This window comes from Macrobrachium rosenbergii, chromosome 18 (genome assembly GCF_040412425.1).
Source record: "Macrobrachium rosenbergii isolate ZJJX-2024 chromosome 18, ASM4041242v1, whole genome shotgun sequence".
NCBI classification, from domain to species: domain Eukaryota; kingdom Metazoa; phylum Arthropoda; class Malacostraca; order Decapoda; family Palaemonidae; genus Macrobrachium; species Macrobrachium rosenbergii.
Genome location: NC_089758.1, coordinates 22,125,456 through 22,197,544, shown reverse-complemented (window position 1 = coordinate 22,197,544; position 72,089 = coordinate 22,125,456). Strand labels below are relative to the sequence as shown.

Here is a 72,089-nt window from a genome sequence, read left to right as displayed (position 1 = left end):
AGTTTTACAACCCTGAAACATGTAAACAACCAACATGAAATTACTGAACACTTTCATAAGAATACCAGTATTACCGGTATGATGCATTTTTTTTAAATAATAGATTCCAAATGGAATTCTGTCGCTAGGCCTACAACCTATGAACACACATAGGCCTAGCTGATAATGAACTAGTCTCACAGCTCTACAAATTACATGAAGTAAACAAACTCTCTCGCATTCTATGCAGACGCTTAAGTCTAAATTTAACGAAATCAAACGGGGTGCCAAATGGATTCAGGACCACAACTGACACTGACTCAACAACAACAACAGCGGTCCCACCAAGACACACCAAGGAACGATCACTTGTCACTTCATGATTGACGAACGAGCCGAGCGTTCTGAGGAGTAACCAGGCACATGACCGAGCAAATTTACGAAAAAGATCGCCGACCGGCTGTGGTTAAGGCAGTGACGCCATGCACGATCTTTAACGGTTGTTTAGACCTATGCACAGAAGAAACGTTGACGATGCTTGCGAATAAATAAAGGGGCTTTCCAATCCGGGAGGGGGAATACACAGGAAGCTATAATACTGCCACTTCCCACTTACATCGTCGCGGTCTCCCCGTCCATTGCGTTCGCTCAAGCGCGCTTAATAAACACACGCCTCTTAAAAACACACAAGCACAAACAGACAGACATGGATGCACTACAATCCTAAAAAAAAAAAAAAAAAGATACGTAAGTCTCTTATAAACACGCAATCTCCATCAACATCAGGCTTTTTTCCTAGAGACCGGTATAGAAAATCGACGTACCAAACGGCAATGGCGTCTGGTCTCACAGGACCGAATGAACGGCGGACTGAGACTATCGTTTTCGTTCGCCGATCCCGAATGCCGAGCCGCCCAAGCTCGTCTCTCTCCCTACGACGGTGCGACTAGCGTTGCCAACTAGGCGGGAAATGTAGCCAATATAGCCAAAATATTTTGCTCGAGAGATGTCTTTTTTTTTTTTTTTGTTTCTGCTTCTTTGCTTACCGAGTTGCCGACACTCGTGTATCACGTGTAGCGGGCGTGTGTCGGTGCTTTCCATATATTTGTCTGTCATATATATATATATATATATATATATATATATATATATATATATACCTGAAGTAGCAAGAATTGGATATAAAACGATATTTGTAGCTTAATGTTTGTATATAAATCACGGTGATGTGATAAAATTATATATATATATATATATATATATATATATATATATATATATATATATATATATATATATATATACATATATATATATATATATATATATATATATATATATATATATATATATATATATTTATATATAATTTGTTAATAATTTTTCATCACATCACCGTGATTTATATACAAACATTAAGCTGCAAATTTTATTTAATATCCAGTATATATATATATATATATATATATATATATATATATATATATATATATATATATATATATATATATATATATATTGTAGCTATTAGAATTACATATGTGTCTGGTAAAAGTGACCAGTAGATTCTACATATATATATATATATATATATATATATATATATATATATATATATATATATATATATATATATATATATATACATGTGTGTGTGTATAGATAGATAGATATAGCATTTTTTTCAGTATTTTCATTGAATTTTTAACTAATAAATTGCGGAGAGCGTTTGATTGGCACTACAGTGACTACAGTAATGTAATCTTTGGTGTTTTTTCATATTAGTAAGTTTGGTCCACTATTATTTAACCTATATTCATTCACTTGATAGTATAAAGTTTGGGCTAGAAAACAGTATGGGTGATTTTGCAAATGATTGTAATTGTGCAGTTGGAAATTTTCTTAACAGAGATTTAGATTAAACTAGTGCAGATTCCGAATTGCTCAAAACAAATTTGAATCCTAACAGAACTCAAATTATGATTTCCGTTAGGTCTAGAAAACTGGATATCCCCCGCCCGGTTCTCTTTATTGAAATTTTCTGTAACCACGCGTAACTCATTCAAAATAATAGGTGTCATTCCTAACGGAAATTCACATCTGAGAAACATATCCTGCCCATATTTTCTTTAGTTACACACACACACACATACACAAACACTCACAATAGTGTATTGAGTGTCCTTCAAGGTTCCTGAAGACCTGTCTATCATTAGGAAATTTTTTCATTCCTCTTGCCTAGTGAGTTTTGTATACTGTTCGCCAATTTGGCAGCTGACTCGCTTCGTAAATTGCTTGATGAAGCTTGACTTCATTAAATTTCTTCTTCCACCTCTTAGTACTAATCAATAGCACCCTCGTTTGATTAGCTCATTGTGCGTAATTCATACAATTGTTCATAATTCTGCGATCATCTTTTTCATTATGATTATCCTTGTCTATACGATGCACCACACAGTACTAGACATGAGATCCCGTAAGATGGTAGTGCAGTCAGTGCATTTCTTGAGGTGCACTGTAGGCATTTATTCAAGGTTCTTTGCAGTGTCCCTTCGGCGCCTAGTTGTAACCACTTTCATTCCTTTTGCTGTACCTCCATTCATATTCTCTTTCTTCCATCTCACTTTCCACCCTCTCCGAGCAATTATATCATAGTGCAACTGCGAGGTTTTCCTCCCGTTACACCTTTTTACTCGCGCTCATAGATCCTAGCGCTCGGCCTTTGGCCTAAATTTTATATTCCATTCTGTTCCATTCCACTAGACGTGTAGTTAATCCTCACAACTTGTTTTTACTCCAGATGTGCAAATTAGGTGCAAATGCGTTTCTACGTGGTCAGCCTCGCATGAGTAACATCATAATTTAGGTGCTTTACCACTTTTTTTCTTTGTCATTTTCTTTGTATAGTTTATCCTTTACTTCTCTGCTTCTTTGTCCATAACTGGCTTCATTCCCTATTAAGAGTCCTAGAACTTTGCACTATCTTGGGTGCTGCTTGGCTAACAATAATAAAATGACAATAGGATAATAATAATAAAAATAAAGGCAGCTGTAAGAATTATGGAATGACATTGCTCAGGAGACTAAGTAAGGTCTACGAAAGGATTTTCTTTTTTTTTTTTTTTTTTTTTTTTTTAGAAAGTAAGACAGATAAGAGGAAGATCGACATGGGGAATAACAGTTGGGTTTTAGACCAGGAAGTGGGAGCGTGGATCAAGCTTTTTTTATGAAAAAGTTTGAAAGGAAAATTCTTTATGTGGCATACACGGACGTAGAAAAAGGTCGTGTTAGAATTCAGAGGGAAGCAACGTAAAGGGTGCTGAGGTTGTTTAGTTGCTACAGGAGGTAAGGTTTCGAGAGCAATCAAAAGTTTAACGGTGGAAACAAAGCATGTTAAATAAAGTGTATTACGAACGTAAGTGCAAAATTGTGGATCAGAAAATGCTTTGTGAATGGAGTCTAAAATGGCTACTGCGTGCAGATGACACAGTACTGACGGGGGGGGGGGGGTAGTGGGAAGACACTGCAAAAGTAGCCTAAAGCTAGACCGATTTCATTAAAAGGTTTAACATTGACATTTGACTGTGAGAAACAAGATTCCAGACCAAAGCAGTTCTATCTGGTTTTGCCGTCGAGGAGTAATAAAAAGACAAACTATTTAGACATCCCCGTCGCACTCCTGGGCTCAACTTTATGCAAAATATACCACTCTTTAATATCACTTTTATTATGATTTACTAAGGAGAAGTTGGGAAGCTTCCTTGCAGGGTATCTGGTTTTCCTTGAATGAGTATAAGACTCGTTTATAAACTTCTATTAATAGACCGATGTTTTTGTCAGCCAGTGTTGTGCATCTGGAGAGAGCGTGATCTAAGAAACTAAGCTGTAGTCATTGCCCTGTTTAACCTAAAATTAATAAGAAGCTCTATGCATAACATTGGCGAATCAAGGATAAACCTTGAGGTGGAAAACTTTGATATCCTCATGGCATCATCACCAGCCTGTCGACACCTTTGTACCTCTGTATAGTATGCTGTGACATTTTTTCATGCAACAGTTCCCTACCTCCTATAGTGTATTCTGAACATTTCAACACTTCTGCAACACTGTCAACACCGCATCTTTCTCTCTCTCTTTCTCGCTCGCTCTCTCTCTCTCTCTATATATGTGTGTGTGTGTGTGTGTGTGTGTATTATATATATATATATATATATATATATATATATATATATATATATATATATATATATATATATATATATATATATATATATATATATACACATTTCTACACATCTAGCCTTTTAGTCCTCCTTTATAAAGGGGTAACCATTATATTTCAAGGTCCTTCCTACACTTTGATGCAATACCTCTCGCATTGTACAGCCTGTCTGCCAAATCTGCTGCCAAAGTGATACACTCACTTTCATTTGCAGCCTCAGTATTCATGGTCGCAATCCATTTATTTTTGTCAGGCCAAGTTTATTCTAATGGTCTTACTTTGTTACATTCGCATCAGTCTTGCCACTCTTGCACACATACACACAAACACATACGTGTATGTATATATATATATATATATATATATATATATATATATATATATATATATATATTATATATATAGATACATTATATACATAATATATATACACATGTACATAGATACATATATATATATATATATATATACATATATATATATATATGTATATATTTTTACAGATTGGGTCTCTTTGGAAGACTGCAAGGGGGTTTCCTGAATGTTTACTGCCAGTGGGGCCAAAAGAGAACACCAAGCTGTAAACAAAATAAAGGTGAAAGTGAAGAACTTACCTTATTTTGCCAATTTGATAAAAGAATAGAAGGTCGCCATGGGAATGAGTCAATGGTTACGTTACAATGAATTTATTTTCACATGAAGCAATCAAATAAGGCTGGAACTGTGGATGCAGCAGGCAATCAACTGAATGAAAATGAAAATTACGGTGACGTTAATGGCACGTCTCAAATTGTAAAGCGTGATAAGGCTTGTAATAATTTCCGTAATTGGCTTCGTGTGCAACTGGGGAAATGCTATCCAGACTTCCTTGGTTTCAGAGATGGCAGTATTCTTTAAGGATTTGATTCACAAGGTGGGGTTTCGGCGGAGGAGAGCGTGGTTGAACTGGAAAAGAAGCCAGGGTTAGCGATCTAGCACAAATAATTTCTCTCACATGAACCTATATATATGCACTATGGAGGAATTGATCACTTGAGTTACTTGAATTAACTGGCCCTTAATTTACACTATGGAAGGAATAATTGACTACTGATCACTGAATTGATTCAGATTGGTTTCAAAGCAAGTCTTGGGGTGATTAACAGGCTGCTCAGTGCGTAGGTTGGCTTAACAAAGGGGCTGCGATTTAGGAGAATGAAAATTGAGATTTGGAGAAATGAAAAAAGAATTTCACGGAGAGAAAGGAGCTGGCTTATTGACTAATTGTGGTCGACGTACCTGGTGCCTGTAGATGCTTTGCGCTCAACATGTAAGGGCTTGGCCGATCAACGTGATTAGTCTTCACCAGTGAGAGATGGAAAGACACCCATCTGTGCAGGTTGCTGGTTGTGCGTGGGTGTGAGAATCCAGGGCGCTTCTTCCAGATTGTTTTGCTTCAGAGTGTAGGCCTCGGTCAATCTGCAAAAGTCATACAGCCAGCAAATGAGCGGAGAAAATTGGATCTTATGATTAAGAACTTAGAGGTTAAGTTCCTATCTACCTCACAGCCTGGATTAGCCTATAACACTAACGAGGGGCATCAGCTACTAGACACATGATGTGGGAGGTCAAAAGGGGTTGCTATTGTACTCACTTCCGTTCAGGTGCGGAGAGGGATGCGTTCTTAGTTCAAAACAAGTGCTAACCCTACATTTCCCGCCATGTTGGCTGGCCTAACATTCAAATGAGAAGTGCTTTTAATTAGAAATTCAAATTATTTTTGGCTGGCTAAGAGGAGGAATGTAAATATGTGACATATATATATATATATATATATATATATATATATATATATATATATATATATATATATAGAGAGAGAGAGAGAGAGAGAGAGAGAGAGAGAGAGAGAGAGAGAGAGAGAGATGAACAAATAGACTGACGGAATTAGATAAATAAATGCATTTTGTACAATATAACATCGAAAAAAAAAATCATTGCTACTTCACCGATTACAGCAAAATAGATAGCCAGACAATTGAGAGAGAGAGAGAGAGAGAGAGAGAGAGAGAGAGAGAGAGAGAGAGAGAGAGATGAACAAATAGACTGACGGAATTAGATAAATAATTGCATTTTGTACAATATAACATCGGAAAAAAAAAATCATCGCTACTTCACCGATCACAGCAAAATAGATAGCCAGACAATTGAGAGAGAGAGAGAGAGAGAGAGAGAGAGAGAGAGAGAGAGAGAGAGAGATAAACCTACTCGTAGAAAAACTGACAGACGAACTTTGACAGATGAATGCATGTACCTTGATTAACTGATATGGAAACGGGCTTAGAAAGTAGCATTAACAGACATCATGTGATACAGCTACAACACCAGACGCATTATGAAGTCCGTCACAGAGAACGGGTTACACAACAGGCGACCTTGAAAACAGTCGCAGCGAGTAGTCTGCCCGTCTCAAGCATGGCTGTTGCATAAGGCGGATTTCTGCAATTGGCATTACAATGACTCGAGAACTATGTCTAGTGAGAAGCGGGCGTTGCAACGACGTGCTTTTGATGCTTGGAGAAATATATGTATACATATGTATGTATGTGTGTATGTATGTATGTATAAATATGCATATACATACATATATATACTATATGTATACATATTACTTTAACATACAGCCATTTGCCTTAATAAAGGCTGTCTCCCAACTAAAGAAAGAACAATGATGGACACTACATTCCCACTTAAATTGCTGTAACATGGATAAAACCCTTGAGCATGAAACTTCCACAGCACTACCAGGTTCATACTCCTACGCAAGCAGGCTCACCAGCAGCAATCCAAAGCCCCTTCGCACATTAAGCCACTCACCACCATCTTGTACACTCTCACCTCCTTGATGTTGAACCCTTACTTTTCCAGTACTTCTTTTCACAGATCAGTCCATCCTTTCTTAGGCCTTCTCCTTCCCAACATTCCAAATTGCATACTCTTTTCACAAATCTATTATCATTTATTCCTTCCACATGACCAAACCATCTCAAAACACTCTGATCCGTTCTTCCACCCATACTAAACCTTTTACCATTCCTATGCATGTCTATATTTCTCACCTTTCAGTAGTTTCAACCTACTTTCTTTCGTTTGCATTCTACTTCACCTCTATAGAAAAGAGTTGGTTCAACAATCCCCTCATGCATTATCTAACCTTGGCTTCCACAGACGCTCCAAGTTTCCTCCCAGTCTTATGCCCACATTCCGCTACTTTTCTTGCTTCCTGTGCACCGTGGCTTGTCCTCCCTCACATCCGAAATATAAATTCCCAAATGCTTATAAGAATCTGTTGCTTCCTTTCTCTTGTCATCCGAAAAAACATTCATTGCTCCGTCTTTCCCCTCTTGCAAGCACTGTCAATCAGTGTGGTACCATCAGCAAAAAAATTAACCATTCCACACTCCATTCATAGCCCATTTTCATATCCCACAGTTCAGCACCCATACCTACCGTTCATTCTCTGACTTCTCATCACTCTATCCATAAAAATATTAAACAGTCGTGGAGACATTCCGCGCACTTCTCTCAGTTACATATTTGCTCCAAACTAGTCCCTTTCCCTTTTACAAACTAACATGCGCTTCACTTCCCATATATAAGCTTTTAAATGCCCTCAGCAGTGTGCACATTATATCATACGTTCTCAGTGTCCCTCCACAATGCATCCCTATCAGTTTTATCCTAAGTTCACTCTAGGCTCATGTTTGCCATATACTACTTTTTCCCAGACTTCTACCTAATGAACACCATATTCTTTGGAAGCTTGAATTTCAAGTCAGTGGCCCCTGTGGGCTTGTTCCATATGAATAGCTTTCATCTTGTGATTAATAATAATAACTCTCAAACCTCTGACATAATTGTTTCGTAACAAACGCTTGATCTATGCATCCTCTTCCATGTTTAATTTAAACCCATATTGTTCTTCCCTTATCAAATTTTCTGTCATCTGCCCTACCTTATCGATCAAAATCCTTCCATAAACCTTTCCTACAATCCTTACAGTTTCCTCCATCACCTCTATACTGATATGGAATACACACACACACACACACACACACACACACACACACACACACACACACACACACACACACATATATATATATATATATATATATATATATATATATATATATATATATATATATATATTTCTCCGAACTGGATTAAGTTAATCTTCCTAATCTCACTAATAAAATATGTTTGTTTCTACATTTTGTGTAGTATTTTACAATGCGTGCAATAATTATTTTCCTATTTCTGGGAGAAATGTAAGTTTACACTTACACACGAGAAACAAACTGAGTTTGCAAGTCACAGTTTTTTTAAGCACGTTATGTAATGTGTATAAGCGTTACATAACACCCAACTTCCAATAACCGAGAGTTTCAAGATAATATGTTATATAACAAGACTTCCAAAGTATGTAATGTACTCATATGGTCGTTTATTGGTTTTGATATAGGATTATAAGCTTTTAAAACGCATTATTAGGTGATTATAGGTTATCTCGAGATTTCATTTTGCATTAACCACTAACGGTCTCAAAGGAGTCTTCTGACACACACACACACACACACACACACACACACAGAGAGAGAGAGAGAGAGAGAGAGAGAGAGAGAGAGAGAGAGACATTCGCCGCTCACTGTACATTGTTGGTCGATATTTAGTGTGGGAAAACAGGCGTAAGACTTCCGCGAATGAGTAAAGATACACAAGCTTCAAAGACGAGTTGCATTTAAAGAACGTTTGAAGGAACGCAACTGGTTTATAGAAATATTTAACGACACGTGGCAATAGGGAGGTCATTGACTCTTGCTTGAAAGTAGAGATACAGGTCTGCGTAGCAGACAAGATGTGTGAAGTTGCATTGCGCAATGCCGTAACGTTCCATTTACAGTTAATTTCGATCAGTTCAACAACAACAACAAAAAAGAGGCACTGTCTCTTACAACTGAGCGAACAGATTTTAGAAATATAGCGAATTCCTTCTGGTCTGGCCCAAACACGCCACGTTGCGCTGGCTCATTGTTTGCAACACTGACTTTCCAGCCAGCTCACTGCCAGACATGGCGTATTTTGACGTCAATTGAGATGCTGTTTACCGCTTTCTGTTCACCATTTTTTTTAAAGAGGCATGAAAGCGTTATCAGTAAATACTAATCGGATATCATTCCTGATGTACAACAGCGAAATTTCAAGCCTTAAATTAAGACATTTTCGTTGCGAGATTATGTGGCAATAAGCACCCAACGCCCTCGCCAGAGAACGAATTTAGGCCTAACATGTTCCTGCGGTATATAGTGAGATTTCTTCAGATGCTCTCATGATGTTTGATGTTATATTTTGCAATATACAAATAGAGTGCCCCTGTAATTATTGTATACAGTATTGCAAGCTGCTATGCGAAAACGACAACTTTATTTTCCTCAAAGTGGCTTTTACTTTGAAACAGACTACGAGGTTCTTAATTTCAATGAAGCAATGGTTTTAGATGTTGTTTATAAAAACCTCTACCAAAACTTTCCTTAGAATTTTGTTGCTCACAACCACACGTGTTCTGATGTTGACGACTACTCAGTTGCCTGCTAGCTTTATTTCGTAGAATAACTTTAGGTTTTAGTGGACAAACAACGCCTAGCATTCTCTTGAATGAAAGTGACACTATAGATTCATTGCACAATTTCAACACAAAAAGTTGAACTTCAATGAGAATCAAAGAGATGCTGTGAAATTGGTTACCACTAGGCAATTTCCATATCGTCCGAAGCTGACGATGCTAGTGGGGCCTAAAGGGCTTATCATTCAAAGTACAGGATGTTAATCTTGGCTCCAAACTTTACTTTTGATCGTCATGAAAGCTGCTGGCCGTAAAGGAGTCGTATTTTCGACGAGGTTAGAAGCGAGGAGAAGCCTCTGAACCGGTAGGTTGGTGGAGGTGGTCCCGTGATCAGCACGTGTTAGGCTGGAGGACGATCAATGATAGACCAAGAACGTTTTCTGTGATGCATAAAGAATAAGGCGGACTCAACTATTTCTGTCGACTTTCTTGTGTTTGTTTATTTTGCATGTTAATGTTCTGTTCAAGTAAGGATTATTATACGCCCTGTCTCATATCAGGTGAAGAGTTAAGTAAGAAAATTTAAACTCGATTGCATATGTGATGGTCGTATCTTGAACTCATGTATTTATTCGCAAATCAAGATAATTGTGTAGGAGAGCTTATTACGTTAGTTTATATATTTATATATATATATATATATATATATATATATATATATATATATATATATATATATATATATATATATATATATATATATTACATCAAAAGGTACATATAATTAGTCTTGCTAATTATATTTCATTTTCCCAAAGATGCTTATTTTTCTATATTTTTAATCACAAGATGCAATGCAAACCCAACTGAACATATAAGTATACGGTCAGTACCTCCACTGAATACGCTTAATATTTATTTCAGGTTTATAAAAAAAAAACAATGTTGAACGTGAATCGTGGCCTGGATAGAATTCAAAAGGAATATTATGTCCACTTCAACTGCAGTGGTTTGTCATTTAGTTCTTCAACTGGAAATACACATTAGTCAGACGGATCAGCAACGGTATAAAGCTCATTGCCTCAGCTGGATAATTCGACAAAATGGTAAGTACTGACTAGTATTTTATTTTGAATACCATTTATTTTTTTTTTTTTGTGATAATAGGATCAATGACTTCTTTACACCATTGGACTGAGGAACAGTCTCCCTGAGGATCTCGTGCAATGCACTGATACCCTAACGCTATTCTCCGTGCATTTTAATACATTTTTATCTAATTATTGATGGATTAATTAATTTTTTTAAAAAAAATTCTTTTTTCTGAATTTCCCTTTACCTTTTCTTACCTCTAACGAACACGATATTCTTTGGGACCTTGAATTTCAAGTCAGTGGCCCCATATGAATAGGGTTCGTCTTCTGAATAATAATAATAATAATAATAATAATAATAATAATAATAATAATAATAATAATAATAATAATAATAATAATAATAAGTTAAACGTTTACGTGCATTTCTTAGCATTTTATTTTTGATAGGTATCTTTTAATAGCAATGTTTATCGCATGGTACCTGTCCTAATATGGACTGGTCATATTCTTGGCACGTGCAAGTTACTTTTTAGATTCACTGAGTGTAATTTTCACAGTTTAATTCTGTTGGCACTCATGCCACACAGATACAGACACTGACACACACACACACACACACGCATATATATATATATATATATATATATATATATATATATATATATATATATATATATATATATATATATATATATATATATATATATATATATATATTCATACTGTACAGTACGTGTGTGTGTGTATAACTAATGTTCATCAAAACTCTTATCGTTATGTTTCCTCGTTTTATCTGCCGCCTCTTCATTTATCAGACCGTCATTAAAATATTTCTGAATAATTAAAAACAAAAAGGTTTTCATTCTCTTACATTCTTGGCCGAATGTGGATTCCGTTTAATTTATTGCAATTTTAATAATTTCGTTTGAAAGAGGCAGTGTAGCTTACTAAATCCCAAAAGCTGCAGACGTAAGACTGAATAAACAATTCAATAATTGATTGTTTGAAATCAGTGCTTAGTAATTAGTTTAAAGTTATCCCCCCTAATTCGATTATTTCCAGAAATCACAGCGATTTTCAGTCATAAGAATTTCAGCCTTTTTTTTTTTTTACATTTGGGTCACCAAGCATACAAAGCTTAAATATAAACTTCGAGAATTACCATAACTTTGGAATCATTTAAGGCAAAACAAGTTTGCCTGTACACGTGGAGAGAGAGAGAGAGAGAGAGAGAGAGAGAGAGAGAGAGAGAGAGAGAGAGAGAGAGAGAGAGAACAAGTACAGTTCCCCCCGCTGAATTCACCTTGAGCCTACCACCTGTGAGGTAAGACTCAAGCCAGGAAAGGTCCCAGAAACTCATGAGACGGACGAATTTTACGTAACCTTCAAGAGAAGTTTACTTGCTCACTTTTAAGGTGCCTTGTGAAATTCAGAACAGGTGCGAAATCACCTGGTGTTGGCAAGGGAACCATAAAATGAGCCGAGTCATTAATCAGATTTTCTATGCTGTAGCAACTAGATAGTATTAAGGTACTCACTCCACGCCTTCAGAAGACGGATGGCTAAAAATACAAACGTAACCACAAACTCGGAGAGGTTGTTGACCCAGGAGCACTATGAAAGAATGCGACTTAAATTGGCGCAGGGGAAGAAATATGAGAAAACAAAGACACCGGGTTCATTTCTCTTCCATTTTGTTTTGAATGAAATGGAAACATCGTAAGTTTAACTTAATATATCTAGATTTTGACGACTGAACTGAGAACTTGATTGGGTACACCACTACCAGCTCCTATCTGTATTTTCTGCCTTGCGGAAAACTTGATAATATGTAAACAAGAGGCCACTTGAATGAAGAGTTGAGAGATATTAACTGCACCCATATACACCCTACATTGCTCTGTGTTATCTGGTTTTAACCAGTCATAACCACTTGTCAAGTAACGTCTGTTGTTGGGCGACGAAGATTTGGCTTGGGATGAGAAGTAGGAAGAAATGCGGACGAATTTTAGGTGAGGTTTTGGACATGGAAACGGAGTCTGGAAATAGAGCAAGAAAAGATACCCAAGAGAATTAGTTCCAAGCAGTCTGACTTGAGATGTCTTTGTTTGTATTCCTTTATGCAGTTCTCATCTTCACCCAAAGCTTTTCCATAGCTTGGTCCTAGGAATACTAATTGTCTTGCAAGAAAGACATTATAAGAGGGACATTGCAAGAGGGACATCACCTCTTTGTCATGTTGGACCGATCGTCTTACGAAAAGGCCATTAACATTTTGTTATGGTGCGGTAGCTACGTCTTCCGACGATAAGAAACTAGATAAATTTTGATTCACCTTTCCTCAGAGAAGACATAACATCCGATTGGTCGCATTCTTTTACGTAACACGCCAAAGCATCCGTGTGTTGCCATAGAGCAACAAGTATTAGGTATCCAAAGGTCAAATCACTTGATAAAGAAGATACTTATCGCTTCTCAGTTAGAGGCTAATCCTATAATAGTTTGTCATTTAATTTTAAAATCAACCATAAACAAACAATCCGCTCACATGTGTTTTAGTGAAACTTATATCTTAGAAATGCTTGGTAAAGAGGTGTGAATATGACGTAAATCTAAGGATATATATATATATATATATATATATATATATATATATATATATATATATATATATATATATATATATATATATATATATATATATATATATATATATATATATATATATATATATATATATATATATATATATATATCTTGGTGAAACTCAGCGCTGTATGGTAGTTTCCTCATTACAACTCTTAATCTATCTGTTGGCTTTTAGGTCTCATTGTGACCAGTTGTTGACTGTACCAGATTCCTCCACATTACTGTTTTGTACCTTTCAGTTTAGTCATCATGTGGATCTCAGGCATCCAGTCTTTCCATGAGCGCCTTGGTCTGTTTGTTGGTCTTAAATTCACTGTACCTCTCTTTACTAGTCTGACCTGTCCACTGGTCTAACATTACCAGTCTTGTTATGCCTACTGATCTTCCATTACCTACTTGGAATTATTAATTGGTCTCCTATTACATCCTTTATCTTCCCACTGTTCTTCCATTACCTACCTTAGACTACTCACTGGTCTTCTGTTACAAACCTTTGTCTAGCCATTGGTCTTCAATTACTAACCTCTGTATTCCATTAACAACGTAGGTCTACACTGGTATTCCATTACCAACCTGGGTCTTCCAACTTGTATTCCATTACCAACCTGGTTCTACCCATTGGTCTTTAACATCTGCGTCTATTGGTCTTCCATTACCAATGTTAATGTAACCCCTGGCCCTCTTCCACCTGCTTCACCTGCCATTAACAACAAGGGTTTACCCATTAGTCTTCTTTCATATAATGGCCCTTCTATTAACAACCAAAGTCTTCTTACTGGATGTCTTCCTTCCACCAGCCCTTCCATAACCAACAGCAGTATTCTGTCTTCACCCACGCACATTAACTATTTCTCATTATAAATCTTCCAAAGTACAGGATCTTAAGCAGTCGTTAAGAATGGTAACATGTCTACCCCATTCTCTCTCTCTCTCTCTCTCTCTCTCTCTTGTGTATGCAACTTAGTATGCACCCTTAGTCAATGGAGGCCCTTAAGTGATGGTAAGGTACTGACGTGAATATCAGACCTGATGTGGATGTCTGGTCTTGGTTCACCCAAACAAAATGCAACCTCTAGTAACTGAAAATAACAATTTGGCTCTTGAAGAAGAGACACACATTAATTCCAAAAGCACAGGAACTCAAGTTCTTTGCTGAAAAATGTATGGAATGTGGGTAAATGAGATTAATTCTGGTTATGGTCTAAATCATAACTACTGTAAAAAAAAAAAAGAAACAACCACTTTGGGCAAATCTTATCTCAAAGATCCTGGAAGGATGTTGAAATCCAGGCGGAAGAACAGCAGTCCTATATTGGCATAACAAAATACCTGTACCTAAATAGTATGATATGCAACATTTTGTGTATATAGGAAACCTAACAAACAATACACAGATATGCAGTGTCATTATGAAATATTCTTTTAAGTGTTATCAAAAAGTAATCTTTGAGTTGAAGGAAACACAAGTATACCATAAAAAGTTCAGTACAGGGTTACCTGGTCAAAGAAAACCATGGAATGGGGAGCTGTGTTTAGCTTCATATATCTCTGATTACATACTTTGTGCTGTAATTTATTCTAGAGCTTCGTTAAAGACAGCAATAAGTTCATTTTGCATTTGACTGAAGCAAATAGCTACAACAAATATTGCATTGTCTGCATACTGTGTTACCTTATTTTCAAGACCAGCAATCATGTCCCCAGTCAAGACTTGAGCAACAAAGGTCCCCAGGCATTAAGCTGATGAACTTCAAAGATGATAGCTCTTCTCTCACTATAAAAAAACATAATCAACAACTCTATTACTGGTCGCTAAAAAAGCTGAAAGTCCCAGACAACTGTGTTACTAAGTTTATATTCAAGAGCATTGTGGTTAAGCAAGTTAAAAAACCACATTAAAATTGATCTGCCTAGGTACAACTTTTCAACAACCTTAGTTTACTGTTTCAGTAACCTCACAGAGAACTGGAAGGATGGAGACTTGCATGAAGTTGCATTAGCCAACAATTGTACAGCCGTTGGAAACATGATCTCTTTCATAATCTCCATTCATGAGGAAAATGCTATTCTCAAAACAAAATTTATGAGATGTAATTAGTTCTGGAGGAGGAATCCCACACATCTTTTAAAAACAGTGGGAAAACTCAAATACATTTTCTCCACCTAAACTGTTTCTTTAACAGAAGGCAAATTTGGCACATCTCTACATGACAAACAAAATCTGTTCTCACAGTTTACATGAATCATCAAGGTGAGGTTTTCAACTGTCTGGATTTTGAGCTTTCCTTTTGATAAAACAAGTCATAATCTGTGATTGAGTCTTTCTTGATATCCAGCCGGGATCTTGTTACCATTAATTTCAGACATCTTTGTGGCTGTACACTCCCATCCTGCTATTTTCCAGTTGGCATAAGGTTTCGGGACAAAGTGTTTCCATTTTGGCACCAAGAATATGTATAAGATCACGTGCTAGCATAGGGCTGGCTTAAGGTGAACCAACAACCTCTATCACACATTTAGAGTTTTCTAGTAACGCTCAGACATGAGCTTTGACAATGTCTTTGAAACAGGTTTGAACAAAAACCAATACTTTAGAAATATGTGGGGTCCTTTGCCATCTGGTGGTAATCTGAACATGGACAGAATCCCAGAACTGACCTGCCTTGCAAATCTGCACCATCTACCCAACGCCAGCCTCTGTTTAACAATTAAGTTGCCAAATTAGCTGTCTTGAGATTGATTGAGGGATTGTACCAATCACATCACTCTTAAAGTTTATGAAATGTAGTCTTTGCTATTGAGATTCAAATAGATTCCAATAACATATCCATTATGATAATTGTTAAAAACTTTAAGACAAAAAATTTCATGGCTGTCATATTCACAATATCCCTGATATAAAAAAAACTGGAAACACTGATTTTCCAGGCTCATCGAATGATGAAGTCTGCCTTTGGCTTATGTCCAGAAACAAGAGATTCTGATAGAAAAATCAGGGCATATTTGGAAAAAATGGGACAGGCCAAAAACATATGTCCAAAGGCCTCACATGGTTGAATGTGGTACCTTTAACTTTGTCTTACTGAGATGGGATGAATGGCTAGGTTGAAAATGAGTGGTGCATGAAGTAACTTAAAGTGTAAAACCTATTCAATATAAAATGGAACTACAAATCAACAAAGAAGGTGAGAACAGTAAATGCAGTAACAACAATATGTAAACTAGCAAGAGTTTATATTAATTATAAGTAGATTCCATAAAGGGATCTAGAAATCCTTAAGTAAACAAGTAGATGCATCCAGCCCGTACACTTTGTGAGTCAAAAGCAGCCTTTCAAGACTGTTAAATCAGTGAAGGAGAATGAATTTGAATAAGAGAAAAGAGAAGAGGAAAATAGTTAAGATGTGTGGGAAAACTTTTAATAATCAGAAAGCAACTTTACTCTCTAATTATGCTATCCAATGTGCATTTAGATAAAGCATTCTGAAACCATGACATAGTTTTTCAGCTTATGTTATAGAATGCATTCTTAAATTTGTACTGCATACATGGAGATGCAAGTAAGTATGAAAAACTTCATATGTTTGAATTCAGTTATTCATGAACATCAGAACTGGGTTTATGGGAACAAAGTATATTGTATGGTTTCAAGATTGATTGTTTTATCTTGGTGTTGTAATTTGTCTATTCAAACTCATTCCATTAAGACTTCAACAGAAATCAATCCAATAACAAGTTATTCCAGGTTTTGTCTGGCAAATGACCATTTACTTCATAAGTACTTTGAATTATATTTTCTCCCCTCCTAAGAAATTTAAGGACCACTGTTGCACAGATACAATACTTTTTTAAGCTCAAAATCTACCAAAATACTCTTGAATACCATGGTACCTTGAAATTAAATTCAAACAAGCGTTCTGAGTACAGTGACATATGTCTATTTAGGTAAATGCTTTTTCATCTTTCATTTTGTGTGAAAAGAGAGCTCCTTGGTTTTAAGTATAAGCTATTAGGTCCTATTAGCTAACGTTAAGTAAGGCACAGTCTGTCTGGATATGGAATGTTCACATTTTTGTTGTCTGCCTTATAGTAGTAAGCTAGAATAATATATAAACTGCCATAATGTATTTAGCCTACTGATAGTACAGTATATGCTTCTTGTCTTTCATAGGCTTGTATCAATATTGTCAGAGAGATGAGGTTTTCAGGAGACACTTTAACTTTCACAATGACCTTCTTGACACATTTGCCAAATGCATATGGTTTTCGTTTGTATATTGAAATTCTATGCTTCTTTTGATAATTTAAATAGATTCCAGTGATCAGATGTATTACAGTATCTAAGTTTCTAAATTTAAGAGACCATGCTAAAGGCCATTCTAATCTGTGAAAACTTCCAAATAAATCTTACAAATAGAGGAAGCATCAGAAAGAGCATTGGATGGAGTGAGGTAATAGTTAGACAAATCAACTTAAGGGCATGTTTTTGTAGCAGGGGCATCTTGAGGCAGTATGAAAGATAGTGTATTAAGCTGGGCCTATGTTAGTATTTTGTATTAACTGGTTATGCTTTGTAAAGATCAACGCAAACAGTATGTGGTTCTTAGGTGATTGGCTAATTCTTCTAACCACTGAACTTTTCCAAAGAATCAGCAAGATAATTAGTATAGACGTCAATTTCAAAAGTATTTAGTAAAAAAAAAATTGTAAGTTAAAAACAGTTTATCACACTTATCATCCTGAAAAAAGAGTGAACACTGATACAACAGTTGTTTATGAAGTATGTCTGGAATTAGGAAGGACCAAGAGGTTTGAAAATAAATATGTGACAAATATGTAATAGAAAAGATGGGCAAAAATTATTTGAGCTGACTTGGTCAAGCAAAAGCATGGTTGAAGGAATGGTAATCATTAGGGTATATAACTCAGAAGTCTTTGAGAAAGAAGGAGACCTAGAAATGACTGTCATGACAGGGTGGTAAATGTGTTGTACTGGAGAGGCTACATTATCCATAAAGTAAATATATGCATGCAAGGACCAAATGAATGGCACAGGGTATGTAAAGAAGTTGAAAATGATGTTGTTGAAGTTTCTTCTGTAGGTCCTTAAAGTGGCTGCAGAACTGTCAAGTTAACTGCAAAGAGTTTACCAGTAATGAAGCCATGATAGGATAATTTGAGCATCAAGAGCTTTCTAGCATTTCAAGAAACCATCCATCAACAAACTCCCCATTCAGAGTTGAGGTAATAATAGCCATGTATATCTACTAAAGGCCTGTTATGGTTATGAACTGAATCTTTAAAAAAGTAGGTAAAGGTTGAAAAAGAGAAAAACAAGGACTCAAAGAAATCAAGCCACAGATTTAGATCAAGAACTCATAAGTTTATGGCTCCCATGTTGTATGCAGAGGAAAGCATAGCCTAATATTATTTTGCTACTACAGTATATAGAAACATGGCTCCCATGTTGTATGCAGAGGAAAGCATAGCCTAATATTATTTTGCTACTACAGTATAGAGAAATATAGCTCCCATGTTGTATGCAGAGGAAAGCATAGCCTAATATTATTTTGCTACTACATTATATAGAAATTAAGATAGACCCATCCAGGAAAAAATTTTGAAACTTGCTTTTGTTTGTTTGTAACAAGTCTCACAAACTTTCCTGTTTATTAGAGATTGTAGCAGTAAGAAGAATACTGTATTTGAATTTGGGTAAAAAAAAACAACCATTTAATAAGGAAAAACCTTAGTGAAACACTCATCACATACCACGACCATGTTTGTGTTTTGTAATTACTATTGGATATTTTTCAAAGGAAATAGATTCTGCAAACGAAATATGTCTAATCCTAACTAGCAGCCACACTATATGTATTCTACAAAGTTAATTACAAAACCAAGGCAGCAAGCTATAACATAAATATCCATATGGTATACGTATATTTAGCAGTTGGCTGAAATTTAACTTTATAGCCTTAAGATATATTTCAAAGCAATCTGATTTACCTAAGATGCTATTAACCTTTGAAAATCCAGTCATTAACACACAAGTATAGACCTGTAATGAACATGTGCCAGAGAATTCATTTTAGGTTACTGATGTTTTAAAGGGTTTCATATTGTCCACACTGTCCCTTAGGTTGGTGTTGATGAAAAATGTGCCAGGTTACATATGGAAATCACTTTCCTTTATGTGAAACAGTAGATGACAGATTGGTATCTGTTAACAATGTGGATGTGTGTGAAGAGTCTGTGGGACACAGATAAAAAGTTATTTCTTTTAGAAGAATTTACAAAAGAATGACTGTATGAATTTGGGCAGTATGACCTGGCTCTGAGGCTGAGGAGGCCATATAGCACCTAATATACAAAAGAAGTTAGGCCAGAAGTTAGTCAACCTGAGAGCTAAACTGGGGGTCTCAAGGAAGGATAATCTACTGGAGAACATAAAGTGTCGAAATATGGAATCTGGGGATGTTAAAAATTTTGAAATGCTTTTTAACAACAACTTTAGAAAGCAAAGACAAGAAGGCTATATAGATTTTAGCAACAAGAGGAAATTAAGGTCAATTTATGACTAGACTTTTTTCAGAAAAACAAAATTAAAGGAATACACAACCATTAATTGGTCACTTGTTACATATGGTTTTGAAGCTTGGAAGTGGACAGGAACTGGAGCCTAGATTGGAGGTATTTATCATAATGATCAGCAGGCCTATATTTGACAGTAAGCTGGGAGAATGGAGAAAAAACCATACCGTGTTTGGAGAAGATAGGATATCACAAAGGACATATACCCAGTAAGCATGGAGGATGGAGACAAAAACCATATCAAGTTTGGAGGAGATGGGATACTGCAGAGGACATATACCCAGTAAGTTGGGAGAATGGAGACAAAAACCATATCAAGTTTGAAGAAGATGGGTTACCACAGAGCACATATACCCAGTAAGTTGGGAGAATGGAGACAAAAACCAAATCAAGTTTGGAGGAGATGGGATACCACAGAGCACATATACCCAGTAAGCTGGGAGAATGGAGACAAAAACCATATCAAGTTTGGAGGAGATGGGATACCACAAAGGACATATACCCAGTAAGCTGGGAGAATGGAGACAAAAACCATATCAAGTTTGAAGAAGATGGGATACCACAAAGGACATATACCCAGTAAGCTGGGAGAATGGAGACAAAAACCATATCAAGTTTGGAGAAGATGGGATACCACAGAGCACATATTCCCAGTAAGTTGGGAGAATGGAGACAAAAACCATATCAACTACCACAAAGGGCATATACCCAGTAAGCTGGGAGAATGGAGACAAAAACCATATCAAGTTTGGAGAAGATGGGATACCACAGAGCACATATACCCAGTAAGCTGGGAGAATGGAGACAAAAACCATATCAAGTTTGGAGGAGATGGGATACCACAAAGGACATATACCCAGTAAGTTGGGAGAATGGAGACAAAAACCATATCAAGTTTTTGACAGAGCACATATACCCAGTAAGTTGGGAGAATGGAGACAAAAACCATATCAAGTTTGTAGGAGATGGGATACCACAGAGCACATATACCCAGTAAGTTGGGAGAATGGAGACAAAAACCATATCAAGTTTGTAGGAGATGGGATACCACAGAGCACATATACCCAGTAAGTTGGGAGAATGGAAACAAAAACCATATCAAGTTTGTAGGAGATGGGATACCACAAAGGGCATATACCCAGTAAGCTGGGAGAATGGAGACAAAAACCATATCAGGTTTGGAGAAGATGGGATACCACAAAGGACATATACCCAGTAAGTTGGGAGAATGGAAACAAAACCATATCAAGTTTGTAGGAGATGGGATACCACAAAGGACATATACCCAGTAAGTTGGGAGAATGGAGACAAAAACCATATCAAGTTTGTAGGAGATGGATACAAAATATTCCCAGTAAGTTGGGAGAATGGAGACAAAAACCATGTCAAGTTTGTAGGAGATGGGATACCACAGAGGACATATTCCCAGTAAGTTGGGAGAATGGAGACAAAAAACCATATCAAGTTTGGAGGAGATGGGATACCACAAAGGACATATACCCAGTAAGTTGGGAGAATGGAGAAAAACCATATCAAGTTTGAAGAAGATGGGATACCACAAAGGACATATACCCAGTGAGCTGGGAGAATGGAAAAAAAAACCATATCAAGTTTGTAAGAGATGGGATACCACAAAGGACATATACCCAGTAAGTTGGGAGAATGGAGACAAAAACCATATCAAGTTTGTAGGAGATGGGATACCACATGGAGCACATATACCCAGTAAGTTGGGAGAATGGAGAAAAACCATATCAAATTTGAAGGAGATGGGATACCACAAAGGGCATATTCCAAGTAAGTTGGGAGAATGGAGACAAAAACCATATCAAGTTTGTAGGAGATGGGATACCACAGAGCACATATATCCAGTAAGTTGGGAGAATGGAGAAAAAAAGCATATCAAGTTTGGAGGAGATGGGATACCACAAAGCACATATTCCCAGTAAGTTGGGAGAATGGAGACAAAAACCATATCAAGTTTGTAGGAGATGGGATACCACAAAGGGCATATACCCAGTAAGTTGGGAGAATGGAGACAAAACCATATCAAGTTTTTGGGATACCACAGAGCACATATACCCAGTAAGTTGGGAGAATGGAGACAAAAACCATATCAAGTTTGTAGGAGATGGGATACCACAGAGGACATATACCCAGTAAGTTGGGAGAATGGAGACAAAAACCATATCAAGTTTGTAGGAGATGGGATACCACAGAGCACATATTCCCAGTAAGTTGGGAGAATGGAGACAAAAACCATATCAAGTTTGTAGGAAATGGGATACCACAAAGGGCACATACCCAGTAAGTTGGGAGAATGGAGACAAAAACCATATCAAGTTTGTAGGAGATGGGAAACCACAAAGGGCATATACCCAGTAAGTTGGGAGAATGGAGACAAAAACCATATCAAGTTTGTAGGAGAGATACCACAGAGGATATTCCCAGTAAGTTGGGAGAATGGAGACAAAAACCATATCAAGTTTGTAGGAGATGGGAAACCACAAATATACCCAGTAAGCTGGGAGAATGGAGACAAAAACCATATCAAGTTTGTAGGAGATGGGATACCACAGAGCACATATTCCCAGTAAGTTGGGAGAATGGAGACAAAAACCATATCAAGTTTTTGGGAGCACATATAAGATGGGGATGGAGACAAAAACCATATCAAGTTTGTAGGAGATGGGATACCACAGAGCACATATACCCAGTAAGCTGGGAGAATGGAGACAAAAACCATATCAAGTTTGTAGGAGATGGAAACCACAAAGGGCACATACCCAGTAAGTTGGGAGAATGGAGACAAAAACCATATCAAGTTTGTAGGAGATGGATACTACAGAGGACATATTCCCAGTAAGCTGGGAGAATGGAGACAAAAACCATATCAAGTTTGGAGGAGATGGGAAACCACAAAGGGCATATACCCAGTAAGTTGGGAGAATGGAGATCAAGTTTGTAGGAGATATACCACAGCACATATACCCAGTAAGTTGGGAGAATGGAGACAAAAACCATATCAAGTTTGTAGGAGATGGGATACCACAGAGCACATATACCCAGTAAGCTGGGAGAATGGAGACAAAAACCATATCAGGTTTGTAGGAGATGGGATACCACAAGGGACATATACCATCAGAGTTGTAGCACAGGTGTGCAAGACACATAACTAGGGTGTATGGGTGAAATGTTATTGAGTGAATTAGTGAAAGGACAACATGAGTGAAGAATGTCTCCAAGAGGGTTATTTATGAGATAGTCTGAAAAACAAAAAGATGGCGATCTTGGTGGTATAGAATGGTGGAAGTTCTCACATAGGCTGTAAATACACCAGCAGTTACAAAAGTGGAGTTAATGAGCAAGGCTTTACATTCACTACATACACTTCAGAGCTGGCTACATGCACGTGTGTGTATAAATACTCGTGTGTATACTCACGAATAAATTAAACATATTCAATGCACTAAGTAAGGAAAGTTAAAGAAAGCTTATTATCAAAGAATATTTATATATATTTTACTAAATTAAAGCTATAATGGGGAATGTGGTATATTACAATCTATCAACATAATCATCAAAATATAAATATAAAATTCCTATGAACTAAACCTAAAGGACACGTATAATAGTTATAAATTACATATGTATACATAGAGACTGACAATATGCAGACTGTGCGAAGTACAGCAGACTAAACCTACAATACTGACAGTGATGGTTTGGACATCGGATAGACTATAATGATCTATCTGGACAGAGTGAGTATTGGGGCAGGGTGGGCCTGGGGTTTTCTCTCGGCCTGGATCTTCCTCTCTTGGATCTTCTTGACTGGAAGAACACTGGGTCTGAGGGACAGTCCCAGGCTCTTCAGGAAGGTCAGGACGAGCTTTTCGTATTCCTCTGGGTGTTTCATGCGGTGCGTCACGTGCTTCGTGTCGTCCCAGCACTTTTTGTATACCTGTGAAGAAGGGTGGTGAGTATTTGGGGGTTCAGATCCTTTGGTAATAATTTACACGGCAGGTAATGCACAAATGGAAACACTATAGCTTAGGATACAAGGGTAATCATGATATTCACCAGACTACCAGCTGTATCAAATGGGGCATAACAAAACATGTCGAATTTTTGTGCTGGAAACTCCAATTAAAACTTCTCAAAACATTTTTAGCTTGTCATAATTTCATTATATGGTCTTAGTCCTATTTTTAATTAAGGTCTTTAATAAATAAGATGAAGTAAAATAGTTACTAAAAAGGACAAGTACGGATGTAAGCATTCCTTCCTCCCTGTCAGTAAGTTTTATTTCATGTATATGACCCAACATGAACTTACAAACTGTAAAACTGACCAAAAAAACCTCGATTACAAAATTACGAACAGCACAGCAGGACTGGGTCTTAGGACAAACTCCGGCAACACCTGAACTTTTAGCAAAAGCCTTTGGACTTACAGGGAAACCAAGGCTCTTCCAGATGTCGTGCGCTTTGAAGACCATACTAGGCGGCGATATTGGGTCAGCCTCTGAAGCGAAGAAGAGACCTGGAGTACCCATGTAGTTCTTGTGGAACTGAACGCTGGCTCTTTCGTAAAAGACGGTCACAGAATCGTATCTATATCTTAAGTACCATCTGTAAAGAATGGGGAAAATTAATAATTTAAAAGTACAAATGAGAAATGAAAATCCTGTCTCATGAAGGGATTAAGGGATTTTTAAAAGAAATATTGCTCATCATCCGTTGAGGTTTTTAAACATGATATACTGTATATATATATATATATATATATATATATATATATATATATATATATATATATATATATATATATATATAAAGGAGTATGTGACATGTACAAAACTCATCAATGCCAATGATTTGCCATTAAGCCAACGTTATCAAAATCTGCCAATTACAAGTTTTAATTTCTTTTGTTTTTCTTATTTCACTCTTTCTTTCAAATACTCTCTAACATCATCCCACTTTCACTTGTGCTCTCTTAAAATAACAGCTTTCTGAAAGAAAACTTTTGATCCTGTAACATACAAGTTGTGGTACAACTGGCAGAAAATTTTATAAGATGAGAGATGATCATAAATGAAAGAAGTATCTTTTCTAAGTCTGGAACATAAGGAATATAGGAGCTAGGCCAAAGGCCAAACGCTGGGAACTATGAGGTCGTTAGTGCTGAAAGGAAAACTGAGGGTAAAGGAGGTTTTAAAGGCGTAACAGGAGGAAAACCTCGCAGTTGCACCATGAAACCATTGTTAAGAGAGGGTGGAAAGTAAGATGGAAGAGAGAGAATATAAACACAGGTACAGTAAGAGGAATGAAAGGGGGTTGGAGCTAGGGGTCGAAGGGACGCTGCAAAGAACCTTAAGTAATGCCTACAGTTCACTGCGTGAGGTGCACTGATGGCACTAACCCCCTTTGGGGATTTTTTTTTTCTGGTTCCAGTCTGAAGGCTCATGAAACCCTCAAGGATTACTCACTCTATAGACTTCTGAATGACGTCTTGCAGAGGTTTGGAATCAGTCACTGATCTTGCCACGCCAATAGGGGTTCCAGCCACGTCGACCACACTGTCCCAGATTTGCCCGACAAATCTGTCTAGGAGGTGTCCGTGCTTTTCGAAGTCTTTCTCGACCTGTTGATAAAAAAAGACTCACTTTAATAACTCAGTAATATGTAACGAGAAGTCTGGAGAGATTAGAATGCTTAATTTGCAGTACTGATGGCGCTCTTTGCTACCCTAATACAGTTCAACTTGTATTTTGATATCTTGCATTTTTATTTATTTATTAGTTTGTTAATTTATGTTTTTTAATAAGTGATCCTCTCTTTCTGTAGTTCCCATTACCTTCTGTTACTTCTTTCTAATGAAAACCATATTCTTTGGAAGCTTGAATCTCAAGTCAATGGCCCCGTTGGTGGGGTTGTTCAACATGAATAGGGTTCATTTGCATAATAATAATAATAATAATAATAATAATAATAATAATAATAATAATAATAATAATAATAATAGGTTCTATTGAATATTATTGCTGCTTCAGCTGCATTTATTTTGTAGAAGACTTTTTCTATTTTCCTTATTGCGGACTTCTCTTCATTGGAGGTGCGTGCTAAGTCCGCAATAAGGAAAATAGAAAAAGTCTTCTACAAAATAAATGCAGCTGAAGCAGCAATAATATTCAATAGAACCTGTTTAAAAGAGGGTCTGCTGCCAAATTATTATAATAATAATAATAATAATAATAATAATAATAATAATAATAATAATAATAATAATAATAATAATAATAATAATAATAATAATACTTCAAACATGAATAGATTAAAAAGTTTGTCTGCCTAGATTAATAGGGAAATACACCAGTATATGGTTCAATAAATCGAAATTTGAGAGGTTGTTGAGGTTAAAAATTGAGAACGTGGCATACAAAGACCAAACAAATAATGTCAACAAGTTCCCTTCACGTTCGTTTTTGCTTTTATTCAAGCAAATACCAGTTACCATTAACGATTACCTTAAGCTGTCTTCAAATGCCAAGGCCAGTCCTATAGTTATAATTATAATATATATATATATATATATATATATATATTATATATATATATATATATATATATATATATATATATATATATATATATATATATATATATATATATATATATGGAGTAACACAATTCGAAACGATATATCTGCCTATTGAAAAAATGCAAGGTTATATTATTATTATTATTATTATTATTATTATTATTATTATTATTATTATTATTATTATTATTATTATTATTATTATTATTTCGGTAGATGGAACCTATTCACCTGGAACAAGCACACCAAAGGGGTCATTGACTTGAAATTCAAGCTTCCAAAGAATGTTGGGTTCAACCTCCCACCGCAGCAGACCCCACACTGCGGCAGTAACTGGTCATGATACTGAGCCAGTGATTTTTTCGGGTAGACGTTAAAAGGAAATGGAAAAAGAAAAAAAAAAGGAGAAATCTGGCTGAGGGAGAGAAGAAGCAATTATGCAATCGAGCAATCCGAGAATCACTGTCTACGGTACCGACGTCATTATTCTTGATAGTGAGTAATAATGTGGATTTGGAATCCTCGTTAAAAGCCTTTCTTTTACTTTCTAGAGTCACTTCAGGAATCCTCGTTCATAAGATCTTATCACTTTCTCGAGTCACTCCAGGAATCTTTGTTAATACAGTAGATTCCTCACAGCTTTCTATATTTCAGGAATCCTCGGTAACAAAAGCTTTCTGATACTTTCTATGGTCATTTCGGGAATCACCCTTAGAAAAGCTCTCTAACACTTTCTATGGTCATTTCTGGATTCATCATTAATAAAACCATCCTGTTAACTTTCTATACTGCAGGAATCCTTTCTAATACTTTCTATACTCACTTCAGGAATCATTGTTCATAAAAAAGTCTAATATTTTCTATATTCATTTCAGGAAACCCTACTACCAAAACCTTTCTAATATATACTTTCTATACTCACTTCGGCATTCCTCATTGACAAAACCTCTCTAATACTTTCTATGGTCACTTCAGGTATCCCCGTTAACGAAAACTTTCTAATCCTTTCTATACTCACTTCATGCATAGCTGTCGCACAAAGGTATCCCCCGACGCTGAAACCGTGGATCAAAAGTGGGCAGGTTTCGGGATAGTGATGGACGAAGTGAAGGAACTGCTCCACAACTCGCTGGAAAACAAAGAAACTTAAGTTTTATATTATGCGCTTGTCGAGAAGAGAGAGAGCAAACTTCACTTGTACATGATAAAAGCAGCAGATCCAAGGAAAATGAAGTCCAAAAACAGAAACGGAAGCACTGTTCAGAAGAGAAATTAAATAATGCAAGCCATCTTATAATGCCATCTTAAGTCCATCTTACAAGTAGACTTGAGTCACCTCTGCAATAAAACTTATCCAAACCAATTCATTGAAGAAGCATATTTGGAAATGAGCTATATATAGGAAACGACCTCTGTTAATATAAAAAACTGAAGATAAGTTCAGAGGAACTCAAAAGAGAAAATTAAATGGGTAAGGATTCGATTGTGAAATATCTGAATTGTTCCATACGTCCTAGTCAGCAGTACTGTTGTGTTTTGTGCAACTCTCAGCCAAGATTAAGCAAAAATCCTGCAACTAGCCAAGTCAAAGGAACAGGATATTTTCAGTCCAACAGTCGGTCACGACTGCCAAACCTTGAGAAAAAAAAATAGTCAAGAAATGACATACACAATCCCCAAACACAATAACCCCAAAAGGACACAGGAGAGAAACAGTATACTGACTAACCTGTCCGTGAACTCCTGGAGACATGATGTCGAGAGGTGAGAATTTGATGTTCAAGACGTCGATGCCCAGATCGTTGTAGAACTTCACGTATTTCCTGATGTGTCTGTCCTTCGCCATCAGCCACGTCAGGAGAAGAGTGAGAGGTCGGTCGTGGCCCTCCAACGCGTGTTCGAGCTGTGGACATGAGGGGAAATTAGAGCTGTGGGCATGAGGGGCAATTAGAGCTGTGAACATGAGGGGAAGTTAGAACTGTGGACAAGAGGGGAAATTAGAGCTGTGGACATGAGGGGAAGTTAGAACTGTGGATACGAGGGGAAATTAGAGCTGTGGACATGAGGGGAAATTGGAACTGTGGGCATGAGGGGAATCGGAACTGTGGACATGAGGGGAAATTAGAGCTGTGGACATGAGGGGAAATTAGAACTGTGGACATGAGGGGAAATTAGAGATGTGGACATGAGGGGAAATTGTAACTGGGGACATGAGGAGAAATTAGAGCTGTGGACATGAGGGGAAATTAGAGCTGTGGACATGAGGGGAAATTGGAACTGTGTGCATGAGGGGAAATTAGAGCTGTGGACTTGAGGAGAAATGAGAGCTTAGAGGTGTGGGCATGAGAGGAAGTAAGAGCTGTTGACATGAAGGGGAATTTACAGCTGTGGACATGTGGAGAAGCTAGAGCTGTGTACATGAGAGTAGATTAGAGCTGTGGACATGAGGGGAAATTACAGCTTTGGACGTGAAGGGAAATTAGAGCTGTGGACATGAGGAGAAATTAGAGCTGTGGACATGTGGGGAAATTGGAACTGTGGACATGAGGGGAAATTAGAACTGTGGACACGAGGGGAAATTAGAGCTGTGGACATGAGGGGTAAATTAGAGCTGTTGACATGAGGGGGAAATTAGAGCTGTGGACATGAGGGGGGAAATTAGAGCTGTGGGCATGAGAGTAAATTAGAGCTGTGGACATGAGGGGAAATTGGAGCTGTGTAACTGGATTGTCGAATGCATTTACAAAAATATGGAATAATAGGGAAATGTGCACAAACAGTAGGTATATTGCCCGGAGGCTTAAGCATTCACTTGAAATAAACACGAAATAAAGCACAAATGTTAAGAGTCTTATCAATTTTTCATGTTTACTTCACATGTTTACCAAAAGTGAGTAAGTAGATTGCCTAAAAGTTGACATATTTACTTAAAATTCTCATGAATTAAGACCTAAATGAGACACGGTATTCTCAATTTTTCATGCTTATTTCTCATGTTTACCAAAAGTGAGTCACTATATTGCATAAAGGTTGACATATTTACTTAAAATTCTCAAGAAACAAGGACTATAATTCTACAGCGTCTTCTAAATGTTATACGTTTACTTCGCATGTTTCCCTAAATAAAGGAAAGACTAATGTCATTGATCCATCTAAAAAATAATTAAAAATAATTCGCTTTATATCCGCATACCTCCTGGAGCTTCCTCGGTAACTTTATGTGATCGCTGGCGCTGTAGTATTCCATCTTCGACGAATACTTGACGGAGTTGAAGTATCTGAGCTGGATGATTGACAGAGCAGAGGCCGAGCCGTGCGACAGCATCCCACCCAGTCTGTTGGCCGTGGTCTGTAACTGGAAGAGAAGAAGAAGAAGATAAAATGATTATAATTCCGTGTGGCGTCGTTCGGAGTTAATTTTTGTTCTTGAAGTTAATAACTTTGTAGGACTTTCAGGCCCCATCGTCACCCATTGCCTCTTGTGTCAAATCGCTAAGAACTAGTGCATGTTCAATATAAGTTTTTTTTCTAATGGGCAAGTTCCATACATCTTGACATTTTTATATATATATATATATATATATATATATATATATATATATATATATATATATATATATACACATATACATATACTGTATATATTTTAAAATGAAGTGGGTTACGTGACCAAACGCTCAGCTACTCACTTCTTTGATCTGATTAGGCAAGAGTATAAACTCATGAATTATTTTTTTTCGTAAGCAAAGTTAAAAATCTATAACCATTGAAATCATTACAACAGCTGCTGTCTGATAAACTGTAGAAACTTAATTTGACTTTTAATTCATATGAAACGAATACATGTACACTCCTCCTTCATACGTGCGTCAATATGCGAATACATAAACAACATATGTTTATTTGACAGTTATTTCAGCACTTTTACTGGCGTCGGTAAATGTTACTTTAAGCATTGTCATTTAACCATCGAGTGGAAGCTTGAAGCGTTTAAACCCTTTTACATAATTCAAAACGAGATAGGCAAAAGACTAGGAACAGCTACTTGAAGGAAGGTATTTAGAATTTGATCGCTTATAAAAAATAATTGGTAATAAAGTCCCATAACGGAGGTAATTCCAAATAAAATCGGAATGTGGACTTTCTGAGATAAGTAGCAGCTAAAATTTATCTGTCTCTTTCTCCTTTATAAGTCAGTGGAAGTTACCCTTGTTTTCCCTAGGAGTCACCCCTATTAAGATAAACTCTTTATTTATTGGAATTGGAATATAAAATTTAGGCCAAAGGCCAAGCGCTGGGACCTATGAGGTCATTCAGGGATGAAAATAATGTTGGACAAATTGTTAGGGAGAAGGTGGAAAGTAAGATGGAAGGAAGGATATTAATGGAGGTATAGTAAAAGGAATGACAGGGGTTGCAGCCAGGGGCTTAGGGGACGCAGCTAAGAACCTTAAGTAATGCCTTTATTCATTTATTCATTTATTTATTGGTAAAAAGTTATGACAGAAACACTAGACTTCCCTCTGGAGTAGTGTCATTATTTATTTATTTAGGTAAAAGTGGTGACAGAAAGATAGGACTTACCTCTGGTGCAGACCTCAAAGCAACACAAGTCATTCTGCAGGCGTTTCCGCCAATGGCCCTGAGACCTTGTGAAAACATTATGGCTGTTTGTGTGTGGGTCCTCTCCTTAAAAAATAAAGTGGCAATTTATTCCGTCTTGCTCAGCGGACGTTCCCAATTCTCCGGCCAGCCCCAGGCGGCAAAATGAACTACCTCGTTTTGCGAGATGGAAAAGTTATCTGAAACGAGAACAAAAAAATGTTTAGTGATTCTTCCTGAATGCAAAATATAAGAAACTGTAAGTCAGTGCCAAGGATAAAATTTCATGGGTCCTCTTTCGTCACCTTTGAGACATTTGCAACGAGCAGTTTCTCAAACTGTCAGATCTTGAAAGTTTTCCTAGTCTGCAACCTTTATTTTACGTGGCTAAGAACCAGTTGGTTACTTAGCAACGGGACCTACAGCTTATTGTGGAATCCGAACCACATTATAGCGAGAAGTGAATTTCTATCACCAGAAATAAATTCCTCTTATTCTTCACTGGTCGGTCGGAGATTCGAACTCAAATGTGTGATCTCGTCTGTGAATATTTGTAAAAAAGTTTGAAGGATTTCGTCATGTGATAGCTGGTCACAGCAAGTCTACTTTGATATCTTGCTAGCTTGCACAAAGTTCATTTTAATTCAAGTACCGAGGAGAAAGCTGTGGCAACTGAAATCAATCTCTAAATAAAACCCCATCAACAGTTATGCAATTAGAAGTCATCTGTTCCAAAGTCCCCACACAGAGAATGGGGAGTGCGTCTTCTGAAGGTTTCCTATGCATACCAACGCTACTGTTTATTATTCTACGTCAAGAAAGAAATTCATCGACCTCCTCTGTCGCTTGCTTTAGCGAATTCTGGCCTTGATCCTCCTTTCTAAATTTTGCCCACTACACATTTACGATATGAGTGGCCTGAAACTATGAAATCAATTTTCATTATTATCACGTCTTTGAAAATGCTATGAGACCAGAACTAGATGGATCTGTAATTAAATCTGAATTGGAAAACAAAATGTAATGAATTCAGGTAGTCAATAATGAAATTACATATAAAAGCTAATAATCGATTAGCATCACATAACTAACGTTTCCTCTCACTGGATAAAGTAGGCCTACCAAGAGGCATTCGGTGTGTGGATGGGAAGAGCGATGAATTCATAATTACCTTAAGACATCTGCCACATAACTACATAAATAAAACACATGGCAACTTGCACCGGAAGGATTAGCCCTCTTTCTTTCCTTCCTGAAAAATAGTCCTAAGAGTTACTTGACTCATGGACGGAAATGGCTTGTATTAGTCGACGGCCATGGGATAGTTACATCATAGAAACCACCAGCCAACTACATTAGTACTATATACTGTAATGTTTACTTTCTAGCCTGCCTGGTTATAAGCCTAAAATAGCATCGTCTTAGCAAGTAGAATATGTACCAGCTATGTTAACTTTTCATAGGACGGTTACCAGCCTACTGTAGCATTTACTTTCTAGTCTGGCTGCTATACACTAAAAGAGCATACATACGTAGTTTAGCAAGTACAATATGTATTAGTTATATTAACTTTTTAAAGGACGGTCACCAACCAACTTATAGTACTAAAGTGTTTCCTTTCTTGCTTGACTGGCTATAGTACTAATATAATCTTAGCGAGTAGAATATTTACTGGTCACCGGCTAACTACAGTAATATTACAATATTTACTTTCTTGCCTGCCTGGCTATAGTAGTAAAAAATCATAGTCTTAGCAAGAAGAATAAGTACAAGTTACCTTAACTTTTTATAGGACGGTAACTGAAATATCGTCAAAATGATTTATAACACCCACTGTACATTTTGTGGAGTGAAGGAATTTTACTGTGATTGTGAAGCACTCCAGGTACTTCACAATTATAGTAAATACTGTAACTGTGTTAGCACTTAAGGTACGAAGGAAAGGGCTGGCAGTCTCCCTGGAACCTTCAGGGTTAATGGGCCTTATTCGAGAGAAAGGTAATTCCTCCACTGCTATGACCTCGATCTTCAACACCAGTACAATCCAGCTGTCTTTCTGCGCATTCCGATCTCTCGTGGTGACGTTCTACATATACAGTATATATATATATATATATATATATATATATATATATATATATATATATATATATATATATATATATATATATATATGTGTGTGTGTGTGTGTGTGTGTGTGTGTGTGTGTATATATATATATATATATATATATATATATATATATATATATATATACATACACGGATCAACCTTCGATATTATTTTTCCTTTTACAATATCTCGTATATGAAAAAGAGTTTATATTTTAAGTCTCGGGTGGGCTTTGAGAGTTAATGTATTTCTTTAGAGTTACACACGTCTTTCATAATGAGTTTATTTATTAAAACTGTCTCATATTGCCAGTGAAAATAAGTTGATAAGTTGAGATTTTTACGTTAAATGCTAACTTTGCAAAGGAACTAATTTTCAAACATCGTTTCTTATCGCCCGTTAAACCAACTGCTTTTTTAACAATGTCTCATACGGGCTTAGAAAATTAAGTGCATTTCAATTGAAAATCAGTGTTACGGAATTATGCTTTGCCAGTTAGCTAAAATCATTATTCAGTTAAGAACGTCACTGATGGAAGTTCAACGCTCTGAAATAATTTCTCTCATTTAGCTGAATCAGTTAATGAAGCCACTAAATGAAAATTGGTAGATTTTTTTCTTTATTGCCGTCATTGACCAAAGTTCATTTACAATTTCTTTAATTCTAATTAAAATATCAAGCTCCTGACAATAAAATTCAAATGTCAGATGTTACAATTTATATATCCTAAATAACAGCGTAGGTTTGAAATTATTGATATATATTTTGCTACAAACAACACAATTTATATATTTAATCATAAAGGTTAATTATCGATTTTCTTTATAAATGATACAATTTACACGTCGAACTGAGTAGCTTTGAAATTATTATTTTTTCACTGAGAGAGTTTTTCCGATAAATTTCATTAAAAAATTCAGTACCATCAAATAGTAAAATCTGAGCTGCATGACTGAAAAAAATATGGTAATTGTAACTTAATATTTTTTTGTAATATACAGATAAATCTAATAAATATATTTCTTGATAAATGTTCTCATGGAGTTTGATTACGGAAGGGACGTCAAATAAAAACTGATGATCTTGCGAAAAACAACCGATCTTCTTGCTTCTCGCCAGCTGACGAAACATTAAACTCGACTTGCCGATTACTTGTTAAAACCTTTGCCAAGTACTGCCACTACTTAGGCTCATGGGTCCACCTGAAGAATTACGTACATCTATTGCGATATAAAAATTCCCAGTAAGACTGTATACAATTCCTAATGTTTTTGTAGTCCAAAATAAAACAAACTGATAAATGCGAAGAAATTTTCATAATATAGCGGACATTATTTTATAGAAAACAAGCAAACGCTACTATTTCACTTTCACCAGAAAAGGCTTTTGTGGATAGATGTATACCTCTCTCTCTCTCTATACATATATATGTGTGTATGCATGCATGTATGTATGAGTGTATATTATGCATATATACATAAATATATATGTGTGTGTTAATGAAAGAAATACATGAGTGTCATCGATTTATCTTTTTTCTTTTTAACCAAAGGTCAGTGGAACAGTCAATCCACTGCCTTGACCTATCTTCCACTTCGAGAAAAGAAAGTCAAGAGACGTCGCTGGGTTCAATCTTCTTATGAGAACAAGATGTGATTATCAAGTATGCACGGAAAAAGGGACTGGAAGATGTGATGATGTATTATTTGAAAATAGGCCTTGAGCAAGACTGGTGGAGAGGTTGACTGGATGATTGATTCTGTGGTACTAAGTTGGTGATTGGTTAACTGATTCTGTACTGCAAATATGCTGGCTGGCTAACTGATTCTGTGCTACAATAACAACAAAATGCTGACTACTGCTGGACTGATTTTGTGCTACAAATAATGTTGGCTGATTAACTGTTTCTGTACTGTAAATATGCTTACTGATTACCTGATTCTGTAATGCAAATAAGCTGACTGATTAACTGATTCTGTACTTCAAATATACTGACGCACAGCAAATATGCTGACTGATTCTGTACTAAAGATATGCTGACTAGGCGACTGATTGTGTACTGCAGATATATTGGCTGATAGACTGATTCGTACTACAAATTTGCTGACTAGGTGATTGATTCTATACTGCAAATATGCTGATTGATCAGATTGATTCAGTGCTGCAAGTATGCTGACTGATAGACTGATTCGTACTACAAATTATGGTAGTTGACTGATTCTGTACTATAAATTTGCAAACTAGTTGATTGATGCTGTACTGAAAATTTGACCTGTCCTGCACTATAAACCTGAGATTAATAACACGATAAAATTTAATGTAAAAAAAAAAACCAGTCCAAAATGTCATCGATATACCATCACCGTAGAAAATGTCACTTGCTCTCTTGTTTGATTACGTAAAAATTAATTTGCTTTTGTGCGTCGGCCTAGTAATTTCATCCCTAGGCGCTTGATGAAGATAGGGAGCTCTGCCCTTCTTGATCCACGCCCTCGGAATTGGAAAAAGGCGTAAGGTTGAATAAAATATTTGTAAAGTTACCAAAGTAGTCATTGAGAGCTTCCCCACAGTTACATAATACTCCCAGTTTGTTGAACAATCGTTAGTACTAATATGTTGTTTCTGAATTTGTTAATTTATTCATTTGCTGAGTTTTTCTTTTGTTCAATATTTTCTTATCTTCGTTTCACCCTTTGCACATATGCTCATTATTATTTATTATCCATGGATGTTTAATCTGTAAGTCGAAGCCTTTGATGCTTTTTCAACAAGAATAACTACTAATTTTGAATAATACCAATAATTATTTTTCATTAAATATCGCTACACAATAAGCATTCATATCCACCAACTTTGAATAACAAAAATATTGCATTAAACAACATTGCAACACAATAAACATTCATTTTGCAATATTATTTAATGTTGTAGCGACACCTAGTCCAGCCGTCAGTGACGAAACACTATTGAAAACATCATCAAGGAATGTGAGCCAGTATGGAGTTGATTTAAAAATGGTGATTCTCCATTCTACAGTGACACATGAACGTTATTTTAAAGGAGTTTCCATTTTTCTTTTACTTTTCGGCGGAGAATGAATAAATCAGCTTTTTTCTCAATATGCTTTCTTAGAAAGCACGGCATTTTCCCACGTTCCTTTGTCGGAGTCTAAACAAATAATCACGCGAAGCACGAAGACATCGCGTGATAAAAACGAATATGCAAATTTCTATTAAAGCTCATCTTAGCTCGAATATTCACCATATCTTTCGACTTCATCCCTATACCCTGCATTATTCACAATCAATCCTTATTCCACTCAAATAAATCTCCCTATTCAGCTACTGGTGCAACTGATGTCCGCATCATCACGTGACTAGAGTCTGCTGCGCTTGACGTTTCACTGTGACAAGGCTTCGGGTTTCTAGGCAATGCTCGTGCAACGTTGTTATTATTGCCAAGTTTCCGTCACGTGACGTCCAGAGTACTGCACCTCAATACACATCGAAGCGAGAGCACGGCGTAATATATTTCTTATAAACAAAGTACGGCTAATAAGAAGGATGCTTGCAAGCGCTGCTGCCGAGCGACCGGTAACACGAGACAGGAATCCTTGGAGGATCCCCGGAGGAGGAGGTAGATGTTCCGTAGGGGGAGGAGGGAAGTTAGGGAAGAGAGCCGTTTAGGGGGAGGGGTCTTATATACCGTAGGGGGAATGGAAGGGAAGGGAATGGTGACCGTGAAAACGTTCGTTCAAGGGCGGGATATAAGCGCGCGCTCCTCAGCTGAGAGTCACCCCACCGGCGCAGTTGCCAAGACGCCTATTTTGCAACTTGGAAAGGTTACGTAACGTTCTTCTTTTAACGAAATCTGTCACTTACATTTTGAACACATTCATCTATTCAACGCCGTATTACTGTTTTATTCTCAATTCAGATGAAACTCGCTCCAAAATGTCCTTGTTTTTCGCGGGCGCACCAAGTTAGTAACCGAGGCTGGTGGGCCGGCTCTCTCTCTCGATCACGCCATGTGTGACACAACGGCCCGACTTTCAAGGGGATAGGGAAAGGGTTGAATCTATTTTGGGGGGGTGAGGGCTTTTGGGGGGTTCATACCCCCAAAACTCGTCTGGCATCGGGTTTAAAGCTGACGTTTGTCGCTAGGTGCAATGAGACAGCCTTTGTGAACAGAAAAGAAAATCCTCCCTAAACGTCACGTGAGCTAACTTTGAAATGACCAAATCAGTCTCTTAATCGCTGTGTTATAACGAATTACATTACTTTCTTTTTTCTCTCTCTCTCTTACTTCATAAAGTCTTTAAACGTTGATGGCAAAACTTTCCTCTCAGGCGACAGTAAAACAAACGTGCAAGTGACGGTGCAAAACGAGACTAGTTCAACGACCTACCATACGTTGAAATATCGTCAATCCGTGAGCTATCTCGTGCCATATATATATATATATATATATATATATATATATATATATATATATATATATATATATATATATATATATATATATATATATATGCACAAAACGGACCTTGTACAGTAGATAAAATAACAAACACGGCCATTTCTTGATTGCGCGAAAGCTGACGGACTGACAATATTTCAACGTACAGGTTAGGTCGCTGAACTAGTCTCATTTTGCACCGTCACCTGCTTCTGTGTTCTATTGTTACCTGAGAGGAAAGCTTTGATATAAGTGTTTAAGAGCGTTATGAAGTAGGAGAGAGAGAATGATAATGGAATCCGTTGCGCCATAACAATTAGACTGATTCAGATATTTGAAGTTACTCGTGTGACGTTTACAGATTATTTTTTCTATTATATATATATATATATACATATATATATATATATATATATATATATATATATATATATATATATATTATTCAACCTTAGGACTATATCATAACAGAGGAGTCACTCTGTAGAAGAAAATCAACATGGGGACCACTTCCACATTTATGCTTTGATGATGAATTACATATACATACATGTATATATATATATATATCTATATATATATATATATATATATATATATATATATACATACATACATATAAACACATATCGATGGACAGATTACTGGCAGGTTCTTAGAAAGTGATCAAGCAACGCCACGACATTACCAGGTACTGTACCTGGCTCAAAAGGGAGAAATAAAAAGTCAGCCGGTAAATTGAGATTCTTTGCGCGGTAAAGGCAGTTTCTCTGTACCCGAGATCGTGCGATGGGGTTGCAATCTCTTTCCGAATTTTTGCATGGGGTGGGTGGGGTAGGGAGACTGGCTTATAGGGGAGGAGGTGAATAGGCAATACCTTCAGCTGTTTAAGAACTGACAGGTATTTTAGTTTTGCCTGAAAACCAATTTGCGCTTTTTGAGGAACCAATAATTTTTTTTGTTTTTGTTTTAAATCGTCTACTTTTTTTTTGTACAAAAATGTACAATTTTTGTCCCTTGAGATTTTTCATTTCCTTCAGTAATTACAATTTTAGCAGGTTGAGTTTTTTATGTGAACTTATTTTTTTTAAGTTTTACGAAAGAAAAAATTATACAAAATCAGTATTTTTTACTTTCAGAAATGGAAAGTAATTTTCTGCTTATCATTCTTTTAATTTCCATAATTGCTAGACGCGCTTGTAAGGTGAGTGTATTTTTTTATTTTTCAATAAAAAAATTATATAAACTCAGCATTATCCACTTTAAAAAAAAAAGGAAAGGAATTTTCTGCTTATTCATTTTCAACTTTCCATATTTTTCGCATATAGCTTTCTACCTCGTATTTCATATGCATTTCAAAGGCTTGCTCCAAGAACCTGAGATTGATTGATTGATTAATTTATGTAGACTTGAGTTACATGAACTATGATCATCAACATCTCAGGAAGTCTACAGCTTGTGAGGTCAGTGCAGAACATTTCGAAATATTTTCAATAACCGGAAACCTTAGCGATCTTGGCATTTCCAAGTGGCGTCACAAAGCAAAAGTTCAGCAGCACCGGTTTTGAATCGCTCGATATATTGAATTAAAAAGTGTAAGAGGATCTGGGTCACAATGAGGCTCTACAGGGAAATGAGAGAGGGTAATTAATGAGTTAAACAAATATATATTTATGGAAAATGCAAGAGAAAAAAAATTCTTAGATAAAACAAAAGCTTCAGATTAAAATTTTTCAGTAAAATTAGATAAAAATTAGTTTTTCTAAACAACTGATTTATTTATAAAGAATGCTTTTGTGATAAATATGAGTCTGCAACTAAACAACTAAACTCCTTAATATTTGAATATACAAAAGGCATTTTATGCCAGTATTCTGACTCAGCCGGAATCATTTAAAGAAAACTGAACATATAAAAGGATCTTATAATCGTCAATTATATATAACAATGTAATATAAATATATATATATATATATATATATATATATATATATATATATATATATATATATATATAACATTAAAAGGGCCTGTACACACCACACTTTCACCACTTTCCAAACCTTACAAAACAGAATTATCTGTTTGTCCATTTTCCTGTCTTTTCCTTGTTCCTTTTTTTCCCTAGCCCGGCCCTTTCATTTTCGCGCGTGTGGAAAAATCAAGAGGCGAGAGAAAGTGGCATCTCCAGTCAAATTCCAAGAGACCGCTTTTGTCATTTTACGCTTTCTAAAAGGAACGATAACAGGCGTGTTTGTACACACACACACATGAGAAGTGTGTGCATGAAGTCTGGTTGAATAAATACGCTCAGCGATGCGCAACTGTTTTGCGCAAACAGAAATGGTGAAAGAGATTCCTGTATAGAGTCTAATTATTAGGGTAAAGCTCAGCCGTGCGCATGCGCGTGCTTATATACACAGATACATCAAGTAGTATCTAGGCTATGTAAAAGATCGATAAATAGATACACTAGCGCGCGCGCATGCGTTCTCGATATATACACAAACGGTGAGAGAGTTTCAGTGTAATATGTCCGATAAATACATTCAAACAAACGCGTATATGCACATACAAACAGCGCGAGAGAGAGCTTTACGCACTAACACGAATAAATACTTAGAGAACTGTAATGATGGGAGATAGAAAAAAAACTTGGTACTCGTTACGTAAAAAAAAAAAAACAAAGGCCAAGATATCTCGAAGGCATTACGAAAAGTCCCCTAGAGAAAGGCAGTTGACGCCAAGGACGATGGTCTAGCAGTTGCTTCATAGCAAGTAGCACATCAACATTCTTCCCATTCTCTTTTCTTTTAATTACTATCATCACTGCCGTCATCCCAATATTATTACCACTACTATCATTATCACTAGATGCCCTTTCAGGCCGTCCTGATGAGAAGGGTACGTGATATTGTCAGCCGGACTCCTGTGGATGCCGAAGGGTTTGGTCAGATCTCTAGACCTACTTGATAAGAACTAGGGTGACGGGAAGCCTGGAGATCATGAGTGGAGATTAGTGGAAGTTAGAGCGCAGGAGAGACACGAGTGGCGGAGTTTCACAAAGGCTTCTTGCGTCACAGGGCGGTGGAAGTGGTGATGATGATGAGATGATGATGATGATGATGATGATGATGATGATGATAGTGATTATGTAACACGCTTTAAAATCAATAAACTTATTGAGCAACTTTTCACTGAATAAAATATTGTAAAAGAGTTATATATATATGTATATATATATATATATATATATATGTGTGTGTGTGTGTGTATGTGTGTGTGTGTGTGTGTGTGTATATATATATATATATATATATATATATATATATATATATATATATATATATATATATATATATATATATAGAGAGAGAGAGAGAGAGAGAGAGAGAGAGAGAGAGAGAGAGAGAGAGAGGAAAGAAGTAGCCTATAGCACGATAGAGAAGTGGAATGGTGTGCGTGTCTGTGTATGTGTGTGTGTATACCGTCATTTCAAATAGCTTACACTATGCAAATCAGTCAATCTGCTTGCTAGCTTCTACGGTAATGCGGAATATCCTTCGTCGCTGCGTTACCAGGCAGGCTTCCGGAGCGTTGAGGAAACGTCTTCACCAAGTTTCTAGGTCAGTGGAAATAAACCTCATCTAACCATTTGCCTGCGGAAATTTATGGTCGGCCCCTTTTGTGTTAAAAGGAAATCTCGAAGCTTTTGTGGCACAAAAGCTGAGGTCACGTGAAATATGCCCCTTGAAAAAAAAAAAACCAGTGAAGTATCCTGTAAGTTCAAACACAATTCATTTTAGTGAAAGAAGGTAAAATACTTGCACGAATAAAACCATTCTTCTTTTCCTTCCTCTTAGGGTAGGGCTACAGATTTGAACATTTAAATGCACTATGAGGGGTTGGTAGTGGCGGGGAGGGGGTTGGGGAGGTTACATGTCACCAGCACGATTGGTATCCGGGGAACTAGGGCACCAGCTAAGCTCCTTCTTATATAATCTAGGATGCCAGGATTGCAGCTCGTCGAAGAATATGCCTCCGCCCCGGAATGCTTTCAATTTACGTGGTCTGTGCGAAGGTATGCTATGTAGTGTTTTTTTTTTTTTATTACTGCTGTATTTTGTCAAGTCACATATAAAAAGGTACATCCTGTTCAAGTTCTTTGAATGAATAAAAAGCCTCGGTGAATAGAGTGTCTTGAAATAAAAAAAAAAAAATATACAAAAAAAAGAAAACGTGATTTTAGAACGTGAGAGCGGAAGGTATTGCAGCTCTGGATTAACGAAGCGCGAGTTACTCCTACAAAAAATGTTAAAAATGTGAGAAAAGTGCGAAATCACCTCAAGTGAAACAGAATAAGCAAATTTGAAAGGAACACGAGAGATGTGCTTTTTTTGTAATAAACTCTAAAATCGTTTCTAAGACTTTACGATTATTTCATCTTTTTCTTTTTATTTTTTGCACTTTATATGAAAAAATTTTAAACTTAATAATTCAAATGAAAATTTCTTTTGGCTCTCGCATCACCAGAACAATGCAACACCATTTTAAATCACCATAAACAGACAAAAACATTTTTAAAGACATATAAAAAGGTTTGTAGGTGTAAAAGCTCTTAAGACACCGAATAATGAAAAAAAAAAATAAATAAAAACACAGCGGAAACGAATTTCACTTCACTGCCTCCGAAAAGCTTGAATGGCAGGATATGGACGACAAAACACACAATGGAAAACACGAAGACAAACTCACAGACGCACATAAAACACGCTCGACCGAATTACCTGATGAGAAAGAGAGAGAGAGAGGAAGTGACAGAGAGAATGAGTCGGAGTGCCGTTCTAATACCTCCTCTCGCTGGGAGCTCCGAGTGACAACTGAACAACTGCACTCGAGCAACTACCAATAGAGTTTCCGTTCGCGCGCGCCTCCTTTCCCCCCTCTCTCTCTCTCTCTCTCTCTCTCTCTCTCTCTCTCTCTCCCTTCCCCGCATCCCCACGTCTCTCTCCGTAGCTCTTGCACGGCGGCGCTCGTTTATTTGTTTAGAAATGAAGTACTAGCTTTCTCTGTAGGGAGAGCACAACATACCTAAGTACATACATACATACATACATAGCCCATATACATACATACATACATACACGAATAAACTCACTTGCTAAAACATATTTAATAAGACTAACTGTATGCCCTGAATACTCTGACAAAAAATTACATACAAAGAAACATACATATATACATACAAACATACATATATGAATGAAACTCACTTGCAAAAAGGTGTTTAGTAAGACTGATTATATGCCGTAGATACTCAGTGAAAATTCCAGACATACGTGCGTACATACAGTACGTACCTACTTACATGACCATACACACATGCAAAAACTTCGAAGTAATACACGCATACATGAATAAGGACACGCACGCTAAATGATACCCAAATTTAACAAATAATATATTGACGTAACTCGCACGCACATATGAGAATTTCTGAGCTAACGTCCTAACATGACTATACATAATACATACTATTAAAAATGCATTAACGACCGATCACGTACGAGTGACGTCATACTTATCCCGGACATGTGTACATATATACATGCACAAGTGCATGCATGCCTTGCGTGCGTTAAAATAAAAAAAAACTGATCTCAGACCTATTTCCTGAAAGGAATGCATAAACTTCCCCTCAGCTGCGATAGCAACAGCAAACACTCGGTGAATAATTAAGAGTCTCCTCAAAGGTGTTGCATCTGATTGCAATCTCTTGATTACATTCCTTTTTCGTATCTTTCGGAGCGAACCAACGAATGGACGATTGGTGCCCCCTCCCCCCGCCCCCCCAATCCCCTCGTCTGGCTTTATAATTCGTTGATCGTAGCGAATTGCTTTCACCTAAGGCAGAAGAAGAAGAAGAAGAAGAAGAAGAAGAGAAAGAAGAGAGAGAGAGAGAGAGAGAGAGAGAGAGAGAGAGAGAGAGAGAGAGAGAGAAAGCGATGATTACTCTTAATGATTTTAATATATCTGCAGAAACAGTATATACAAACATACACACATCATATACATATATAAGATATACAGACACACACACACACACACACACATATATATATATATATATATATATATATATATATATATATGTATGTATGTATGTTTACAGTATGCATGTTTATGCATGTGATTCTTCATGTATTTTTCTTTATCCCTCTTCTTATTCTCATTTTCATGCCTCTTTTCGTATTTGGCCAACAAATAAGGGGGGAGCGAAAGACCACTTTCTGAATACACAGTTTCATCCTCAGTCTCGACTACATATTCACTGAAGCATTTGGAATCTCCTCAACTGCGCCTCAAATACTGACGAAGAAAATAAGATAAAATATCTTTAACTCTGGTTAAGGTTTCACAGGAATGGAATGGAATACAGAGTTCAGGCCAAAGGCCAGGCGCTGGGGCCTATGAGGTCATTCAGCGCTGGAAAGGAAACTGAGAGTAGGTAGGTTTGAAAGTGTAACAGGAGGAAGACCTCACAGTTGCACCATGAAATAATTATTAGGAGAGGGTGGATAGCAAGATGGAAGAAGGATAATATGAATGGAGGTACAGTAAACGAAATGAAAGGGGTTGCAGCCAGGGCCTAAGGGACGCTGCAAGAACCTTTAGTAATGCTTACAGTGCACCCATTCATGGGAGGCTATCTTATCCATTCGTTTTGCGTCCGGCGAATTGTTCTTATTTCTAATCATGATGCGTAGTTTTACCTCGAAACCGGATTAATGTACAAATATATCACCTGATTTCTTTCTTACCTACGACCAGGCTTATCTACTAAGCTTTAACCCTGAAAATTTCACTTCCCTGCGCTCGTTTTGCAGATATTACTTCAGACACCACTCTCATGGAGTTTTTGTGTTCCGCTGAAAATTCTGTTGTTTTAATCATTCCGAGAGATCTTGATGTCTTTAATGCATCCTGACTCACAGGAGGCGTTAGTGATGGCACTGATATTGCAGTGACTTTATGTATGTATGTATCTATGTATGTACAAAAGGTTTTGTGCTTCCAAGCCCATGAATGTTTTAAACTTTAGGGTAAAGTAACCGTATGCATGCATGTATGAATACATTAATGTGATCTTCTGTGCTATGAAAAAATTAATAAAGTTGCCCAGTTTTAAGAATCTAAAATTACCTGTTTATATGCATGTATATACTGTATATATATATATATATATATATATATATATATATATATATATATATATATATATATATATATATACAGTATATATATGAAAAATGATAAAATGTCCCAGTATTAAGAATCTAGAAATACCTGTATACAAGTATATATATATATATATATATATATATATATATATATATATATATATATATATATATATATATATATATATATATATATATATATATATATATATATATATATATGTATATATACTTGTATACAGGTATTTCTATATTCTTATTACTGGGACATTTTATTATTTCTCACACACACACACACACACATATATACTGTATATATATATACATATATATAGTTATAGTGTATATATATATGCATTATGCATTTTCTCAACCATCACATACTTAAAAAATATTGATTAATAATACCCCACTAACGAAAGTAATAGCAAAAGATTCGTCTGCACGTGTGAACACACTGTACAGTACATCCTCCTGTACGATCTAAAAAAAAAAAAGGAAGCTATCTCTCTCACTATCATCAATCAGGAAAGCTTATCGGAATCCGGTTCTCATCAGCTGACTGATAAATCCGGAGGTGCCACCTACCTGGGTTATGATGGCGCGTTGAGGGTCGATATAGCAAAAAAGAAAGAAAAAAAAAGGTGTTTTAGGGGACAAGCAGAAATTATCTCTGTCCTCGATAAAGTTCCGTTGGTTCATCGAAAAGAAATTATCTCTGGGCAATCGTCTTTCTGTCTTGAAGTCTGGCTGAAGTGGCTCTGGTCTTTCTTCGATAAAGTTCTTTCTGTCTTGCCTGGTCTGGTCTTTCTGTCTTGCCTTCTTTCTGTCTTGCCTGTGTCTGGTCTTTCTGTCTTGCCTAAGTCTGGTCTTTCTGTCTTGCCTGTGTCTGGTCTTTCTGTCTTGCCTAAGTCTGGTCTTTCTATCTTGCCTGTGTCTGGTCTTTCTGTCTTGCCTGTGTCTGGTCTTTCTGTCTTGCCTAAGTCTGGTCTTTCTATCTTGCCTGTGTCTGGTCTTTCTGTCTTGCCTAAGTCTGGTCTTTCTGTCTTGCCTGTGTCTGGTCTTTCTGTCTTGCCTGTGTCTGGTCTTTCTGTCCTCTAATCTTTTTAGTTATAGTTGATTATATTTTTTTCCGTTTATTTGCTTTGTTGATTTATTTTTTCTTCTTAGAGTAAGTGATCTTTTTAATTATGTTTGATTTCGTTTTTTTCTAATTATTTTTCTTTTTTTAATAAGTGATCTCATCTGTATTTATTTACCATTACCTTCTATTACTCTTAATGAACACTATAATATTCTTTGGAAGCTTGAATTACTGTACAAGTTAGTGGACCCTTTGGTGGGCTTGTTCCATATGAAGAGGGTTCATCTTCTGTATAATAATAATAATAATAATAATAATAATAATAATAATAATAATAATAATAATAATGTTGTCGTCCCCAGCTGATGTTTGTTTTAAAATGTCAGAGGTCAAAAGAATTAATTGGCAATTACTGAATCGAATTTCCATCAATTAGCATGAAAGTGTTTTCTATGGCAGTATAACAAAAAATATGTCTGTCAGTTTTCGGATGACTGTTTTATTATTTTGCTTTTGTTGTTTCCCTATTGTTTTAATATTTGAGTTCAAAGGCTATAGGTAAGATTTGAAATGTTTGTTCCAGTCCGTTTATTTTCAGAAATTTTGTGAAGCACATGTATAAAAGCACTTCACGCGCACATGCATACATACATATAACATACATACATATATACATATGTATTTACATACATATATACTGTCCATATATATATATATATATATATATATATATATATATATATATATATATATATATATATATTATATATATGATTTTGTATTTAATATAGATGGTGCTTTCCGGATAATACAGTCTGCACTATAAAACAACAAAATTTATCCCAACAAAAAAATCATATATCATCTTAGAAATTATCTAAAACAGCGCAGGCGCATAACAAACATAATAACACAATACAGTTTTACGCTATAACGATCCATTGTTATTCGTTATACTGCCGGAGCCTCCTTCACGCTGAGACGAAATTTCCGGAATATTTTTTTTCTTCTTGTGCAAAGCAACTTTGCTTTACTTTGTGCTTTGTCATCGTTACTAGGAGATCTGTATTGCGTGTTAGGCGCCCGGAAAGAACAAAAAAAAAAAAAAAAAAAAAAAGACAGGTAGAAAATGCGCCGAAGTTTCTTCGGCTCAATCGAGTTTTCTGTACAGCCGCTACAGCGTATAATCAAGGCCACCGAAAATAGATCTATCTTTCGGTGGTCTTGGTGTAATGCTGTATGAGCCGCGGCCCATGAAACTTTAACCACGGCCCTGTGGTGGCCTATCCTACCTCTATCGTTGCCAGATGCACGATTATGGCTAATTTTAATCTTAAATGAAATAAAAATTACTGAGGCTAGAGGGCTGCAATTTAGTATGTTTGATGATTGGAGTGTGGATGATCAACATACCAATTTTGCAACCTCTGGCCTCATTAGTTTTAAGATCTGAGGGCGGACAGAAAATAGTGCGGACAGAATAATGTGCGGACGGACAGACAAAGCCTGCACAATAGTTTACTTTTACAGGAAAGTAAACTGATTTTATTTCATTACATGTTATTCTCCAATTTTATTTTCTCGCTAAATAAATGTAAGGAAAAAATGTTTATAAAGTATTATGGATTAAAATGGATGATTTGTACACAATTTTTGTTTAAGATTACAAGACTCAGTCTGTCAATCTAATGTCTCTTTTGATTTATATCTCTTCAGGCAAATGTGAAGAAGAAGAAGAAGAAGAAGAAGAAGAAGAAGAAGAAGAAGAAGAAGAAGAAGAAGAAGAAGAAGAAGGAATAAAATTCTATGTGATACAGCACTTCGTAACAGGTATGAAAATTATTGGGAGCCTTTCTTCCACTGTGCATTTTCCATTTTTGGTTTTTGATCAGTTTAAAATCGTTCAGGATCGCTCTCTGGTTCTCTCTCATATATATATATATATATATATATATATATATATATATATATATATATATATATATATATAGTGTGTGTTAGCATATATATATATATATATATATATATATATATATATATATATATATATATATATATATATATATATGTGTGTGTGTGAGCATATATATATATATATATATATATATATATATATATATATATATATATATATATATATATATATATATATACATATATATATGTATATATATATGTGTGTGTGGATGTGCATGTGTCTATCTTCGTGTACTCTCCTCTCTTTGCTCATTCAATTGTTCACATAAGTATATATATATATGTACACACATAAATATACACTTATTCATCATTATAATATTATAATAATGATTAACGATAATAGTTATAGGTCTAAGGTCAAAGAGCTCTCAGAATATTTTCCCTCTTTTCATCTTAGGCTTCAAAGTATTCATTCCAACAATAGACATTAAGAAAACCGCCGCTGTTGTGAAATGAAATACTTAGAGTTGTTCAGATTTTTAAAGGGAGTATTTTCAAGGGAAGGGAAACTTGGTAGATCTGTAAAATAGGAAACCCTCCCCCCACCACCCCAACCCGCGCCACTAACGGTTTCATAGTGGGTTGAAAGACCTTGATAATACCATAGGACGAGAGAACGAGACGAGATCAGCTTTGCAGATTGTTTAGAAGACGTTTTCGAAACGGAAAGAAGATTAGATTCTCTTACAACCAGCAAGTTCAGCCTATCAATGGCTAGGCCTACTTGCAGTCACAAGTCCAGGTAAAAAAAGTCACAGAAAAATTCACAAGAAGAAACGTCACAGGAGAAAAAGTCACATTAATATTTCCTAAGTATTGACCTCCAAGGGTTTTAACCTGGTATTTAACCACCTTTGCGTCTTGTTTAGTACAAGTCCGTTGGGGATCACCATAAAAACATAAACAAAAGACTGTAAATTAATGTGACTAATTTTTCCTGTGACTTTTTTCCCCTTGCCAAAATTGTGACATTTTCTCTGTGACTTTTTTCCCCCCTGTGACTTTATTACCGGCCACCGCATTCACTTATCCGGAAAAAAGTTGGAGAAGGAAAGTTCCAAACCTGATAAAATATAATCGCGTTGTCAAGCAACGTTGGAAACAGCCAGTTTATGGATGGGTGACCACTACTGATTGCCAAACACCAGTGGAAAATAGCACCCGAGACAATCTTCGGGGCCAGTGGAATGAGTGAAGCAACCTTATTATAAAGACTAACGCCTTCAAAGTATCCACATACTTTAAGGATGTGGCGAGACCGGCAGTGGGTCACAGAGGGGCTCGAGAGGTCAAGAAAATGAGTGATAACAGATATGGCAAATCTAACGAAATACTTCAGTCTTATGGACGGTGGGTGAAGAAGCAGGTAGACCTATAGACAGGCAATCTCACAGAACTGGATCCCAAGACTCTGTCAAACGTCCATCCTTACGTCACCAGACGGTAAAAACTATTTACTTAATCTCGTAAATTTAAGGTAGATTCACATAATATAGATAATAAAACACTTTCATACAGATTAAACGAAGTTTAAAAAAAAGATGCAAAATACTCACTTCACTCATATTCGTACATAACATACTATTATTATTACGTGGAATGCAATGTGGGCATTTATGCTAATGAATGCATCCACATGCATACGAATATATCCGCTACTTAAAAACAAACAAACTCGTGTCATGCATGTGAAGACTGATGAAATTGCATTAGGCGTGCGCAGATGACAAGCAAGTATTCAGATTCGCCCTTGAAAAGGGCATTACACCCTGTCTCTATAGAACATTTTATACTGAAAAAAAAAAGACCTTGACTTCTTTCAGTTACATGAAGCCAAACAACAGAAATTTTAAAACGTCCAGACGTCAAGAACAAGAAACAAGGAGAAATGAAAGTTAAACAAAAGAAAGACGGTAACTGCCGAGCGAGAGAGAAAAATTCTAGGCATAATAGTTGTGGAGTTTAACGCGGCAGCCTTTTCTTTGTTGTTAATTCTGCTTTGCTCGTCAGTAGTCTCTCTCTCTCTCTCTCTCTCTCTCTCTCTTCTTCTTCTTTCTCTCTCTCTATATATATATATATATATATATATATATATATATATATATATATATATATATATATATACATACACAGTATATAAATTATATATATATATATATACACAGTATATATATATATATATATATATATATATATATATATATAGAGAGAGAGAGAGAGAGAGAGAGAGAGAGAGAGAGAGAGAGATAAACGGATTGTAAACCTTTATATATATATATATATATATATATATATATATATATATATATATATATATATATACATGCATACATACATACATATAAATATTCATCCATGTATGAAAGCATAGACGCATATTTGCATGCATAAACTGTGACTATGATTCAGTACAGACAGCTCTATAATAATTCAACATTCTTCAGATTCTTAAACCAATTTTCTCTTTGCGTAAATGTAGCAAATTAAAAGTAAAATGGTATATTAAATTTTCCTAAGTGGCGAATAAGAGCTTTTAACATTTATAATCTACTTTGCTTATTTCTCAGTGAGTCTCATCATTAACGTCAACGTACTTCAGATTAATGAAATATTAATCCTAATTCATTTATGGAAATCAGTATGTGTGTAAATAAACAAATACATAACTAATGAATGAATAAATTACTTAATAAATAAATTATGTAAGCCTACAGTATTTATCTATAAGAATTGCATCATATGAACTGAACACATTTTAACAGGCAATTTTTTTTCCCGTTCCTTTTTTTTAGACTCTAACCTTCAAGGACCATCCCTAAGGACAAAGAATTGCGCTTTTTTCTACAGTTTTGGCGTCAGTACAAAATGCCCTAAAGAAATAACTAAAAGACAATAGTTACTCGTTACCTATAATGTTGTGAAGGTGATCGTATCCCTTCAACTAAAGTTGATGTTGAGGTTGAAGTTATTTCATAGCAAAAAAGAAAAAAAAAAAGTAAAAAATGCTCCGAAGTTTCTTCGGCGCAATCGAGGTTTCTGTATATCGTATAATCAAGGACACCGAAAATAGATCTATCTTTCGGTGGTCTCGGTATAATGCTGTATGGGCCGTGGCCCATGAAACTTTAACCACGGCCCGGTGGTGGCCTATCCTACATCACTGCTAGAAGCACGATTATGGCTAACTTTAACCTTGAATAAAATAAAAAATTACTGAGGCTAGAGGGCTGCAATTTGGTTTGTTTGATGATTGGAGGGTGGATGATCGACTAGCAGTTACCCCTCAGCCTCAGTAATTTTTAAGATCTGAGGGCGGGCAGAAAAAGTGCGGACAGAAAGATGTGCGGACAGAAAGAAGTGCGGACGGACAGACAAAGCCGGCACAATAGTTTTCTTTTACATTAAACTAAAAAAAAATGACCTCGATGTAAAATGAGTGACATTTAAGACTGAAGCAAAAAAAAAAAAAAAAACTTCACTCGGTGATAAATCGTATCCCTTTTGCCTTTTCATTCTTGCATGACAGTTTTAATATTAATCAGTCGCCCACTTAAATTCTCAAGCACAGCTAATTCTCACATTATAATTCATTCTCACATCATAACGTTTTTCTCACATCGTAACTCACTCTCACATTATAACTCATTCTCAAGTCATAACTAATTCTAACAACATAACTCATTCTCACATTATGACTCATTCTCACATCATAAATTCTCACACCATAACTCATTCTCACATTACAACTTATTCTTACATTATAACTCATTCTCACATTAACTCATTCTTACATTATAATTCATTCTCATACTATAACTCTCACATTATAACTAATTCTCATACTATGGCAAATTCTCACATTATAACTAATTCTTACATTACGACTATGTCGAGTGCTTGTAATCTCACATTAGTCAACCTAGTACTCTGGATTGATATAAAATCTATCAGTCAAACATTACCAAGGTGGCTATGAGGCCACCTTTGAAAAACCAAACCAATTCCTCGAAAGCCGTCATGGTAACGTGCTCATCTTCCCGGAAGTGGAACGTTCCGAGGTGATAAAGCTCACCCGAGAAGATTGACGCACCCTGATTTATGAAGCAGACGCGAATATAGGTCTATGAATAGATAGTCGAGATCCTGCTGTTGACGATCGATAAGAGACTTCTGCGTCAGGTGACATCAGCGTGTGGTGGTGGTCATGCAACAGACAGCTGAAAGCCGCTATCTGCATCACGTGATCGCTTTGGTGATAATTTTAGAATTCTCTTCCTGCATTTGCTATCCGTGATTCTCGCACCTGAATCTTGCTATTTCCAAACCTTCAAGATACGAGTATGTTATTTACTAAAGGGCCAAGGCCTACCGTTCTTGCTTAGCATTTGACGCCAGTTTTAGTAACCGTAAATCAATCAATCAATCTTCCTTAGCAACGGGTTTGGGCTAGATATGTTACACACCCATCGGCTGCTGAATTGTAAATAAGATAATTAAAAACTAAGTTCGGTGAAAGACCTAAAATTTATTTAAGATTTGATTTGTTATTTGGTCTAGATAAGTCATCCTTATGCCAGCAAAATCCCTTGCTACAGTGCACACTGTAAGTGTGGTAAGGCCTTGAACGGTATAAGAGGCCTGGTGTAGACCTATGGACTCGGTCCATTCAACCTAGACGACCTAACGTTTACTATCAACATCTCGCGTCTTGTGATACACAGTCTCCTCAATATCATTGCTTTTTTAATCACTTATTTTTATCCTTTAATCGTTCGAGATTTTAGGTTTTTTTCGACACGAGTTTTCCTGCGTTGATCCAATTTATTTTTCAAGAGATTGGCTAAAACTTTTAATGTTTGACTTTGATTATACAAGAAACAAAGATAAAAACACAGCAATCTTATTAATATGTAACTATCTTTATTGTATATGGATAAGTAGAGTTAAAAACTTTAATGAAATAGAAACCTTAAGTTTTCTCAAAGGTAAAATAAATTATTACAGATGGCTCCTGAAATCCATTTATGGTGACAAACTAAAATCAATTGTAACAGATGGATTTATGGAAGAAGTCCTTTAAACTCGAGTGAAACTCGAATTGTTATGTATATAACAAATATTACTGTAAAAATTGTTGTGTAAATGAAAACTGCGATGTTTATAAATAAACTTTATTGAATTAAATAACAAAAAATTATTTTTCAAGGTAATTTTTCCACTTTTCTTACGATATAAAATGATTAAATTTCGATTAAGAATGCTGCTGATGATGTCTTCTCTCTCTCTCTCTCTTTCCCCGAATTGTGTGCTATTTATTTATTTATTTATTTATTATTTGTATTCTGTCATTCTCTGACTTGCGCCATTTCAGTATTACGCGCGCTGCTGTTAAACTTTCACTCCTCCGTTGTCAAGTTAAGCAATCGTGTCACGTGACTTGCTTCTCGATACACAGTAGTCTTCTGTAACTTCTCTGAAAAGTACCTGCATACTCTTCACATATTTCAATGAACTTACAAGAGCCACGTCAGAATGGCAGTGTGATTATGGCAACCGGTTTCTTTATGTTCAGCGTATCCTGGTTTTGAGGAGACCAGCTCAGACCCAATATACTTCACACACACGTATATATACATATATATTTATTTATGTGTATACATATATACGCAGTACCAGTTTACGTAACTTCAAGCTTGAAAGAAAGGCAGGCAGACATACCAGCTAATAAAGAATACTTTACCGTAACAAAGAGAGAGAGAGAGAGAGAGAGAGAGAGAGAGAGAGAGAGAGAGTATGCGCATAGCAACCAGCTACCGCGAGGGTGTTGCCACGTTCAAGCATCTTCGAGTGACTCGACATTTCGACCCGGCAACTCAGCGAGAGGTCTCACTAATTTAAAAACACGGCAAATCTGGCAATTCGGCAGATTACCCCGTAAATACTCTACAGGAACAAACACCTGAATTTGCTTATCAGTAGCCGGCAAAAGAATCCGTTTGTAGATTACGTTATACGGGCGTTAGCAGTTACAAATTAGGCGGTTTAGGGAAGGAACGGTTATGTAAGGTGCAGACAATGAGCCGTCCTTGTTGGCTCCACCTCTACTCAAGCAGTCGGCTCACGGGCGAGCTGAGTTCTTGAAAGAAAAATCTGTTTAATCGATTAGGAAAGAGTATATATGTATATAAAGTCTTATTAGCTTAAGAATATAGAATAGCGAACGTTTTACAGGCGTGCTGAAGTATATATATTTAACAATTATACAGCATTACAGTATATGCAAAAGTAGATACGAAGATGAAATGCATTGACATGTAATTTTACCGCGGATGGCTATTCATAAACTTTCCCTCGGTAGGCCTACTCGATAGAAACTTTCTCTACATCTTTTCATGCATATTTCTCTCCACTTCATGCTACGAAGCTTTAACGTCCGCTTTCTCACCGTATTTCAGTAATTTTCTATTAATATCTGGTACAAAATTGATTTATTTTTCTGCCCGTAGGTGACGTCAGTGTCACCCCACCCACTGCACTTCCCATTTCAATCAGTTCGCAACTTCTCATCTACAGCTGATAAATATATTTTTTAATTTTCTCCTTTTAGGTGACGGCAATGTTAAATAACCCGCCAACACCCTTCCCCCCCGCAAAGTTCCTTACTCTCAGACATTGTGAAGAGCGGTCAGAGATAGCAGTTGACGGAAAAAATATAAGTTTATCGTGAAGTTAAGCTTGTATTCTTCATTGCTATTGAAATGATACGAGTGAAGTGTAAACAAATTCCTTTTGGCTCTCTCTCTCTCTCTCTCTCTCTCTCTCTCCATATATATAATATATAAATATATATAGTGTGTGTGAAAGACTATTAGATTCATCCCGTTAAAGCACATTATGAGTGTGTTAGTCCAAAGCAGCGAATTAGTATTGTTAAGGGTCATATAGGATAAATCTTAATCTCCATAGCAACTCATTGCACTTCTTATATCTCCATAATTAGCATAAACATCTATGTTATATCCAAAGTGTTACATGCGGTTGTATCAATCTGTCCGGCAACTACTCGGTTATAATATACTTTTTTAAGGTTATAAATCATAACCTCCAAAATATACGAGAAAAAGTGTTATCAAAATTATACAAACATACGAATACACTGTTCGTTTTGGAAGAGTCGGAAATAAACCAGATCAGTTTATTCGACTAAAAATGAACGATTGCAGTAATTCTCGCCATCAGCAGAAAAAAGAAAAATGTAGACTCAACAGTTTATGACGCTGACAGATGCAAGGAGCTGAGCTTTTGTCCTGAAGGGAAAACTAGACTAAGAATTTACTGGAAACCATGGCTCAATGGAAAACCCACTTGATGGTGAAGCATCTCTCTCTCTCTCTCTCTCTCTCTCTCTCTCTCTCCAGCTCTTACTCTGCAAGCATACATAAAAATTGTTTCCTTTCTTACGTTTAGTGTCTGGGTAAAAATTTCTTTCTTAGTAAGTTTAAATCTACACCTCTTTCTATTGGTCTAAAGTTAACGTTCAAATCTCTGTTTCTATTCGTTTATGAAGGAAAGATTCTAAATCTGGTTGTTAATTTTTTGTTCTTGATTTAAATTTAACGATGGCCGTTATAATATTCTAAGAATATGCAGTAAAAATATTTAGAGAATTTACGTGACTTTGCCAGAGCGCCTGTTCTTAATAATGTCATATTTGAACTGATTTCGCTTTTCAGAGTCTGTTATCTTTTGTGAAGTTATAATACTTTATATAAATTTTCATTTTTGTTAATGTTATCGTTGAATTAAAAAAAAGAAAAAGGAAAAATAACATTCAATGCAGTCTTTAGTTATCAGTTATTGTTATTTTAGAAGTTATCATTTCTTTATAAGTTTATGTTACTGCATTTATGTTAATGTTATTGTTGAATGAAACAAAAAAGGAATAATATTTAATACAATATATCGTTATCAATGGTGGTATTTCTATGATTGTTATATGAGATGCTACAACTTCTTTATGAATTTTCTTTTTTGTTGATATCATCGTCGAATGGAAATGAAACTAAAAATAGCTTTCAGTACAGTTTTCCGTTATCACAGAAGTTTATCCAGCTTTCACAAAAAATGACGTAATGTTAAAAAGTTTGTCATCATATGATTAATATGAAAATGTTGAAGTAATATTAAAAATGTTGTCATATGATTAATGTCAAAATGATATGATTCATTTGTGTTTTGATTGATTATCAGCAATTACCATTTTCTATATCTAACTTTTTTTTTTTAAACACTAATGCAAGTATGAAGTGCTTTAGTGTGAGTAATTTGTCGTTGTATTGACGCATTGAGTACGCTTTTAGATATAATTTTCTGACGCAATGATATTCTTATCTTTCTTAATTTTCATTTTTTTATGTTTTTTTTTTTTGCTTTTCTTGCAAGTTCGTTTGTCACGCAGTCTGTCTGTCTCTGTTTACAATCGAAAGTTAAATTCTGTCTTTTTTTCGCCCTCGAAGTCCATACTCTCTCTCTCTCTCTCTCTCTCTCTCTCTCTCTATATATATATATATATATATATACTGTATATATATATATTATAATTTACAATCGAAACTTAAATACTCTCTCTTTTTCACCCTCGAAGCCCATACTTTCTCTCTCTCTCTCTCTCTCTCTCTCTCTCTCTCTCTCTCTCTCTCTCTCTCTCTCTCTCTCTCTCTCTCAAGAAAAAAGAAACACGAAAATTAGGCCTATGTCTAAACTATGATGAAATCACTCTCTGAGTAGGAGATTCTTTTGTAAAAAATTAAGCATTGGAGTTTTATTTCCTAATTCTCAATATTTTTTTTCATTTTCTCGGTTTTATCAGTTGTTGCTTAATGTCCTTATTTTCTGCGTTCGTTACTTAAATTAAAATGAGAACAAGTAAAAAATGGGGCGAAGTTTCTTCGGCTCAATCGAGTTTTCTGTACAGCCGCCACAGTGTATAATCAAGGCCACCGAAAATAGATCTATCTCTCGGTGGTCTCGGCATAATGCTGTATGAGCCGTGGTCCATTAAGCCTTAACCACTGCCAGGTTGTGGCCTACCCTATACCGTTGCCAGAAGCACGATTATGTCGAAATTTAACCTTAAATAAAATAAAAACTACTGAGGCTAGAAAGCTACAATTTGGTATGTTTGATGATTAGAGGGTGGATGATCAACATTCCAATTTGCAGTCCTCAGTAGTTTTTAAAATCTGAGGGCAGACAGGAAAAGTGCGGACAGAATAAAGTGCGGACGGACAGAAATCTAAAATTAGGAAACATCCTCAGATTCAATAGATAGTTTTTCAGAAGTCTGCCACGAAAACACATGAAGCACACTGACGTAACAGATAACCAGTATCTAGGTGATATACTAATCATGTGGACCACATAATGTGAACTGGTAACGCGCAGCTCATACACAAAGGTACATAGAAATAGAATCTATGTGGCCGCAGTGTATCGAAGTTTTTCCCTTCTACTTTTAGTATGTGGAACATCCTTCTTGTTGTAAGTTCTCCTAGGCTCCTGATTTGTCTATTATTCATGTGGCTTAAATAAAAAAGCTTCCACAAACCTTTACATAAAATTTTGGTCTCCAAATTTTTTTTTTTTTTGCGAGATACCAAGGTAATGTAGGTTGTTTTCAGCCCAACTCGGTTCTCACTATACAGAAAAAAGGTAAACAAAAAAAGAGAAAAAACTTCTACAAATCTTGACGTAAATTTTGCTCTCAAAACTTTTTTTTTTTCTCGCAAAGTTATACTAAATGTAGGTTATTTTCATCCCATCTCGGTTCTCACTATAAGGAAAAAAAAAAAAAATTCCTACAAACCTTGACGCAAATTTTGGTTACAAAACCTATTTTTTTCGCTTAAAACCAAGCTTAACGTACATTGTTTTTAGCCCACCTCGGTTCTCACTATACAGGAAAAACGCAACAAAACAAACATAACAAAGAGTTTCCAAGTCACGGCAAGAGCATTAGGTAGCTACAGCGCTCTTAGTAACTACTTTAAAGAACGAGAGCTCTCCAGACTTGTAGATAACAGCGTAATTACTCCTTTTCGCTAGGCCGATTTTATCAGATATGCCGCAATAGACAGTGATAACGTTAGAAATGTATACTTATAATCCAGTATATAAATAGTTCTTCATTGTTTACGTGTTTTTGGGTCGTTCTACTTGTCTATAAGAATTTTTATAGATTTTTAGTTTTCTGTGAAAGAAAACTATTGTGTCGGCTTTGTCTGCCCGTCCGTACTTTTTCTGTCCGCCCTCAGATCTTAACAACTACTGAGGCTAGAGGGCTGCAAATTGGTGTGTTGGTCATTCACCCTCCACTCATCAAACATACCAAACTACAGCCCTCTAGCCTCAGTAACCTTTATTTTATTTAAGGTTAAAGTTAGCCATAATCGTGCTTCGGCCAACGATATAGGATATGCTACCAGCGGGCCACGGTTAAAGTTTCATGGGCCGCGACGCATACAGCATTATACCGAGATCACCGAAAGATAGATCTATTTTCGGTGGCTTTGATTATATGCTGTACAGAAAACTCGACTGCGTTTTTTACTTGTTTATTACTGTATTGTCGTATTGTTGTGAAACATCCAGTTACAAGATTATTCAGAGACGCAAAACTCCGCCAAGGTTGTCACTCCGACTCCCGTAAGGTCCCCTCTGCCCTCTACCTCTTACGGTGACCTTGACCTTACTCTGCACTTTTTATGTCAACAAACAGGAGAGGTCATCCAACTTTCAGCCCATTATCTCTTGTTCCTTCCTTTTACAGAAGAACTTGAAATGTTCTGATTGGATTAACTTTTGTTTCCATAAAATCTGAATATGTTATTCATAAATGCTTTCATGCATAACATTCCTAATCAACTTTTAAATAAATGAGATTTACTTTACTACAAACTAATCTATAATATTACATACATACTGTATATAAACACACACATTATATATATATTATATATATATATATATATATATATATATATATATATATATATGTATATATATGTATATATATGTATATATATATATATATATATATATATATGTATGTATATATATATATATATATATATATATATATATATATATATATATATATATATATATATATATATATATATATCCAGAATGGGAGAGAAAGGCAAGTAAAAGAACAGGAAGCTTAGGTGCTAATGTACGTGATATGCAAATGATATGTGGAATGGTAGATGCTGTCATAAGCACATTACTTACTGGGAAAACTAAGAGAAACTGCACTTAGCTAGGAAAGAATTAGGAAGCGTTTGCAAGAAGAAACAATTAAAGAATGCCCCGAAGTTTCTTCGGCACAATCGAGTTTTCTGTACAGCGTTTAATGCTGTATGAAACTTTCAGCCACGGCACATGAAATTTTTTATCCGAGGCCCATGAAACTTTCAGCCACGACCTGGTGGTGGCCTGTGTTGTTGGTACCTATAGTGTTACCAGACGTACGATTATGGCTAACTTTAACCTCAAATAAAAATAAAAACTACTGAGGCTAAAGGGCTGCAATTTGGTATGTTTGATGACTAGAGGGCGGATGATCAACATACCAATTTGCAGCCCTCTAGCCTCAGTAGTTTTTAAGATTTGAGGGCGGACAGAAAAAGTGCGGACGGACAGACAAATAGCCATCTCAATAGTTTTCTTTTACAGAAAACTGAAAGAGCAAGAGTGCAAGGGTATATAGAAAACAGGAAGATAGAACAGTGAAAGTTAATATGGATGATGCAAGAATGGAAGCTGCTGATTAGTTCAGGTATTTATAATTGTTTTTAACTGATGATGGAAGGATAAAATAGGTGATGAGTAACGGAGTACATGAATTGGAAGGCAGGAGAACAAGGTTTCAGGTAACTATAGACAAAAGCCACGGAAGCCAATGTGGTAACAGAGGAAGGAATGATTGTTGAGCCACCTTTCCTAAGTGGAAGTGAAGTGTGAATGTTGTGTGCGAATGTAAGGTAAAAAGGTGAAGGTGCTGAGGTTAACTGTTTTTATAGCATATGTAACCTAAGAAGAATTGAAAGGATTAGAGATATGCAAATATGCTGATGTGATAAACGGGTTCTTAGATGGAAAACTTGGGGCGTAGATTGCAGTTGAGTAAAATATTAAACTTCTGCTTATAAATCTGTGGAGAGAGTTGATCTAAGAGCAGAATTAGTGAAGGGATGTTATCGTACAGCAGAGCAAAATTAAATCAAAACGAAGGCAAGATCATTGACCATTGCCTAATACATGAACTGATCATTCCTGCAAGACTCTTGAACAAGCTTTCAGAGTAGTTCGTGAGTCGCCTGAAGACAGCCTCGCTTCTCGTGAGGAAACAACTTACACAACTTAGAGTGAGATGCTTCAAAGTCACATTGAAATGGATATTTTAGATTCGAAGTGCTTATAGATTTGGGAAATTCACTTTAAATAGTCTCAAAAGTTATTGGGATGGCAGATAGAGAACAGAGAACCAGATAAAGAGATATAAACGAAAACGATCTTGGAAGCGCTGAAAATGGTCAGGTTTCATCTACCTCATTTACAGGCACTGTCAACTTCCATACTGATATTTCAACGCCTGGTGAAGGTGATTTGACATTCATTCATTAAAATTAGAAAAGAAATGACGCTACAAGTAGAAGTGTGGTTAGCCTGGGATTTTTTAACCTTAAAATACCGTTTCTCATCTTGAGCTCTGTCTACATTGATTAACAAGTAGAGTGCTTTTATGAACATTTTTTATCACTTGGACTACCGAATTCAAATAGCTTCTTTTAGTGGGTATTTTTTTATATCTACATCTGAGCCGTTCGTTGCTTATTAACAAAACCTGTAGCCTTGCCTATTTTTTTTTTAAGTGAATGTTCCTAAAAAGGGAATAAGATGGAAATGAAAGTAAAATATATTTGCTCCCTTACCGAAGAAAGAACTGAGACTAATTTTCCAGTATTTCCTGAAGGAAACTCAGTTGGTATGAATTCTTTTTTGAATTCTGAAGACTACAAGAGAGAGAGAGAGAGAGAGAGAGAGAGAGAGAGAGAGAGAGAGAGAGAGAGAGAGAGAGAGAGACTTGAAAACGTAACCTAATTTTCAGATAAAGCAAATATGTGATGATAATCGGATGGTCCTTTGCTATGTGCGTGACATTGCCATTTTTTCCAAACAGTTGACGGTTTTTAACAACAATGTAAGATCAAATGAAAAGGTATTCATGATAAAATACGAAGGTATTCATGATAAAATCTTGACTTTAAACAGACTTTTTATGGAAGAGTACTGAAATATAGTTATTTTAGTGTCTATGTACTCACACTTAGGCAGTTCGTCTTGAGAATATTAGGCCTTGCGACGCACTGAAACCTAGGCGCCGTTAATGATAAGTAAACGATAAAGACTTTTCTTCTAACTGATTAGTTTTTGTGCTGGCACAGTAACGAAAACAATATGAAATCTGACACTTAATTCTCTTGCGCTTCTTACATATGAGAAAGTGTATCGAAGCCATTTCCCTCAGTAGCATTTTCGTAACCCTAGACCTTCAACTAGTCCAGGCAAAAAAAAAAAAAAAAAAAAAAAAGGCACAGGAAAAAAGTCACAGGAAAAAAAGTCACATTAATTTTTCCTAGATAGTGACCCCCAGTGGTTTTAAGCCGGTATGTATCCACCTTTGCGGCTTGTTTAGTACAAGCCCGATGGGGATGACCGTAAAAAACATAAACAAACGACTGTAAAATAATGTGACTTTTTTTTCTTGTGACTGTTTTTTTCCTGTGTCTTTATAACCTAGACCTATAACAAATCACTTGTGGATTTACCAAGATATATTTCCCGTTCCAGATATTCAGATCTGAGAGATACCTGGAATGGTATACTATTAAACTTGACTTTTTCTATAACGTCCACTTTTTGTTTCAGGTCGCATTAGACCGACCGACCTCCCAAACTCAGAACAAGGTACCGGAATCACAGACGTTGTCTGTACCCATTTTCCAACGACACCATGACACTAGCAGATTCGATATTGAGAAAAGATCCTTCAAAAGTGGAAGATCTGCATCAGGTGACATCTTGACAGTAAGTTTTAAAATTTCACCTTCCAAGAATGTTTCATGGGAATACTTAATGCACAGCAAATAGACGCCATGGGGCATTATACTTATAAATATATAGATTACATGAATACGCTTCAGAAAAGCAGTATAATAATACCAGTGACATAAAATGAGAGAAAAAAAAAAAGACGTGATAAAAAATAAGAAAAAAATAAAATAAAGAAAAAATCCCCAGAGCCTCGAAAAAAAGTTCTTTAAGACTTAGACGTATTATTTGGACTTTTCCTTCAGTTAACCGGCTGTTGTTTATTGGAGATGAAAGTTACCTTAAGCCAGCACAGGTTGTTGCTCTTCCAACGGCCCTTAACCTACTTAGGAGGCATTCAGCATCGGTTATTTGCAAGTTAATGTTGATATGCATTAACAGCATTCCTCTCAATTGTATGTGCTGTATATTTTGTACACTAGGAAATTTCTCTCAATTGTGTGTGCTGTATATTTTGTGCACTAGGAAATTTCTCTCAATTGTGTGTGCTGTATATTTTGTACACTAGGAAATTTCTCTCAATTGTGTGTGCTGTATATTTTGTACGCTAAAAAATTGGTAAGAAAAATGGACAGCAGCTGTGCATTTTCTCCAAATTTATAATTGAATTTTGGTATGTAACTGGAATTTCCAGACTTAGGTCTAGATATAAATAATATGAGATGGAAAACATTGATCACAAGAGAATCATTAGAGCAGATTATGTCAGTAAGAATTATATATATATATATATATATATATATATATATATATATATATATATATATATATATATATATATATATATATATATATATATATAAACAGCTACGGATTAGTATTATAGATGCGTAAGTTGATGAATTAGGCATAAAAGAATGTGAAAAACACATGATTGTACCGAATCCAGGTAAGAAAGTCAGTGAAAAAAAGTAACGGGAAAAAAATCACATTAATCTTTCCTAGATAGTGACGCCCACAAGTCTTAACCCGGGATGCATCCAACTTTGCGGCGTCTTTAGTACAAGCCCGTTGGGGATTACCGTAAAAACATAAACAAAAGACTGTAAATATCATAAAGATAATGACCCCCAAGAAATCTATTTTGAATTTTTCCCTGTGACTTTATTACCGGCCACCATAAATTCATGTGAGTTTTTTTCCTATGACTTTTTCCCTGTAACTTTATTTCCGGCCTCCGATCGGAATGCCTCACTCCGGTGACTAGACCTACTCGCATCAAACTCATGCCAAGTCTGTAAAGAAATTTCATTACTCGTTGTTGTTAGAACGGTTCTGCTTTTATGGGAGCGTTAAACCTACACTCATCCCTTTCTTTTTTATCCATGCATGAAACCGGCATGAACGTATTAACGCCCTCAGTAAAACTAAACAAACAAACACGTGGAAAGTCATTCCTCGGTGCCCGATGTCATTACCCAGTGAAGGACGAGCGGCGCCCGGTGCACGCTGTGATCACCACTTGGACACGTGTACACGGTAACCATGGCAACGACCTCCTTCCGCTAGATACCAGGAACTTCAGGAACATCATCTTACTGATAATGTTGTTTACACAGATAAGAGACGCCTGTTGATATCTGGTTTTATCCAGTAAAATCCAGATTCTCACGTTTGTCAAGGAAAAGATTACAACGGCGTCACAGGTGGAAAGTTCCGTTGGCCTTTGAGGCTAGTTATTGAGTAAAAAGTCGCACTGTTTGATTGGCCCGATAAACATAATTTTTAATGAGGGGTCACTGATACCATTCTCGGCGATGTTTACAAAGTTATCTAGTGATTTTAGGCTCCTAAAATGGTGAAATAAGGTGATTAAATTTTACTTAGCGTTTAAATTATCAAATATTCGTCATATTATAAAAATTCGATCTTACTGCCAACATTTTTAAAATTAAAGAAAACATCCATGTAAGTATAATGTAAATATACTAGATTAGATTATTTATTTTGAAAGGAATACATTCTGATAACTGTTTTGTTTCTGCTCTCAGTGACATGCAAAAAAAAAAAAAATCATACAAGCATAGGCATGTATATTACAGAAACATTTTAATAAATTGTTATCTATTTATAAATTAATTTTTTTGATAAGTGAGAGCTTTCCTTTCTGTATTTCTCTTTACCTTCTCTTACTTCCTAATAATAATAATAATAATAATAATAATAATAATAATAATAATAATAATAATAATAAGAAGAAGAAGAAGAAGAAGAAGAAGAAGAAGAAGAAGAAGCATACTGAAGTACCTTTACAAAGCGGACTGAACTGTCATTGTTTTGACGATTTTCAACGAAAACACTACTCAGTCGATAGCTGACTGAATCAGACCAATACTCGAAGCCTTTATTTTTAATTTATTTATACCTCTCACCGTTATCACCTCTACATCAGAAGCACTTGTCTGTTCCGCGTAGCTTCACACAAGCGCCGGTACTGTCATCATAATCTCTCTATCTCTCCCCAGGTCTCAGTGTCAAACTAGAAATTGGGCAATGGTCAAGTAGATTAAGAGAGATGAGGCCACTAATTTTAAACCTTTACATTTTTTTTTACTCAGTAGAAGGCCAAAAATGACCAGAAGAAACCATACTGAAACGAAACGGTAAATTGGAAATAAAAATGTCATTTCATCATAAGATTTTACTTCTTATCATGTTAGCTGCTCAGCAATCTTCTAAAGCTGCCTTAGGGCTATGTAGTGATTTTCCACAAGATTTTTTATTTTTTTTTCTAGATACGTGCAAGTCATTTCAATCCTTTCTAAGAGAAAGCTTTTTCAAGCCTTCTTGAGACTTGAACAGCTTTCTTTTTAACTCTTCTTTAGGCTGATAAAACGGTTCTTCTCTAAGTTGCTGAAGACCTCGGAATTTGAAATTGCAAAAAATGCCGTGTTTGAAATGAGTGATAGAATGTCACATAGCATATATATATATATATATATATATATATATATATATATATATATATATATATATATATATATGTATGTATGTATATATATACATGTATATATAATGTGTGAGTAAATTACCTCATTTTATACATTACGTTCCACGGGTCCAACACCTTGAATTTTGTTGTTTTTGGTTATCCGCGACCCACTCTTAATATTTACAGTAATTCTTCTTATTCTGTAATGTCCTTATCGAAAAAAAAGACTACAATTTCTCTTTTGCGAAATAGCCTCTTGATAAAGCAAGACCAAAGTTCAGAGCGGGAGACAGCAAGTGTTCACCCCAATGACATGGTGTCTTTTCTTATTTATTTTTGCATCCAATCATTCAGTCGTTTAATTATCTAATTATCCTTGTTGACATCGACGTGATCACTTCGTAATTCAAGATTACTTCATTGTATACATGAAGTCTGAATCGTAGTGACGTATAGGCCTACGCTCTTTAAGTTAGAAATCTTATGCTCTCAGTGACACTGTTTGTAAACATCAGCTCGTATCACGCCTAAGCAACGTGGCAGCAAGGCCAGTGTACTCTCTTATCAATGTTTATGTTTTGGTATGAGGTAATCGAATGTGCTGTACGTCTTTCAATTGTCGTTACAGTTGAGGACCTAATTCCGTTTAAGGAGTATCGATAGTAGTTATTTATTATTAATTTTAGTACAATGAATTTAGTTTCTTTTTTTAAGCATGAGATGTGCGTGCATAACTTGTGGTATTAATGTGCTATAGTTGGTAAACGTCATCAGGTCCAATATAAATCTTGAATGTACACAAAACAATATATATATATATATATATATATATATATATATATATATATATATATATATATATATATATATATATATATATATATATGGTTTTTGGGGCAAAGTTTTTCTTGTATGCAAATTTCGTTGAATTCTGTGGCTTTTTGATTGTTGGTCAACTTCTTATTAGTTTGACAGTATTTCTGAATCTTCTCCTTTCTTCCAAATTCAGTTGATGGGACAAAAAAGCGTAGATTAACTCTCTGTTCCATTTACTAAAAACTCAACACCACAGCTGTTCCGCCACTCTTCGCGACCTCTCCAAAGTGTATAATCTGGGCATGTTGTTTCAGATTTAGCTGGCCTTGTGCCAGCACGGGCTCTTGCTCCTAGAGCAGCCCGTAACCCTATGTTGATGATAAGCCTGTGAGATGGTTAGGTTAGATGAAAACTATTATGATGCATGAAAGTGATTTTGGTGGGGGTGAGTTTGAAGTGAAAAGATTTAACAGGCAAGGTTGCAACTCTCTGAACCCTAAGGTACCCATCAGATGAGGACAAAAGTATGATAGCAGTGAGGTAGCTGGTATGCTAGCTCATGATGGTCTAAAGCCATACTCCTTGTCCGGTCCTAACTCGTGTGTGTGTGTTTGTGCATTTGTTCGGTGTTGATTGTGGTGGATAAAAGGTGACTTCGATAGGGGAGAGAGTGATTCCTAAAGAGTCAGCAGTTAGAGATGTGATGGAATGGTTTTTGATTTGTTGTCTGGTTTAAAGTAGGGGTCGGGTCTGTTGTGTCTGTTTTTAAGGTGACTGGTTGGGAAGGGGAGCGGGAAGGTAAAGGTAAGGATTCTTTAGAGTTACCGTGGTGGTGGGTAGGAGCATAGGAAGCCTGCAAATTATCTGGACGTAGCGTCTTGTTGAACATTGTTGTTGTTGTTTTAGATTTAGCTGGCCTTGTGCCAGCACGGGCTCTTGCTTCTAGAGCAGCCCGTAACTATATGTTGATGATGAGTCTGTGAGATGGATAGGTTAATGAAAACTTTATTATGATACATGAAAGTGATTTTGGTGGGGGTGAAATTTTGAAATGAAAAGGTTTAACAGGCAAGGTTGCAGCCTCTTTGAACCCTAAGGTACCCATCAGATGAGGATAAAAGTACGATAGCAGTGAGTGTTGGCTAGTGGGGGAGGCCAACAGATGGAAAAAAGAAGAATTGAGTAGTAGGCACAGGTAGCTAGTATGCTAGTTGGTGGTGATCCAAAGCCATATTCCTTGTCCGGTCCTAATTCTTGTGTCTGTATGTGTTTTGTGTATTTGTTGTGTGTTGATTGTGATGTATGGAATGATAGGGGAGGGGTGATTTCTAAAGTCAGTATTTAGAGATGAATGGTATGGATTTTTATTTGTTGTCTGGGTCGAGTTGTTGTTGAACATAGCGTCTTGTTGTTTTGTTACAGTGTGCGGACGGATATGTAGCGTCCAAAACAATATAATAATACAATAAATCATATAATATCAATAAGTAAAAAATAAACAATTTTAAATTAGTTACAGCTATAAAAGCTACAATACAATAAAATTTATAATAAAAACATAGTTTACTTTGTGAAAAATAATGAAAACAAAAATCACGTGTTCTGGTAGCGACAAACAAAACAAATGAAAATGCAGGTATACGGGCTACGGGGATTGGAGGGGTGGCAAGGGGACTGGGTGGGGGTGCGGGAGGAGAGAGAAAGCGTGTGATTTAAAAGGTGCTGCTGCCGTTGTTATGGCTGTTTCTTATGTTAGCGTCGTATGTTGTAGGGCGTCTGCTATATGGGAGTGATCTCTCCGCTTCTAGGTGTCTGTTCAATGTAGGTTTATGTAATATAATGCAAACAGATTCAGCTATGTTTAATCTATGGCGACTGTGTTCTGTGTAAATGATATCTGTAGTCTCCACTAGCTCTTGTGCCGTAGGTTTGCGGTTGTGATGGTCTATGTAGTTTGACAAACTAATAAGAAGTTGATCAATAATAAAAAAACCCATAGAATTCAAACGAAATTGCATATATATATATATATATATATATATATATATATATATATATATATATATATATATATATATATATATCAGATATACATACATATATGTATATGCATCTACTGTACATATTTTATATATATATACAAATATATATGTATATATACATACATATATATAAATATATAAGAAACAATCTATGAAAAGTAGTACATCCTCGAATTTTCAGGATCAGTGAAAGGAAGTCTGGCATGAACAAAAGTTGTGCATTCTTGTCCGTTTTTATTATAATCACATTTTGCCAGGTCTGTAATTCATCATCTCCCTAGTATTTCCCAACTTTACCAAACGTTTCCCCAAGTAAATGTCAGTTTCAAGACACCAAAATATTAACGGTAAATTACCTCAGCACACTACCGTACAACATCAGTGTTTTGGCCACTTTCTGCAGACACAGATTCCTTTTGGTTTCTAATTGCCATCTGAAAAATGATAGTATTGTTACCAACCAGAGGCCCTGCTATTAATACGTGACAACAGTTAGCATGGCAAAAAAAGCCCAGGCAAGAAATGGAACAGTGTGCCAGATTGTTATCATAAACGTTTAATTGTACTGTTATCTTTCACGGCAAGGTTCTTTTTCCTTTGGGTGGTTAAGGCTAAGACGGCCTTGTGCCACCATGCCAGCACAGGACCTTGGCCCTTAGGCAAGATAAGTGTGCAAAAGAAGATTCAAACCAGGTAACACAGACTATCAAGTAAGGTACTTATGAGACTTTGTATCTCAACTCTCTCTCTCTCTCTCTCTCTCTCTCTCTCTCTCTCTCTCTCTCTCTCTCTCTCTCTCTCTCTCTCTCTCTCTCTCTCTGAGGAAAATTATAATCTTACGGAAATATAAAAGAATATTTTCACCTTCAAAGTTCCCGGCATGTTATAATACCGTGTTGACACCACCAAGAAGGAATGCTGTAGGTAATGGGGAAAACAAAAGCTGTGTAAGATTTCCAAAGCTAAACTTTTCAGGCTGTAAACGATATTCTCTCTATCTGTCTGTCTGTCTGTCTGTCTCTCTTTGTGTCCTTGTGTTGAAACGGCGTCGTCTCAATCTCTATCTCACTGACCAACATCTCTGAAGCCCTTTGTGATCTTGTTAGTCAGCTGCGGTTGGTCACGGCTGTGAGAGAGAGAGAGAGAGAGAGAGAGAGAGAGAGAGCATAATAACATCCGTTAGCGAGCAGTTTCCGTCAAAATAGCTACTATTATTTAATGAATATCACTAGAACTATGTCATAGTGAATAGAACTGAAAATACTTTATAAAATTAAAGTTAATCACCCTTTGCCTCGGAAGTTATTGAGGAAGCTGAACGAATTGTCGAAGGAACCTCAAAAAAAAAAAAAAATCACTCAGGTCCTCTAAAAGGATTTTGCGTCTCAGCCACGACTAACATACCCCACAAGGACTCTGAGATCCTACACAGTCCTGTGATGAGAAAATAATGGCGTTCCGCTTGAAGGATACTCAGAATGTCCATACTGGAAGAAAATAATCATCCTTTTTAACGAAAAAAAGATCGCTAAACTTTGCAGTGAAACCAGATGATTCATATTTAACGAAAGAAGCATCGCTGCCTGTCCAAAAAGCAAAAAAAAAAAAAAAAAAATTCAAAGTGACATTCAGAATGAGCTAACAGACGGACTTACCAGGTGTCCTGGCGATGTTTTCTAAAGTAATACCCTGTTATGCGAACCCACTTGGGTGCGTTTGTGAATGGGTTGACAGAAGTGAAAGGAGGTCACGGGTTACATATAAATGCTCCTAACATTCCTTGCTGCCCTTCCTTCTAGGTAGCATGCGGAAGGAACTCTGAAACTCCATCCTTCTGAAACCCAGTTCGAATCCTGGTGATGAAGGAGACTTTCTTCAGTTCTGTCTGAAGATCAGAACTGAAGGTTTTCAGTGGAAAGCGTATCCGAAAAGACTAGAGAACAGAGAAGCTGAACTTATATATCGTATCATCTTTGTATTCACATAGGTCTCACTGTTTTACTTTTCTGTAAAACAAAACTATTGTGTCGTCTTTGTCTGTCCGTCCGCCCTTAGATCTTGAAAACTACTGACGCTAGGGGAGTGCAAATTGGTATGTTGGTCATCCACCCTTTAATCATCAAACATACTAAATTGCAGCCCTCTAGCCTCAGTAATTTTTATTTTGTTTAAGATTAAAGCTGGCCCTAATCGTACTTCTGGCAGCGCCATAGGTACCAACAGCATTGGCCACCACCGGACCATGGCTGAGTTTCATGGACCGTGGCTAAGAGTTTTATGGGCCGTGGCTGAGGCCACCACCGGACAGAAAACTCGATTGCGTCGAAGAAACTTCGGCTAACATTTTACTTGTTTATATTCAATAATTACAGTATATACTGCCGTAGAAAACCGATTGACTGGATCCCACTTGCCACCCAACCAGTCGACCCAGTTGTGTTTTGTACCAGCAGGAGCCGTGATCAAGAGAAGGGCGCGAGGCTAGCAATCTCATCCCTTAGAGAATTGCAGAAAACTAAAAAGATTAAGGTATATACATATTTATGTACACACACACACATATATATATATATTTATTTATTTATTTATATACAATTATATCAGCACTGAACTGAATACTCCTTTATCATAAAGAAAATGTTTGTAATACACTGTTAGCTTTTATCGTTTATTTATCAAATTATTATTTGCATTTATCTTTGTCATTATTTTTAGTCTCATACTGAAAGACACACTTCATGCAAGGGTCTAGATAAGCAATTATAATTTCATGTTCACCTCGTGGGAAAAATGTTCATAAATTAATGTTAGTATGGAATAATTATGGAAACACAGAAATAACAACAAGAATATGAAGTCATGTGATAATTTGATAAAAATGTTAAATAGCATGAGTAACATAAAAAAAATGAAATTATTATTTCACCAGGAAAATAAGAAATCAGTAACAATTCCATAAATACCAGGAACAGAAACGTACGAATAAGATAAAGATTTATAGAGAAATATATCAAGTAATCATTTCACTGTCCTTCCGATGCTTAATTCAAGGTGCAACCTTTCCTCTTGAACCTCAGTCCGAGGATAAACGAAGCACTTAGCACATGCGCATTGGACTTCGGTCGTGTCACATGGCAGCCGAATGATAATGTTTGCTCATACAATTTCCTCTCCTCTCCACCACTGCAATTGCAAAACCAAGGTTTGTCAGCACAAGAGAAGTTCATGCGCTTAAAGCGTGGTAAGAAAGTTTGCTTATGCCCTAATAATCAAAGCTTCAGAAAGACAAAAGTGTGCTTTCATAAATAAGAGCTATTTTTTTTTTATTAGAAGAGAGAGAAATTTTGATAATATGTTTATATACTTTCATAAATACATGCATGCATACATACATATATGCATGCATATATATATATATATATATATATATATATATATATATATATATATATATAATATATATATATATATATATATATATATATATATATATATATATATATATATATATATATATATATATAAATATATATATATATAAACATATAGATATATCATAAATTTTGATGAAGTCATTCTGAAGTACGAAAGTTTTATTGATAGCCCGGTGTCACAAATATTATTTACCCATATGCTAGGTTACAAGGTTCTCTAATCAGTCATCTAATTCAAGTGAAGGTCATCAAACTCCTCTTCACTTTATTGTGCATTACGTAATCTGTTTACTAGTTAGCGGCTGCGTTATACCAAGCAAAGATCACATCTCTCTGCCGTATGTGTAGCAGTAAACGCACACACACACATATAAACATATATAATACACATATATGTGTATATATATATATATATATATATATGTATATATAAACACATTATATACACATATGTATATATATAT

At 36.0% G+C, this 72,089-nt stretch overlaps 2 protein-coding genes across 13 annotated transcripts in view; both read right to left on the bottom strand.

Moving 5' to 3' along the window:
* LOC136848185 (transmembrane protein 53-like) overlaps nucleotides 1-927 on the bottom strand; it is a 32,526-nt gene extending 31,599 nt beyond the window's left edge. The window contains exon 1 of one of the 8 annotated variants that reach the window (XR_010855965.1): nucleotides 804-926. The gene's annotated coding sequence lies outside the window, so the exon portion shown is untranslated. Of the gene's footprint in view, nucleotides 658-803 lie in introns of those variants that run through there. The other 7 variants (XM_067120485.1, XM_067120487.1, XM_067120488.1 and 4 more) reach the window with 7 other exon arrangements.
* Nucleotides 928-23,637: 22,710 nt separating this feature from the next.
* LOC136848184 (transmembrane protein 53-like) lies at nucleotides 23,638-42,831 on the bottom strand. 5 transcript variants are annotated; one of them, XM_067120479.1, is made up of 8 exons: nucleotides 42,709-42,831; nucleotides 31,334-31,551; nucleotides 29,943-30,104; nucleotides 28,479-28,652; nucleotides 27,768-27,878; nucleotides 25,638-25,792; nucleotides 24,600-24,777; nucleotides 23,638-24,107 (listed from the first exon to the last, which is right to left on the bottom strand). In XM_067120479.1, the coding sequence occupies exons 2-8, from the start codon at nucleotides 31,409-31,411 to the stop codon at nucleotides 23,895-23,897; spliced, it is 1,071 nt and encodes a 356-aa protein (XP_066976580.1). In that variant the 5' UTR covers nucleotides 31,412-31,551; nucleotides 42,709-42,831; the 3' UTR covers nucleotides 23,638-23,894. The 5 variants fall into 5 exon arrangements, with proteins under 5 accessions (XP_066976580.1, XP_066976583.1, XP_066976582.1 ...); XM_067120482.1 differs by having other exon boundaries at nucleotides 42,773-42,798; XM_067120481.1 differs by lacking the exon at nucleotides 42,709-42,831 and adding an exon at nucleotides 37,035-37,146.
* Nucleotides 42,832-72,089: the final 29,258 nt, after the last annotated feature.

What these genes read in the sequence shown, in the direction of transcription:
- LOC136848184 (XM_067120479.1), bottom strand. Translation starts at nt 31,411, where the DNA reads ATGTTTTCACAAGGTCTCAGGGCCATTGGCGGAAACGCCTGCAGAATG. An exon ending in TACCGAGGAAGCTCCAGGAG is followed by an intron (nt 28,653 to 29,942) that starts GTATGCGGATAT and finishes TCATGTCCACAG; the next exon opens with CTCGAACACGCGTTGGAGGG. An exon ending in GGAAGAGCCTTGGTTTCCCT is followed by an intron (nt 24,108 to 24,599) that starts GTAAGTCCAAAG and finishes CCTTCTTCACAG; the next exon opens with GTATACAAAAAGTGCTGGGA.